Here is a 72,089-nt window from a genome sequence, read left to right as displayed (position 1 = left end):
GATGGTGGGTGCCTGGAACCCTTTGCCAGGGGAGGTAGTGAAAGTGGATATGATGGTGATTTTTAAGGGGTGTCTTGACAAATACATGAATAGGATGGGAATAGAGGGGTATGGTCCCCGGAAGGGAGGCGGGGGGGGGAGGTTTAGTTAAGTCGCATATCTGGTAGATGGTGTTCTCACGTGAGATTATGGCATCCATGTTGATGATCCGGCATGATTTGCAGAGGTTGCTGTGGCAGGGTTGTGTGGTGTTGTGGTCTCTGTTCTCCTGAAGGCTGGGTAGTTTGCTTCAACCTTCAGGAGAACAGTGACCACAACACCACACAACCCTACCACAGCAACCTCTGCAAGACGTGTCGGATCATCAACATGGATGCCATCATCCCATGAGAGAACACCATCCACCAGATACATAGCACATACTCTTGCAACTCAGCCAACATTGGCAGCCTGATATGCTGCAGGAAAGGATGTCCCGAGGTATGGTACATTGGGGAGACCATGGAGACGCTACGACAACGGATGAACGAACATCGCTCGACGATCACTAGGCAAGACCGTTCCCTTCCTGTTGGCGAACACTTCAGCGATCACGGACATTTGGCCTCTGATCTTCAGGTAAACATTCTCCTAGGCAGCCTTATGACACACAACAGCGCAGAGTCGCTGAGCAGAAACTGATAGTCAAGTTCCTCACATATGAGGACAGCCTCAGCCTGGATCTTGGGTTCAGGTCACACTATCTGTAACCCCACAACTTGACTGCGCTTGCAAAATCTCACTAACTGTCCTGGCTGGAGACAATACACATCTCTTTAACCTGCGCTTAGCCCTCTCTCCACTCACATTGTCTGTACCTTTGAGACTTGAATAGCAGATTAGCTGTAAAGACTCGCATTCTAATCGGTATTCTGTAAACTGTGTGTGCCTTTATATACTCTGTTTGTGTGCAGAACTCTCCACTCACCTGACGAAGGAACAGCGTTCCGAAAGCTAGTGGTGTTTACTACCAAATAAACCTGTTGGACTTTAACCTGGTGTTGTGAGACTTCTTACTGTGAGTTCCCCTAGAGCCAGTGAGGATACAAAGATTTCTCTCAAGGCCCCAGCAACTTCCTCCTTTGCTTCTCTCAGTATTCTGGAGTATATCCCATCGGGCCCTGGGGACTTGTCTACGTTAATGTTTCTCAAGAACCCCAAAACCTTCTCCATCTCAACATGATTCAAACTACCTAGACGTCCTTTTCCAGACTCATCACACACCAAGTCCTTCTATTTGATGAATACTGACGCAAAGTGTTCATTTAATACACCGCATATTTTGTCTGGCTCCACACATAGATTCCCTCCCCTGTTCTTGGTGGGCCAACCCTCTCCCTGGCTACTCTCTTGCTCTTTATATATGTATGAAAGGTCTTGGGATTTTCCTTAATCCTGCCAGTCAATGCTTTCTTGTGACTCCCTTTAGCCCTCCTTACTCCTTATTTAAGTTTCTTTCTACTTTCCTTGTATTCCACACTTGCTTCATGCGTTCCCAGCCTCTTAGCTTTGACAAATGCTTCCTTTCTTTCTTTGACCAGGCTTACAATATCTCTCATTATCCAAGGTTCCCAAAACTTGCCATACTTATCCTTTATCCTTACAGGAAGGTGCCAGTCCTGAATCCCGATCAACTTGCACTTGAAAGCCTCCCACATGCCAGATGTTGATTTGCCCACAAATGTCTGCCCCCGATCTACATTCTTCATTATTGTTCTCCTTAAAGACTACCTGACTGACCAAGCTTTGATCACCTGCTCCAGTATCACTTTATGTGGCTCACTGTCAAATATTGGTCAGGATTCTCCCAAAATAAAACTAAGTGCCCAACATGCAGACAAATGGGAGTGTTTCCTACCCATTTTTTGGGCTTATTTACCTGAATGAATCTCTGATATTCTGTGCAATGCAGAGTAACACACAGTGTTCCACGCTGACAAGTGAGGCGGGAGGGTGGAGGTAAGGCCTCATCCCGGTGGAGAGGCAGGTGGCATAGTGCTGAGTGGGTTACTAAGCATGTGTCAGCCTGTCAGTGTTCCCCCCCCATCATTGCTGACCTCCAATTACTGGCCTTCCCCGCAACACCCCTCATCGCTGTCCTTCCCAATTGCCCCATCCCCCGATTGCTGGCCGACCGGACCCCCTCAGGTCAACCTTGCTGTCCCCCAAGGCCCAGCCCTGAGCAACTTCCTCCACTCCAGTGGTCAATCCCAAACCTCTCCCCCCACCCCATGACCATGCCCAATCTCCCCCCCACCACACCCACTCTGATGACCAGCCCCGATCGCCCTCCTCGTCCCTCTCCCACCAACCCCACTTGCAGAGTGGCAATGGGTTCCTCCCCCATCAATCACCCCCATGATAGACCCTGTCCCTCCAGTCAGCCCTGTCCCTTCTGCCCCACCCGTTTGGCACTGCCCAGTGGCCAGTGCAAAGGTGCCTTTAGGACAGGGATAGGGTGCAACCGACCTTCTCGGGGGCCCTCAGTGGCCTGTGCACCACCAGAAGGGGGAGTCCACCTATTCCCCATTACTGGAGAGTAGTTTTAAACCCTGCTGGTGGGATCCACCACTCCTGGTGGGAGAGGGGAGACATTAGGAGGAGAATACCATCTCAGGCCCACTAATTGTATGGAAATGTCAATTTCAATGACATTTCCATATGATAATCAGTTCCACGCCAATTTCTGGCATGCAGATGATTGCGCTAAAAAAAGCGTTTGGAGGTTCGCAAATGTCACAAAATGCCTCCTACTTTTGTCTCCCGGCGCACTGCTCGAGCATCTCAGCGAGCTGGATGAATCCCAACCATTGGGGGTGATTTTACTATTTTGATTCTAAGTGCTGAATCTGGGTACAATTCAGATCCAACTTGGAAATCTGTTCTCAGGCGCCCCCATACACACTTAGCCTGAAAAAAGAATCGCAAGTCCGAATCACGCTGTGGGTGGGGCTTATCGCGCCTGAAACACTGCAGCTCCACTCAGAGCCTTCAACAGCATGTGCGCAGTCAAAGAAAATTTGAAAAAACGCTATCCTGTCACATTGGTCCTGGGCCGCAAAAAGCGGATAAAACGGCTTGGAAGATATGGCCCCCGCAGATATCGCCCCACCCCCACATCCCTAATCCACCTACTCCTCTGTACCCAGACCGATCACAACCCGCCCCTGCCTCCTCTCCTCTTCACCGATCGCCCGCAGAGCGACAGCGGACCCCCTACTCTTGCTCCCACCCACCCCGAGCCCTTCCACTAGAAAATGATTTAGCTTCCCCCCCCACTCCGCCACCAGAGGTGATGTGGCCCTCCTCCTCCCACCCCCCCACCTCCCCCACCAGAGAATGATCTGGCCCTCCCTACTCCTCCCTCTCGCACCAGAGATACAACTGACCTCCTCCCACCACCACCACCGATCTGAGTCAAGAGAGCCACCGGAATCTCTAAAATTACCTCTTCAGAATTTGGAGCGCCCAAAACAGACCTTTGCTGAACATGTCTGTTTCACGCTGATTCAGGATAAGTGATGGTAAAGGGGGAAATGCAAATGCATTTAAATTGACGTCACGACCGTTTCAGGTGCGGTTCCGATTGCAGCAATTTTTGGGCATTGGTAAAATGGGAATCTGCGTGGGCGCAGGTCACACTATTCGCCTCACACCTGACTTTACCACGTTTTCGCACCCGAAAACGGATGCAGTACAATGGTAAAATCGACCCCCCCCCCATTGCCTCATAATACTCTTGCAAAGCACTTTGTAATGTTTATTATGTGAAATGTGCAGTACAAAAAGAAGTGGCCTTTTTGCTATGATAGATGATATGCCATGCTGCTTGTTCCTGACACTGTGGTTACTTATTCTGAACTTAGTGCAAGTTAATAGTCTCCTTGTGTCTAATTAGTACAAACCCTATGATCTACCTGTAATACAAATTTAGCATGAATGTAAAGAGCTTCCCAGATTGCATGAACCCTTCAGTATAAACGTCTCTGACCTTACTCTAAAGCAATGTTGTTCACTATTAACTTCTGCATAGCTTTGGTGGTTAGTGACATTTTATTTGGAAGCATCTAAAATACAAACATGATTACAAGCAAATGCACTTGGTAAGTGCATATTTACTTACCAAATCATTCCAGAATTAAGAAATTGAAGCACTCACACATGCTTCTAATCTTATTAAAGTTTATTAAAGTTTATTAAAGATTATTAAAGTTCGTATGCATTCATCTTTTGAGTATGAATACTCATGCTCAAAACTGGTGTCTGTTAGTGAGTTTTGATTTACTAATTAGAAAATAATTCCAGCAAATTTGGATTCCTAATTTGCCAGATTTGACGAGTTGTTCAACACTGTTCTAAAGCAATTTTATTTGAATCTCTGTCTCATCTCACATTTATTCAGAGCTGTTTGGTATATAAACCCAAAACAACATCAAAACCTCAATCCTCCCAGACACTTCCTACACACAACATCAGCTAGTTTTAAATATTTAGACTGTGCAGGCAAGATATGGAGCCTCATATGGTGCAAGCATGTTCATGTTAACAGCAGGCAGAAGTCCTTAAATACATCATAACCACAAATATGCAGAACTCTGCTAGACAATCTCTGAATCCCAGATTGCAGCTACCAGCCTCAGAATGCCAGCTGTTGTGTAAATGCATCAACAGTGAAGAAAATGAAATCGCTTTGCCTTTCGACATTTCATCAGGGAACCAAATTATGAATACAAAATAATTTGAAAGAGATTAATGAAAGAAGGGAACATACTGTGGAGCCAGAGAAATGGAGGAGTTCTGAGAAGAAATTCCAGAGCACAAGGTCGAGGAACTGAAATACAACCATCAAGGATAAGGGAAAGGGAGAGGAAGATGCAGTAAAGTCCAGAATCAGATCACTGGAGAAAGGAAATGTAGCGTGGAGATAAGGAGATTTACAGCCATGGAGAGGATTAATAGAGGAATGAATGTTTTAAATTGTAGAGGGAATGAGTAATTCAGTAATGGCAGGGATAAGAACATAAGTATTGAAGCAGGATAGGCTATTCCATCCATCAAGCCTGCTCTGTCATTCAATAAGATCAAGGCTATTCTGATATAGTCTTAATTCTACTTTCCTGACAGTCCTCCATACCGATGAACATTGTCAGACAATACAGCAGGATATAGATAGGCCGGAAAATTGGGCGGAGAAATGGCAGATGGAATTTAATCCAGATAAATGCCAAGTGATGCATTTTGGAAGAACTAATGTAGGCGGGAGTTATACTATAAATGGCAGAACCATCAAGAGTACAGAAACACAGAGGGACCTAGGTGTGCAAAGTCCACAAATCCTTGAAGGTGGCAGCACAGATGGAGAAGGTGGTGAAGAAGGCATATGGTATGCTTGCCTTAATAGGATGGGGTGTAGAGTATAAAAGCTGGAGTCTGATGTTGCAGCTGGAGTTTGATGATGCTTAGAACGTTGGTTAGGCTTCATTTGGAGTACTGCGTCCAGAAGGACGTGGAGGCTTTAGGGAGAGTGCAGAGGAGGTTTATCAGGATGTTGCCTGGTGTGGAGGGTCTTAGCTATGAGGAGAGATTGGGTAAACTGTGGTTGTTCTCCCTGGAAAGACGGAGAATGAGGGGAGACCTAATAGAGGTGTACAAAATTATGAAGGATATAGATAGGGTGAACAGTGGGAAGCTTTGTCCCAGGTCAGAGGTGACGATCACGAGGGATCACGGGCTCAAGGTGAGAGGGGTGAGGTATAACTCAGATGTCAGAGGGACATTTTTTACACAGAGGGCGGTGGGGGCCTGGAATGCACTGCCAAGTAGGGTGGTGGAGGCAGACACACTGGCACCATTTAAGACTTACCTGCATCGTCACATGGGCAGACTGGGAATGGAGGGATACAAATAAATGGTCTAGTTGGACCAATGACCGGTACAGGCTTAGAGGGCTGAAGGGCCTGTTTCCTGTGCTGTATTGTTCTTTATTCTATAATCCTTGACTCACTAAGATAAAAGCAAAATACTGTGGATACTGGAATCTGAAACAAAAACAGAAAATGCTGGAAAATCTCTGCAGGTCTGACAGCATCTGTGGAGAGAGAATAGAGCCAATGTTTCGAGTCAGGGTGACCCTGACAAAGGCTCCGATGAAGGGTCATCCTGACTCAAAACATTTAGATGAGCTGAGGTTCACACAGGGAGTGGTGGTTGGTCCTTGGCTACAAGAGCATTGGGATAATTGGGACGGCAAGTAAAAAAGTCATGAATGTGAGTTTTATCAGCAGTTGCAATGAGATATGGGATGAAGCTGAAGTGGGCAGAGTTAGTGATGCTGAGCACATGAGGTCACAAATTCAGCCTAGGGTCAAACAGGGTGCTAACATTATGAACCAATCAGCGACCGGGGAGAGGAATGGAGTCAGTGGCAAATTTGTTGCAGAGTGGTGGTAACAGCAGTTTCGACAGGGCGAGAGTATGAAAAAGTGCCAAAAGAATTACATTTGCATATATATCACTTTTCTTTTACATTGTGATTAAAAGGTGATTTTTTTTTACTTATTCTGACTCATTACCTGTTTCAAAGACCATTTTCAATTTGGTTTCAGCTGGATTGAATCCATCCTTGAGGTTCACCTGAATGTTAAAACTCTGGCCCCTTCTGACAATTAGCCGCTTAATGCTGATCTTATCAGTCCTGTGTTGCTTGTTATTCTTCTCAAATTGAAAGTCAACCTGACAACCTGAAGTAAATGGGATAGCTGTAAAAAAATAAAGAATATTTATTAAGTTTGGGTGTCTGGGGTTGTTTTGGACAGGGTGGGTTGTTGCACATCAGGAGGTTGTGTCAATCATCAAGGAGTCAGGCATTGGGGCGGCAATCAGACATCAGGCTGAGGTCAGACATCTTTGGGATATTGGACATTGGGGCAGGTTAGACATCTGGGGATGGTGAGGGTCAGACATCAGGAAGGCATTGGACATTGGGAGAATCAGACATTAGGGGGTTGGACTTCAGAGGGGTTGGATATCGTGGGTGGTTGGACATCAGGAGGGTTGGACATCGGGTAGGGGTGGGAGGGTCAGACATCGAGTGGGCTGTTATGGTTCAGGTCAGAAAGTGTTGCATGGAGCCCGCCTAGATTATAAATTTTGCATCTTGAATTTGGCTAGGGTAAGTAAAGCGTGTGACAAAGTCCCTCATAGGCAGGGTGGTGAAAAAGGTTAAGGCTCATGGGATACAAGGACAGGTGGCTAGATGGATTGAGAACTGGCTTGGTAACAGGAGACAGAGGGTAGCAGTGGAAGGGTCTTTTTCTAGCTGGAGGTCTGTGACTAGTGGTGTGCTGCAGGGCTCAGTACTAGAACCTCTGCTATTTGTAATATATATAAATGATTTGGAAGAAGGAGTAACTGGTGTGATCAGTAAGTTTGCAGATGACATGAAGATGGCTGGATTTGCTGATAGTGATGAACAGTGTCAGACAATATAGCAGGATATAGATAGGCTGGTAAATTGGGTGGAGAAATGGCAGATGGAATTTAATCCAGTTAAATGCGAGGTGATGCATTTTGGAAGAAATAATGTAGGGGGGAGTTATACAATAATTGGTAGGACTATTAAGAGTATAGAAACACAGAGGGACCTGGGAGTGCAAGTTCACAAGTCCTTGAAGGTGGCAGTACAGGTGGAGAAGGTGGCGAAGAAGGCTTATGGTATGCTTGCCTTTATAGGAAGGGGTATAGAGTATTAAAGCTGGAGTCTAATGTTGCAGTTGTATAGAATGTTGGTTAGACCGCATTTGGAGTACTGCGTCCAGTTCTGATCACCGCGCTACCGGAAGGACGTGGGGACCCTGGAGAGAGTGCAGAGGAGGTTTACCAGGATGCTGCCTGGTATGGAAGGTCTTTGCTATGAGGAGAGATTGGGCAAATTGGGGCTGTTCTCCCTGGAAAGACGGAGAATGAGGGGAGATCTAATAGAGGTGTATAAGATAATGAAGTGTATAAATAGAGAGAACAGTGGGAAGCTTTTTCCCAGGTTGGATACAAATATCACAAGGGGCCACGGGCTTAGGGTTAGAGGGGCAAGGTATAATTGAGATGTTAAAGGGAGGTTTTTCACACAGAGGGTTGTGGGGGCCTGGAATGCACTGCCAAGTAGGGTGGTGGAAGCAGGCACGCTAGAGTTGTTTAAGGCTTACCTAGATAGGCACATGCGCAGACTAGAGATGGAGGGATACAAAAGATTGTTCTAGTTAAGGATCAAAAGCCTCAGGACATTCCGGGGAATCAATAGATTCCTATGTGCCTTCCAACATATTTTATGGCTCACTTGTCTCTTACGTTTGAGCTTCTGGGGATCTCCCGTGAATGTCTGTATAGGCTGTGTATGTTTATTGATGTCCCTTTTTTTACATCCACAGGTGATTCGGTCCGCCTTGTTGGCCAACAAGGGGTATACACACGGTGGGTCGTGCAAGGGCTGCTCTTGGATGTTGCTTCAAGAGTTGCCTAGCGCTTCACGTCGTTAGTGTAAGCTTAAACTGGACCAACTGAAGGGCAACATGACAGCTCAGTGACTATCACTGTTTGCTGTGCAGATACATGGACCTGGGTCGGATCTCCGATTTGGGTCGGTGTCTGTGGGAGTTTGCACATTCTCCCCATGCTTGTGTGGGTTTTCTCTGGGTGCTCCGGTTTCCTCCCACACCCCAAAAACGTGCTTTTAGGCTGATTGGTGTTAACAAATTGTCCCTAAATTAGATCCCCCTTAATCTGGCACACATATAATTCTCTAAATTTGCACCCCTTTATTGTGAAGTCCAAGAGGCGTAGACAAAAATTGTAGGTAGAAGACGGATTGGAGTGAGGCACTCACTGAATGTTAAAATGGGTGGCGCGGGCTTGTAGGGCCAAAGGGCCTGTTTCCTGTGCTGTGTTGTTCTTTGTTCTTTGTTCTTTGTTAAACAGATGGGTTTCACTTCAATGGTTCAAATGACCCAGCTTATATCAAACAAAGTTTATTTGAGGATATAATTAACATTTATACTAAGAAAATTAGTAATAACTTCTATTAATTCCAAACACACAAAACAACCACGATAATGTATAATCTTCAGCAAGTATATCTAAAATGTTCCAGTCAAACAAATTTTTTTAAATAGGTTCAACACAGTAAAATTCATGTGATACTGGAATTGAAAGTTTTGGATGAAGTCTGGAGTTCTCTGGATAATCTCAGAACAGCTTCCCAAAACACCAGGGACTCTAGGCAAGCCACCAACAGCTGATTCTCCCCTTCAGAAAGGCAAAACCTTACTTTCAGCTGATCAGCAGAATTTCCAAAACCAAGGGGAGAGAGAGGGAGACTTCTTTTCAGCTAGATACCCCTTCTAAAACTGAAACCCAAACATGCAGCTCCAAACTGAAAATTTAAATAAAACTCCTATCACCTGACCTGCCAACCAGTTTTTCTTCTAACAACACAGAGCCATAAATATCCCAGTAACTATAAACAAACTCCTGTTTAAGCAACAATAAAAAGACTCTTGTAGGAGACAGCCCAGCAACAATGAGAAAAACAAACCAAAAAGGTTTGCTTAGAATTGTAGCATATATGATTAAAAAAAAATTTCTTAAAGACACACTAATGTCACACCTCTCCCCCTTAAATAACAATGAACCATCAACATTCAAAGATGGTTTCAGTTTTCAAACCCTTTCAGTTTCACATTACTAGCGCTCGACAATAAATATACGTACACTTTACAGAAATCAAAACATGCAAACATAATAGTAATATAGTCCACTCCAGTCCTTGTCTTTTACCATTAAACACTCCTATTTTTATCATTCCTGACAAAATTCTCCTTCAGTCTTCAATCTTGCATTGATCCAAAATCCAAACCCAGTTTGTTGTTGCAATGATAAATTAGTTCTGGTGATGTCGTCACAGAACTAGGCAGGATCAGCAGGACAACATATTACATGTGTGTAGTAAAGGTTACTTTATCCACCATTGAGAAGTGATACTTTTGCCCACTTCCTGCTAATATTAAAGAAAATCAGATTGGCACATTCTGCTATGGTTTTCCAGTTGCACATTTGAAAATGCATATTAACTGTCTCAGAAGAATCTGAATATCCACTTACAAAAACTGGGCTTAAAATAGAGCCTTAAATATTCAATCTCTTAACTTCTGTCCATAATCTACATGATATCAAAGGGGAAGTTGGAAAAAGACCCATCAGGAGCCTCAAAGCCAAAATTTTACGATCAGAAGCTAACAGTGGCAATCTCTACCTTTAATTCCCCCAAAGCAGCATCCTTCAACTGTCTCACAAACCTCAAAACAGCACATTGAGGAGCAAAAAAGAAAATTTATTTGAAAGAGCAAACAGTTTGACAGAAAGGGGAAATCAAAGGAAAGGATTCTTTAAAATTAGAAGAACTTACACATCGCCATGTTGCTGTTGTTTCAACGAGATACGAAGAACAAAAACAAAGAACAACACAGCACAGGAAACAGGCCCTTCAGCCCAACAAGCCCGTGCCACCATTTTAACATTGTGAGTGCCCTCTTCTACCTGTGACCTTTGTCTACGCCTATTGGACTCCACAATAAAGGAATTATAACCAGACTGAGGGACGCCTAATTTAGGGACAATTTGTTAACACCAATCAGCCTAAGAGCACGTTTTTTGGGGTGTGGGAGGAAACTGGAGCAACCGGAGAAAACCCACGCAAGCACAGGGAGAATGTGCAAACTCTCACAGACACTGGCCCAAATCCATGTATCTGCACAGCAAACAGTGATAGTCACTGAGCTGTCATGTTGCCCATGTTGATGATTTTTCTCAATCTTTCTCATCCCCACCACTCCGATATCCTGAGACCCAGAGCATTTATTTGCAGGTACCGTCCATGCTTATTTGTAGTTTCAATCGCTGCCAGTCACCGCACCTCTGGGGTAATTGTCAACATCAAAGGGGCATGGTCTTGTTTAAAAATGCAAATTCTTTATTTGATTGACTGTCATTCAATGATGTAAATTCTTCAAAAGATTTCAATATTTCAGTCTGGTACAAAAGGTAAAGTCTCATAGGATCTGGCATGTGCTGGCTGGGTGGATACAGAACTGATTTAGTCACAGGGAACAGAAAGTAGCAGTGGAAGATGCTTTTTACGGTTCCACAGGGATCAGTCTTGGGACCTCTGTTGTTTGTAATAAAAATAAATGACCTGGAGGAAAATGTAATTGGTCTGATTAGTAAGTTAGCAGATGACACAAAAATTGATGGAGTTGCAGATAGTGAGACTGATTTTCAAAGGATACAGCAGGATATAGTTAGATTGCAGATGTGGGCAGAGAAATGGCAGATGAAGTTTAATCCAGACAAGTGTGAGGTGATGCATTTTGGAAGATCAAATTCAGGTGTGAGTTATATAGTAAATGGCAGAGCCCTTAGGAGCATTGACATACAGAGGGATCTGAGCATACAGATCCACCGAACCCTGAATGTTGAATAAGGTGGTCAAGAATGCATACAGTATGCTTGCCTTCATTGGCTGGAGCATTGAGTAATTTGGCAAGTTATATTACAACTGTATAAAACTTTAGTTAGGCTGCATTTGGAATGCTCTGTACAATCCTAGCTGTCACACTACCAGAAAGTGATGGATGCTTTGAAAAGGATGCAAATAAGATTTATTAGGATGTTACCTAGGTCTAGAGGGTTTTAGGTATGAGGGAAAGTTGGATAAACTCAGATTGTTTTTACTGGAAAGAAGGGGGTTGAGGGGTAACCTGATAGAAGTCTACAAAATTATCAGATGCATCGATAGGATGGATAGTTAGAGGTTTTTTCCAAGGGTGGAAGGATTTATGTGGTACAGGTTTTATGTAAGAGGTGGTACATTTAGGGGAGACATACGGAGAAAGTGTTTCACACAGAGAGTTGTGGGCACCTGACACACTGCCAGTGGAAGTCGTAGAAGCAGGCACACCAGCAATGTTCATGGCATATCTTGATCAAAACATAGAACCCTACGGTGCAGAAAGAGGCCCTTTGGTCCATCAAGTCTGCACCAAACACAATCCCACCAAGGCCCTACCCCCTATCCTACATATTATACCCACTAATCCCTCTAACCTACACATCCCTGGATACTAAGGGGCAATTTCTTAGCATGGCCAATCAACCTAACCCGCACATTTTTGGACTTCTTTGGACATAAATGGAGGTGAGCAGAATGATAGAAACCGTATATTGGTAATGGCTTGATGGGTCAAAGGGCTTGTTCTTGAGCTGTATTGTTCTTCGTTCTTTATTTAAAGAAGCACTGTTTCTCCACCATTGAAGAAGATATGTGCAGCACAGTGCCTGTTCCTTTAGGGAGTGCTCTTTATAAAGCTAGATGGTGTGCTTTGTGATATGTCTTATTTCCATTTGAATTTCTTGACAAACTAAACCATCACTCCCAACTACAACGGTGTTACTCCAAGCTGAATCAGAATCGTGGTGACCAAGAGGGTAATGGGTTGTTGGAGGTAGGTGGGATGCAGATTTGAGGTTACTTTCAGGTCAGCCATGACCTTATTACATGGCAGAGCAGTCTCAGGGGTCTGAATGGCTTCCTTCTGTTCTTTATTTGTTTGTATGTTTGAAATATCCAAGTGGTGTAAGAGTGGTCAATTCTACTGCTAAACTTGTTTTAACTGATGATTCCCACTCAAACATCAGCACTCTATATGATTAAACATTATGTTCTTCAGAGATGCCCTTGTTAATCTAGCATACCTTTACTGGACATGGTATGTACACTGTTAACTATGGGAAGAAAATCACTTTAAGCTCAATTTGCATAACATCTAGCCCTGAAATACTTTCTACTTTCAAACATTGATGTGTCTGCTGGGTTTTGTCTCAGTTTGTACTGAGTGCAGGTGAGTCTTGGGGGTACGTGAGTGAGCTTTAATGTCTGTCCAGAGATTATTTTCCTCTTTAACTTAGCAATTAACTAATTATTACTCATTTAGTCAGGAGACATTCTGAGTGGAATCCTATGACTTTTTTTCCAAATGTTGTCTTGGGCGGGAAAAGCAGAGGACATCCCGTCAGCTGCCTTGCTGGGTTTATCCGTCGTGTTTTTAAGTTTGAAGATAGAAATGGATGGAGTGGGCTCTATGATGTAATGCTGCCTCTGATTGAGCCCACCCTGCCAGCAGCTTAGCTTTTTGGAAGATTGGGGCACAATGAATTTAAAAGAATAAATTAAAGAATGAACACCCCACAATCTCTCCCTTCACCTCCCACAGATATGGAGCTCTCCCACACCCATGGAAAACTCCCCTTCCCCACACTCAGCATTGCCCCCTGCCACATCTGGATGGTGCCGGGGAAGATCCGGAGAAGTGAAGGCAGTGCTGGGGGCAGTGGTGAGGGCAGTGCTGAGAACAGTGCCAGGGTACTGCCTGGGTTATGATAAATGGATAGTTTAATATGGGGAAATGCATAGGCAATCAGACGCAAATGGGAATCCTGACTCTTCATAGAATGATTGAATCCTTACAGGGCAGAAGAAGTGTTTCGACCCATCAAGTCTGCATCCACTTTCTAACAGAGTATCTTCCTGTGGCCCTCTCCCTATCTTATCACCACAACCCCATACATTTCCCATGGCTAATTCATCTAACGTATACATTTTGGGACACTAAGGGGCAATTTGGCATGGCCACTCCACCTAACTAGCACATCTTTGTGACTTGGGGGAGGAAACCGGAGCATCCAAAGAAAACCCATGCAAACAAGGGGAAAAAGTGCAAACTCCAACAGACAATTACCCAAGGGCAGAGTCCTTGGCAATTGAGATAGCAGTGCTAGTCATCATGCTTTTAAAGTCAGATTCCGTTATGTCATTGGCAGCAGGGACAAATCGAGCAGGGAAATCCCATCAGTGTAAAAACCATTTTGGGTCATCTTCCCTCCCCCCTCCACCCATTAAGCGAATTCTAGCCTTAAAACAAGATACACAAGTTTTCTGAGAGCTGCTAGTTAATTAGGTAGCTGGTTTAAACTGCTTTTCCAAATCATCAAATCAATTGTTTTTCAGAAAGTATAAAAACAGGCCTTCCTGAGGGTTGCTCTTGACTGCACTGGGAGCTGGGGTTAAGCATGTCACGGATTAGCTGTGGGACATCCTTCCATGGGAGGGTGAACAGCCAGTGGCCATAGTCCACATTCCTACCAATGACACAGACAGGAAGGGGGATGAGGTCCTGAAAGCAGATTTTCAGGAGTTAGGAAGGAAATTCAAAAGCAGCACTTCAAGAGCAGTAATCTGAGGATTACCCGCAGCACCAAATGCTGTGAGCATAGGCAGAGGAGGATTGATCAGTTGAAGATGAGGCTGGAGAATTGGTTTAGGAGGGAGGCTATCAGATTTCTGAGGTATGGCAACCAGGCCTAGGCCAGGTGGGATCTGAACAAGGTAGACAGGTTATATCTTAACAGGGCTGGGACTAATGTCCTTGCAGAGAGATTTGTGAGTGCTCTTGGGGAAGGTTTAAATTAGCTTATCAGAGGCATGGAATCCTGAGGGGTAACATAAATTGGAAGGAAATAAAGCTAATAACAGGAAATAGAAAGTAGCAAGTGAAATTAGAAGGTAGTTGAAACAAAGATAAGCATCACCTCGGCTTATCACTGGAATAATGTTAAAAGACAAAGTTAAGAGCCCTCTATACAAATGCCTTTGTAACAAGTCAGATCGTTTAGATAGAGTAAATGGATATGATCTAATCACCATTACAGAAACATGGCTTCATGGTAAACAAAATTGGGAACTGAATAGTCAAGGATATTCAACATAAGAAGGAAAGGAACAAATGAACAGGATGTGGTGTGCTAATGATAAGGGATGGGAAAAGTACATTAATAAGGGAGGATCTCATTCAGAACAAAATGTGGGATCTGTTTGGATGGAGCACAGCAAAGGTCAGCAAACATTGGTAGGCATATTTATAGGACACCAAAGAGTTGTGACATATTTACATTGTTTATTAAGAGTGTGGGTCAGGTGATGTCTCGGCAATTAGCTCTGCTCAGTGTGGGACCCAGTTGAGCAGTCTGAGATCCAAGTGTGGAACAGTGCACACTCTTAATAAAGAGCTCCCAGTGTTCAAGTTGCCAGGCCTACCCCTTGATTCTTCGTTAACCCTTGGTCCATAGGGACATACATAACAGAAACATGTGAGGTATGGTATTAATCAGTAGATTAGAGAAGCATTTAGCATGGTTATTACAGTAATCATGGGTGACTTCAATCTGTATATAAACTGGGTCAACCTAATGAGCACCAATGCTGTTGAGAATTAATTTCTGCAGTATGCTAGGGGTAGTTTTCTAGAGCAGTATGTTGAGAAACCAACCAGAGAACAGACTACTCTGGATGTAGTATTATGTAGTATTATCCTTTAGAGGATGAGAAAGGGGACCTAGTGGTAGGGGATGGGGATATGGCTAAGGTATTGAATAACTTTTTTGTTTCGGTATTTCTTATGTTCTTATGTTCTTATGTTGTTGGAAAGGACTAATTAATAATCCAGTTGTTAAAGAACCTATAGGGATGAATGATAATAATATGATAGAGCTTTGTATTCAGTTTGAAAGTAAGGCTGTTCAATCTGAAGCTAGGGTGTTAAGTGAACAAAGGAAATTATGAAGGTGAATGAATTCATAACGGTGAATAGAGAAATAGTGGAGAAGCTACTTTGTGTCTGCCTTTGCTAAGACAAATAAAGAAAACTCCCAAATTAGAGTTCCAGGGAATGAGAGAGAATGAGGAATTGAAAGAAATTGGTTATAAGTAAGAAGGTTATATGGGACAAATTATTGGGACTGAAGGTTGATGAGCCCCAGATATTGAATCTGATATTTTACATTCCATAGTGTTGGATGATCTGGAGGAGGGAACCGAGTGTAGGGTGTCGAAATTTGCTGATGACACCAAGATTGGGGGAACGGCAAATTGTGCGGAGGGTGTGGAGAGTCTGCAGAAGGATCTAGATAGGCTGGGCGAATGGGCCAGGAAATGGCAAATGGAATTTAATGTTGGCAAGTGTGAGGTGGTCCACTTTGGTAGGAAGAATGGTAGGAAGGACTATTACTTACGGGGCGAAAAACTGCAGCAGGCAACGGTGCAGAGGGACCTCGGGGTCCTTGTGCATGAGTCGCAAAAACCCAGCTTGCAGGTGCAGCAGGTGGTCAGGAAGGCGAGTGGGATGCTGGCCTTCATAGCGAAGGGGATTGAATATAAAAGTAGGGAGGTCTTGCTGCAGCTGTATAGGGCATTGGTGAGGCCGCAGCTGGAGTACTGTGTGCAGTTTTGGGCGCCGCACCTGCGCAAAGATATTTTGGCCTTGGAGGGAGTGCAGAGGAGGTTTACTAGGCTGATACCGGAGTTGAGGGGGTTGAGCTATGAGGAGAGGCTGAATAAACTAGGCTTGTACTCGTTGGAGTTTAGAAGAATGAGGGGAGATCTCATTGAGACGTATAAGATGATAAATGGGATGGATAGGATAGAGGTGGAGAGACTCTTCCCGCTCAAAAAAGACAGTAGGACTAGGGGGCACAGCCTCAAGATAAAGGGGGGGCGTTTTAGAACGGAGTTGAGGAGGAACTTCTTCACTCAAAGGGTGGTGAATCTCTGGAATTCTCTACCCGTTGAAGTGGTGGAGGCTGCCTCGCTAAATATTTTCAAGAAGCGGGTTGATGGGTTTTTGATAAGAGAGGGGATTAAGGGTTATGGGGAGAGGGCCGGAAAGTGGAACTGAGCCACGACAGATCAGCCATGATCTTATTGAATGGCGGGGCAGGCTCGAGGGGCCAGATGGCCTACTCCTGCTCCTATTTCTTATGTTCTTATGTTCTTATGGGTGGGCTAACAGGGCATTGGATAGTCCTTGTAGAATGATTACATTGTTTACAGCAATTGTGCATACTTTCAAGGCACAAAAATGCAAAACAAAAAGTCTGCTCCGAAAAGAGTCATTCAGGGTCTCTGCCTGACTTTGTAAAGCATGCGTTCAGTGTCAATCCAACCTTGCCATGTAACATGTAAAAGATTGCCTCTTGTCAGAGATCAGAAAGCTGAGGTGAGATAGTCCGGCACTGTTAAAGACCTGGATTTACCCATTGTCTTACTTTCAGCAAAGCCTCAGTAAAATTCATCCAAGTGACGGAAAGTTTCACTATAAAAACACGTACTGTAAGCAAAGCCAAGACATTGTGACATGAGGACATGTTTATTGAGTGTGTATGTATGAAGTTATTCTGCCTGTTGTCAAAAGTTGCATATCTGTATAGCACGCAAGAAACAATACTTTTCACTGTATACTAATACATGTGACAATAATAAATCAAATCAATGTTATTTTTAAGTAAATAAAGTTTCATTTCCTACAAATGTGTCAGTTATTTAAGAAGGATTGTAGCGATAAGCCAGGGAACTATAGATCAGTGAGCCTCACATCAGTGGTAGGGAAACTATTGGAGGGAAAATATTGAAGGAGAGCATCTATTTCCACTTGAAGAGGCAAGCCTTGATCAGGAACAGTCTGCATGGCTTCATCAGAGTGAGGTCATGCCTAACAAAGTTGATTGAATTTTTTTGAGGATGTGGCCTGGTGCATAGATGAGGGTAATGCAGTTGATGGAGTTTATATGTTTTTGACAAGGTCTCACATGGGAGACTTGTAAAGAAGGCACATGGGATGCAGGGAAAATTGATAAAGTAGATCCAAAATTGGCTCAGTTGTAGGCGCCAGAGGGTGATAACAGAAGGCAGTTTTAGCGACTGGAAGCCAGTATCCGATAGTGTGCCATAAGGATCTATACTGCATCCTCCACTGTTCGTCATTTATATAAATTACATTAATGATTATGTGGGGGAGGGTAGGATTACTAAGTTTGGGGATGATTAACCAGAAGGTTAACAGTGAAACTGAGTGTCTTAGGCTACAAAAAGATATAGATGGGCAGGTAAATGACAGGTGAAAGTTAACCCTGAGAAGTGTGAGGTGATACACTTCGGAATGAGTAATTTGACAAGGAAATATTCAATGAACACCAGGAAGTTCTGTGGAACAAGGGCACCTTGACGTATTTGTCCATAGATATCTGAAGAGTCATTGCCATAGGGCCCAATTTTACCATTTTCATTCTAAGTGCTGAATCTGGGCATAATGCAGACCCGACTTGGAAATCCGCTTTCAGGTGCCCCCATACACACTCAGCCTGAAAATAAAATCGTGGGTCCCATTTACGCTGTGGGCAGGGCTTAGCGTACCTGAAATGATTGGAGCTCTGAATTGTGCATGTGCAGTTAGAAAAAAATTTGGAAAATCGCACCCGTGTCAAATCGCCCCCAGGCTGCAGAAAGTGGATAAAGTGGCCCAGGAGCGCAAAGCGGGAGTGTTGGTGCACACATGCATCGCTGTCCCCCTTATCCACCCCCCCACTACACACACACACATCGTTGCCCACCCTTATCCACTACCCACACATTGCTGTTCCCCTTATCCACTTCCCCACTACACACACACGTCACTGTCCCCCTTATCCATCCCCGCCACTACCCACACACATTGCTGTCCTCCTTATCTACCCCCCACCCTACTTTCAGACATCGCTGTCTTCCTTATCCACCCTCCCACTACCACGCACAGCACTGTCCCCCTCATCCACCCCCGCCACTACCCACACACATCACTATCCCCCTTATCCACCCCCCCATCCACAGACATTGCTGTCCCCCTTTTCAACACCACCCCACGCTACCCAGACCGATTACCACCCTTGCCACCCTTCCCCCCCAACATCGATCGCCCACAGAGTAGCAGCAGACCACCCTGCCCCCCTGCCCCGCCATCCATCTGCCTCCCCCCCACCAGAGATACATCTTACCCACCTCCTTTCTCCCCCGCCAGGCAACGATCAGCCCTATCCCCTCCATCACCAGACAATGATGAGCCCTTCCTCCCCATCACCAGACAATGACCGCCCCCCACCAGCAATACATCTGACCCACCTCTTCCTCCTCCCGTTCCCCTAATCAGAGAATGATCTGACCTGCTTCCCTCCTTCCCTTCATCACTGATCTGAGTCAGAGAGCTGTTGGAAGCTCTGAACGCGCTCTTCAGCAGCTGGAGTGCCCGATTCAGACTTTTATTTAGCAGGTCCATTACAGCGCGGTTCCGGATTGGCAAACGCGATGGTAAAGGGGGAAATGCTGATAAAGTTGGCAGTTCATTAATTCAATTGAAATGCATGCAAATGCATTTAAATCGTCGTTGTGCCCGTTTTGGACACGAATCAGATCGCGGCCATTCCTGCGTTTCAGTAAAGTGGCAATCTGCATGGACGTGGGCGCCATTTGCATTAATGGCTTCACACCTGACTTTACCATGTTTTCGCACCCGAAAACAGGCACAACACAAGGGCAAAATTGGGCCCATAGAGTCGTAGAGGTTTACAGTATGGAAACAAGCCCTTTGGCCCGACTTGTCCATGCTGTCCATTTTTTAAAACCCCTAAGCTAATCCCAATTACCCGCATTTGGCCCATATTCCTCGATACCCATCGTACCCATGTAACTATTTAAATGCTTTTTAAAAGACAAAATTGTACCTGCCTCTACTATACTTCTGGCAGCTTATTCCAGACACTCGCCACCCTCTGTGTGAAAAAATTGCTCCTCTGAACACTTGTATCTCTCCCTTCTCACCTTAAACCTATGCCCCCTCGTTTTGGACTCCCCTGCTTTTGAGAAAAGATATTGATAATCTAGCTGATCTGTGCCCCTCATTATTTTATAGACCTTTATAAGATCGCCCCTCAGCCTCCTATGGCTCCAGAGAAAAATGTCCCAGTCTATCCAGCCTGTCTTTATAATTTGATTCATCAAGTCCTGGTAGCATCCTAGTAAATCTTTTCTGCACTCTTTCTTGTTTAATAATATCTTTTCTATAATAGGGTGACCAGAATTGCACACAGTATTCCAAGTGTGGTCTTACCAATGTCTTGTACAACTTCAACAAGACATTCCAACAAGATTGAATGATATGTCTGTGGAATGATGAAAAAGGTACATGGGACACTTGCCTTTACCAATTAAGGCATGGATTATAAAGGGAGGATCTGGTCGCAACATAATTGAAAAGATACGATTGCACTGGAGAGGTGGGGGTGGTTGCAAAGGAGATTCACCAGGTTTCTACCTTCAATGGAACATTTAATTTATGATGAGAGGTTGGATAGGCTTGGGTTGTTTTTGTTGGAGTAGAGAAGACTGAGGGGTGACATGATTGAGGTGTACAAGATTATGAGAGGCATGGACAGAATGGATGAGGAGCAATTGTTCCTCTTAGTTGTAGGGTCAGTTACGAGAGGGCATAAGTTCAAGGTGAGGGACAGGAGGTTTGGGGCAGTGGGGGGAGATGAGAGATTTGCAATTTCTGGGTTATTCCAAATCTTAAGCCCTCACCGGCATTCTTACAGACTGTTAGTGGGCTCGAGATCATGATGGAAAGTGCTCCAACACATATTGCAAGTTAAGCCTAGATATTGTGATATGAAGATATAACTGGGGAGTTTGATCCCATTAAATTGCTTTGCCTGTCACTATCCGTTGTTTTTAATTGAATTCAAGTTTTTGTCACAACACCAATTGAAGTAGTTTCATACAAATGTATCAATAACATGCATGATTTTGCATGATGTGACACTTCGGTTATTATTTCTACACTTTATTAAGCAATGCATTTAATCATGATCATGTCGGTCTTGCAACTCAGGATGTGATAAAAATATTGTAAACTGTCTCAATAGATTATCAAAGTCTAGATTCATAATGTTTTCAGCACATTTTGACTGCAATTCTTTCTTATTTGTTGCTCTATACACAGTAAAACTGCAAGATTTCTCTCCTCAAAGGCACGAACCGAAATTCTCCAACTATTCACACCCCACCACCACTGCCAGCAAGAACAGAGAATTTGGCGCTCAGCTAAATCTTCAGTTACAGCAGCGGGGTCAGAGAATCCCAGCTGCAGGCGAGGTTGGATTATCTGATCCATGATGTGGAAAGGGCAAATATGTATTTGTTTCCCAACCATTCAAAAAAGAGAGCTTGCAGGAGTGATTTTATCCACTTCTGCCTGAGGCCAATCAAAATTAATTCAGTAATTCCAATGGAAATTAAAAATGCTGGGCTAAAAATAGAGAGGGTTTAACTGGTAGTTCCCTCTCCACACCCAGATTCTCATAGATGTTGCAAGAATAGAAATAGAGTCATCGAATCATGCAGCTCGCCAGGAAGCTATCCAATTAGCCCTATACTCCTTTCTTCCAGTCACTCAAATCTTTCATTTCAGGTTTGTATAGATGTATATATTTTAAAAATCACACCTCCCATCTTTTGACAATTATCCTAAGTCAACCGTCCTGCTGGAGGAAGTAACATTTCCCTACCAAATCCATTATCAACTGATAGAACAATACAGTGCAGGAGACCCTTTGTCTCCTCAAACATGTTCTGTCTCTTTGGAAAAGCTACCAATTAGTTTCACTGATTTGTTTTTTTTTCACCACAACCCTGTAAATGTTCATCTGTTCAACCAATCAATCAATTCCCTGTTAAGTGTAGCCATAAAACCTGTCTCTAACATCCTTTCAGGAAGCGTATTCAATATCCAAACAACTCTCTGTGTAAACAAATGTTGTCCCATACTACCACTGACTTTTTTTTTGCCAGTCAATGAAATGGAATTGGAATTCAGGTACACTAAGGGAAAATTTAGCATGACCAATTTACCTAACCTGCACATCTTTGGACTATGGGAGGAAACCCACACAAGCATAGGGGGAACATACAAACTCCACACAGACAGTGATATCCAAGCCAGGAATCAAACTCAGGTCCCTGGCACTATGAGGCAGTAGTGCTAACCACTGTGCCACTATACCGCCCGAGAGCTGATATAGGTCAGGACGTAACTGCAGGTGATAAGAGAATCAGCACCAGAGAAAAGCTCATCCTCACCAAGCTACCCGTCACAGATGCATCTGTCTACATCAGTAACAATTGGTAGGAATGATCAATGCATTGGTGCTGTGGGGATGAAGTACCATCCTCACATTAAAGAAACCCTTCTTTGGATTGTGTGGCACGACCACCACGCTAAATGGGACAGATCGAGAGCTGATCCAATTGTTCAAAACACGGCATAAATGAAGAGCTGTCTGGGCCATTAGCAGCAGCAAAATTGTATTTAACCATAATGCCAAACTTTGATTCAGCATACCACATACTGTAACATTTCTAACATTTCTATCAAGACAGAAGGAGCATCAGATATGCCTGAAAACATCGTAGAATCCTGGTGAAGCTACAACACAAAATGGCATGCATGTTAACTAGTGTAATCAGCATGCTGTAGAGAGAGTTGAATGATCCCACAACTACAGTGGTTAGCTACGCTGCCTCATAGTGCCAGAAGCTGGGTTCAATTCCAGCCTCAGTTGACTGTGTGAATAGAGTTTGCACATTCCTCCCATGTCTGTGTGGGTTTCTGCACATTCTTCCCATGTCTGTGTGGGTTTCTGCTTGGTGCTCCGGTTTCCTTCCATACTCCAAAGCTGCACAGGTTAGATTGATTAGCCATGCTAAATTGCCTCCAAGTATCCCAAGATATATAAGTTAGGCGGATTAGCAGAGTAAATACATGGCGTTACAGGGTGAGATAAGATTCGGCGCAGACTTGAAGGGCTAAATGGCATCCTTCTGCATTGTAGGGATTCTAAGTTCTATGGTTCTAATAAATCATATTAACAACTTCATTGTAACCAGTTCTTTCAATGTTATTTCCTTACATTTTCAATGAATCAAATTAGCTGAAAGCTAGCATTGGGATGGGTCATACACTCTGCACTTCTAGTGAAGATGCTTACAAATGATTGAGTTTTATTTTCTACATTCATGTGGTGGGTTCATCATTAATTAATTATAATGATGTTCCCAAAGTTCAATGTTGGGAAAGCACCCCATCACTGATAGGGGGACAATGATGTTAAGCATTTATGTTGACATAAAATGTGACATTGCATTTCTAGCAATATTTTCTGCTCCCTACACCATACACAAACAGGAGAGGAAATGCCAGGCCCGTGTGCCAATGCCAGGTTAAAAACTTACTTTACAAAATGTTGCTTTTATTTGGCAACACCGTTTGTACAATAGAAGTTCAAATAAAACAAGAACAGAGAAAACATTTGTAGAATGAGTAACAGCTGTTTTGATGGAAATTGAAGTTTCTAACAAATATTTAAAATTAACGCTAGTTTCTCTTTGTTTACCTTCTATTAACAAAACTGTGGACAAATGCATTTGATTAAAACCACAAATTGACCCCAACATTTCACCATTTAAGATTTTCATGCAGTTAGTACATCTAATATAGGGTCAAGTCCATTCACTACTAACAACATAACAACATAACGTTGCCTTGCTGGTTAATGAACATCATACTTTAGTAAAAGCAAGCAAAATGTCATCACCTATAAGCTAAGGTTACCTACCCTGTCATCTGAAAAGTCTTTGTTCATCACGTAAACACATTTGCGAATTTACAATAATAAGCTAAAATCAGATGCATCTAAAATTCCAGCTATTTGATGCAGTGAGAGGGAAATCAGACAGGCACAAGCAGCTTAGTAAGTTAATGAAAAAAAACAAGGAGAGGATTTCCCAGTTCCACCTGCAGTGCGAATCATTACGAGTGGGATGGAAAATTCAACCAACCAGCTAAAGGCCCATTGACATCAGGCAGGGATTTCCAATCCCATGATGGGCAGGACTGGAAATCCCTGATCCAAATAAATTGGCAGTTTTCTTATTTCTCATAACCTTCTCATTCTGCTCCATGACATAAAATGAAAACATGACTAACTTTCTCTCTTCTGGTTGCTGCCCCTGTTCTCTGTACAAGCAGCATCTCTTTACCCTACCCAGCCACCTTTCTGGTTGATTTATACTTCTTCATTTCTTTGATTTTCCCAAGTCCCTGTCCAGAAGGATGTTGAAAGTTCGATTCCATAGAACCATAGAACAGTACAGCACAGAAACAGGCCTTTTTGCCCTTCTTGGTTGTGCCGAACCATTTTTCTGCCTAGTCTCACTGACCTGCACATGGACCATATCCCTCCACATCCCTCTCATCCATGTAGCTGTCCAAGTTTTTCTTAAATATTAAAAGTGAGCCCGCATTTACCACTTCATCCGGCAGCTCATTCCACACTCCCACCACTCTCTATGTGAATACCCCCCCTAATATTCCCTTTAACTTTTCCCCCTTCACCCTTAACCCATGTCCTCTAGTTTTTTTTTTCTCCCCTAGCCTCAGTGGAAAGCCTGCTTGCACTCACACTATCTATACCCATCATAATTTTATACAACTCTATCAAATCTCCCCTCATTCTTCTACGCTCCGAGGAATAAAGTCCTAACCTATTCAACCTTTCTCTGTAACTCAGTTCCTCAAGTCCCGGCAACATCCTTGTAAACCTTCTCTGCACTCTTTCAACCTTATTAATATCCTTCCTGTAATTAGATGACCAAAAGTGCACACAATACTCTAAATTCGGCCTCACCAATGACTTATACAACCTCACCATAACATTCCAACTCTTATACTCAGTACTTTGATTTATAAAGGCCAATGTACCAAAAGCACTCTTTACGACCCTATCTACCTGTGATACCACTTTCAGGGAATTATGAATTTGTATTCCCAGATCCCTGTGTTCTACTGCACTCTTTAGTGTCCTACCATTTACCTTGTATGTTCTACCTTGGTTTGTCCTTCCAAACTGCAATACCTCACACTTGTCTGCATTAAATTCCATCTGCCATTTATCAGTCCATTTTTCTCACTGGTCCAAATCCTTTTGCAAGCTTTGAAAATGTTCCTCACTGTCCACTATACCTCCAATCTTTGTATCATCAGCAAATTTGCTGATCCAAATTACTACAATATCATCCAGGTCATTGATATAGATGACAAACAACAATGGACCCAGCACTGATCCCTGTGGCACACCACTAGTCACAGGCCTCCACCCAAAGAAGCATTCCTCCACTACCACTCTCTGCCTTCTTCCATTGAGCCAATGTCTAATCCAAACCAGGTTCAGACTGGTCGTCACAGCTCCTGAGAATATAGACTGAGTTGAATGGGTCATCATTCACGATAATTGCTCCAGTCCTTCCAAATACAGGTTCCCTATCTCCTACCATTGTCACTCTGATCATAGCTTTTCCCTGGAGGAGAAGACACAGTAGGAGGGTAGGAATCTGACACTGGAGGAAAGGCAGGAGCAGCATGTGAGGGACAGAGGCTAGAATTCTCTGACCTTGCCCCTGGCTGGGATTCTTCAGTCCTGCTGCAATGAATGAAGTTTTGGCTGAGCACCTAATTATCTGTTTTCACTGGCGGTGGTGCTGGGGTGTGAGACTGGAGAATCACAGCCAGGAACTCTAATGGGGTGAACAGCTTAGCCCTTATGCTTGTATGCCGCACCTTCAATTAAATTGCATGTTGTTACTTGCCTACTCCATGTGCCCATGTTTTCAATTCTTCATATGCAAACCAGAGGAGCCAGCAGGAGTGAGCTTTCTTGAATTTGCTGCTGCTGTCTTTAATTTCTTGCAGGCTACTGGAGGCATTTGCCAACCTCTCCTTTTTATTTTAAAATCTGGACAGGAACACTTCATGTCCAGACTTCATAACAGCCTTGTTCCAAACACGGGTGAAAGAGATGAATTGAAGATGACATCAAGCCATTCTTTGAGCTTTGTGTGGTACAATGGAACCTTAGGAAAATTGAAGTCAATGGGAATTGGGGGAATATTACCATTGGTTGGGATCGTACTTGGCACAAAGGAAGATGATTGCCATTGTTGGAGCCCAGTCATCTCAGCCTTAGGGCAAACATTGTGATTAGAAAAGTAGGTCAGAGACTGGGTGTTGTATAAAAGGTGCTCACCTCCTGACTCCTCATTCAAGCATCTCCTCCATTTACAAAGCACAGTCAGGATTGTTATGGGCTGAGTGCAGGTCCAACAACACACAAGAAGCTCAAAAACATCAAGGGCAAAGCAACCCACTTTATTGGCACCCTATCCCCAACATTAAGCATTCACTCCCTCCTCCAGAAGGGCACTATGGCTACTGTGTGTTCCAACTAAAAAACGTATTGTTCCAATTCGCAAATGTTTCTCCTGGAGTCTACTTCAATCACCTAGTGGCCACCATTGTCTCCAACCTCCCGCAAGTCATACATCTATTTCCATTAGAAAAATATTGTTCCTGCATTACCAATGAATCAATCGCAACTTAAACATGATATTGATACTTTGGCAGTTCTTCAACACTGCGGAATCAAAATCCTGGAACTCACTTCCTAACAGCACTCTGGGTGTATGCTCACAATATGGACTGCACCAGTTCAAGATGGCAGCTCACCACCAACTTCCCAAGGGCAGCAAGGGATCGGCAATAAATACTAGTCTTGCCAAAACCTCCCTCAACCGGTGAATAGATAAAAATAAAGATTTCCCTTTATATTTTTATTAAATATGAGATTAAAACTGAATGCAAAAGTCTACCTCTTGACGCGGGAGATGTGCCTAGTTCATCAGAGCTTCAAATGTTAAAGAAAAGAGGACTGAGTAGATAATTGGGAAGTTAAACATTGAACTCTTCCAAAGATATTTTAAGTCAGGGATATAGAAGCTCAATAGCTTTCAATTAGTTTATATCAGGGTAAGATTCCCTCCATGTACAATGTCTGAAGGAATTGGAAAACCTCAACAGTAATTTCCATGAGGTTTCTCTGAATTTTCCACTGAAACTTCAGTGGCAAACTAGGAAAACCTCTGATGGAAACAGCTGCTTAAGCCACTTCTCCAGAGTTTCCACCAAACCTCTGCTAAAATTGCGACAAGAAATCAAGGCCTACCCACACCCACCAGCCCCGCCCATCAGTTTCTGCCACTCTTCTTTGTAAACAGCAAGTAAGTCTGCAATCACAGTGGAAACCTTCCACAAAGTGCAAGCTGCATTTGATGAGATCTCCAATTGAAGAACACAGGAATAGAAATACATTCACTGTGTTTCTAATGAAACTATAGTTGACCATAAATTAGTGGATCTTAAGACGTGTAGTTAAACAGAACTCATTCAATGCCTGGTTTATTTTAAGCAATTACAAAGACAGAGTCAGCCAAAATAGCCAGAATTCATGAAAAACAGCAGTCAAAAGCTTTGGTTTATATCACTTACAGTCTGAAAATTGACTCAATTTTATCACTTCTTGAAAGACACCAAAAATGAAAGCAATGACCCAGTGAAAGAGATGTAAATATCACAAATGTTTGGTTTGTGTAATTACAACATTAGAATGTTCTGCAATGATGAAAGAAAAATTACGTTTGCAGCAAGAGCAGTTGTTTGGTGGGTCAGGCAGCAGAAGATGCTACCCAGCCCCCTGTACTAATATCAGGAAAAGAAGTCAGTCATATATGAGACAAATTAACTGGTGGCAAATTGGATCTAGGTCTGGGCTAAGAACAAAAGGTCTAGAAGGCAAGAGCAATTACATTGGTGTCAGCATCCAGGTTAATGAAGTTTGGAGAGCACTATAATCTCAAATTAAAACAGGCAATCAAGCAATTACCAAGGTTTAGAGAAAACCTTTCACTTGAAATACCAAGGGCTTAAAAAACATCCACAAGTTATCCAATTTCCCTCCATTAGAAATATCACCTTTTCTCCCATCTTTCACATAATTGTGTATCTACAGGCACATACTCAAAGAAGACAGGCAGCTGTTATCCTCTCATTTGTACCAATACAACTGAGAGATTAACCACCTGTCTTTGAGTTGAAATTCCCTCTTGTGGCAACATTTTTCAGTCCCTTTGTGGCATGTTTTCCAGCGGAGGTGGCATGCCAATGGCCACCAGTGGGATCTTCTGGTCCCGCCAATGTCTATGGCATTTTGTATGGCTCTCCCATCCAGTCATCAGGTTGTCTTTTTGGTAGGACTGGAAAGTCCTGCCGGTGGGAAGGGATAGAAAACCTCACCCTTCATCTGTACAAAGCAGGGGGTGTCAAAGTTCAGTCTGTGCAGTAAAACCAAAATACTGCAGAAGTTGGAGGTTTGAATTAAAACTAGAAAGTACTAGAAAAGTCCAGCAGGTCTAAATGTGATTATCAGGCCCAGGACCAAACTCTCCGGGCCGGATAGAGTCTCCCACCCCTCCAGCGCAAATTCACTCCAGTGAGGTTTAGAATAGCTCCCCACTTTCAAGGAACTAGCAGGAGACTCTGCTGGAGTGAATGGGAGAGGCAATCAGGGACCCCCCAAGGGACAGTGGGAAATGGTGCTCCCTGGGCATGGACACCCTGGCAGTGCCAGCCTATGCCACCTGGCACTGCGCAAGGGGCAAAGTGTCCATGCCCAGGGTGCACCTTAGCACTTCCCAACGAACATCGGGCAGTGCCAAAGGGGCGGGACCTAGGGGTAGGGCCAGCTTGGGGCAGGGCCTAGGGGGCGATTGGTGAGGGTGGTGGAGGGGTCCCACTGCCCCTCTGCACTAGGATCGATTGGGGCTGGAGGGAGGCCACCAATCAAAGTGACTGGGGGAGGAGGGTCTGCCAGGATGGGAGAGATCTGCCTTGCATGGGGGGGGAGGGGGGGTTCTGCCAGGATGGGAAGCTTCTGCATCCCGGGGAGGTGTCTGCCTTCTGTCAGGGAGTTGGTGGGGGGTGGTGGGATGTCTGCCGGGGGAGGGAGGAGATAGGGAGGGAATTGTCACCGCCTGGGGGTGGGGGGTTGGGGGCGAGGCACTGGAGGTCAGGCACTTCCAGACGAAAGGGGAGGGTGGGGTCAGAGCTGCCCAGGAATGGTCGTGGGGTCTGCGATCTGGCCGTGGGGGGTAGGGGATGCTTGGGGGTGCAGCACTGCCAGCAATTGAGCTGGCCAGCAATGTGCAGGCTGACAGATCAGGGACACTGCATATGCACAGAGTCCCCGAACTGTCAGACTCCGGCATGAATAGGCCCCATCCCCGAGCTTTTAATGATATTCCCGATTGTGACCTCTGCAGTGCACAGAGTGTGGGAGATTCAAGTCTGAAGTTGCACTGAAAAAACATTCATGAACTACACCAGTTTTCCCGTGAATTCACATTTGAACTTTTTTGGAAGAATTGCCCCACTATCTTCATTCAACCTCAGTATCCAAGTGTCCAACAAAACTGAATTTCCACTGATAGAATTTTAAAAAATGTTAAGCAATCCCAGATAACATTACGCACCATTTATATCATCATAGTATCTCTTTCTTATGATTCTTTCCTTGATTGAATCCAATTTCAACACAAGACCTGAGGGAGTCAGTATTTTTTCATGTTAACAAGAATGAAAAGGATATTTTACAAAACTTTGTAAACTTGTGAAGTTACGTTGTAAATGATTGCATGTGCTAGCTAACAACAGTACCTGGAATGGCTTTGTATAAAAAACTATATCACAAACATGTAAACTTATGTAAGTCTCATAATACAAATGGGATTTCCAAGATTTTTTTTGGATCATTTTTCCCCTGCTTGAATGTCAATGTTTATGTATCCCTTCACATCCTTGACACTATCACTATCAAAATCCACAGTCAGTTTCTTCAACCCTGTTTTCTTGGGAATGAATGAAGCTTCTTTTGTAATCACTTCTCCAGGATTTATTGTCCCAACCCTAGACGAAAAAAAGAGTTGTAATTATATCGCACCGATCATCGTGTCAGAATGCCACAAATATTTTGCAACAATGAAGTGGTTATAAAATTGAGTCATGACAGTACGGGAAATGTTAGACTATTGCCACAGATAGCAATGCAATATCAACCAGCCAATCGGGTTCTGAGATCTTGATTGATGTGAACATCAATATAAATATTGATCTTGATGCAGCATTTGGCCAATGAATGATGGGGGGGCGGGGGTTCTAAAACCATTGTTCTTCTTCAAAACTGTCGAGTGCCATGGGATCTTTTACTTCCATCTGAGAGGGCAGATGGGTCCATAGTTTAATGTCTCAGCTCAAACATGGCACCTCCAACAGAGCAGCACTAGTTCGGTACTGGAGAGTCATCTGTGATTTATGTTTTCAAATCCTAGAGTGGAACTTGAACCCACAACCTTGTGACACATAGAGTGCTAGCAATTGAATCTACACTGACAGGTAAGAGCAAATAAATTAAGAACAAAGAGGTTTTAAATGAGCTTAAGATTTCCATATTTCTCTGTAACACAGAGGCTAACATCGTTGCCTCACAATGCCATGGACCCAGGTTCGATTCTCGGCTTGGGTCACGGCTTGGTGTCTGTGTGGAGTCTGCACATTCTCCCCATGTCTGAATGGGTTTCCTCTGGGTGCTTTGGTTTCCTCCCACAGTCTGAAAGACATACTGGTTAGGTGCATTGGCCATGTTAAATTCTCCCTCAGTGTACTCAGAGTGTGGCGACTGGAGGATTTTCATTGTAACTTCATTGCAGTGTTAAAGTAAGCCTACTTGTGACACTAACAAATAAACTTTTTTTTAAGTTTAAAACTTAAACTTAATAAAATATACCATTTTCCAATGTTCATCCCTAATACCTTCTTTCCAGTTTGAGAACTAACTTGACTTAATTCTAAATATCTGTTTCATTAGTTTGAGTCTTTTATTCTTAATTATATTGTGCAATTGCACAATTATCATGACAACAATGGGTGCAATTTTCCAGGCATTCCTGCCTGTAGGAACCTTCCAGTCCTGCTGATAGTGACCCCACCCCATAGGTTCTCCTGAAACAAAGTTGCGAAATGGGAAACCCCGTTGACAACAGCGGATTGGAAAATCCCACTACTCATCAATGGTGGGTCACCTCCATCCCTGCAAAACACACCGCAGGGGTGCAGAAAATCCCACCTATATCTAGTAAATATCTAGCCCTATAGACTAGTAAATATTAAATCCAATGAAGTATTTGACCCAATTTGTTCTCTTTTATACTGTTTCTGCAATATATCTACATATTTTGATCAGAAAGGACATATCTACTATGTATTTTCAGTGTTCTGATTTTACCTTATTTCCATTTGACCATCAATCAAACCTGCTCCCTCAAGTGTGAAGACACAGCTGGTCAGCGCCATGGGCAAAATATTCTCAAAACTGATTTCCGTCACCACTTCTTGGGACAGCATCGCCACACCTCGGACCTGAGGAAACAGGTCAATTATTTAGCTGTTACTACTGTCAATGTTACTACTTAGGTTACTACTTTAAACTGTTCATTCCTCTGGCACAGAAATGTCCTTGGGCAGATCTATAGTAGGGAGGAAAGCAAATTGCTATAACGTCACCACAAGGATGTTAAGGCAAAGTTCAAAATCAGGTCTTTAGGCATGACCATCATCCATCTTAACTGTAGAGGGGTAAAGTACATTTCTGATTGTGGCCTACTTGTGTATGCTGCCCATTACCCAGAATATGTACCGTGCATTTGTTCTGCATTCTTCAATTAGATATATTTTCTTTTGCTATTTCCAATATATTTTTTATCTTCCATGGATTCTGATTTGTTTGACCATTTTTTCTAGTTGCTATAATATGATTTTTATTCATGTCTTTACTTCCTGCACGCATTTTTAATTGTCCTTCTTGCATTCTCTTCTTTTCCACTAGAATTCCATAAGGCTGCAATTGGCCAAAAGTCCAAAGTGCACTGTATTATATTTTACCCAGATCCTGCTATAAGACAAGCCCAATATTCAGATCTGGTGAAGTAAATTGAACTGAACGTTAAGCAGAGTGTCTATAAGGTGATTGATGCCATATATCCCCATACATTACTCCCCCTATCTCTCTTCTCTTCCACCCCCATTAGTTTTTCTTTCCCTTCAAATCAGTTTGGTCAACAAACGGTCAATGAGTCAATGGTCAATGAGTGTTGATATGTTGCCCAAATCATTCACTCTTGTACATACCTTTGTGATCAGTTAGTTAAGGTCAGTCATGAAAGTGTGACTTGTATGTGAATGACATTAATCTGTAATTATATTGAATGAAGAAACATATGCTGAACTGTTTAAAAAGGACTTTAAAAAAATAAGCAAAGGACTGGCTTAAAATGGCTGCCACACGTCACATGATGTCTGTTGTTGTAGATTGACCAGAATTCTGGAGGATTCCAATATGGAATATAATTAAGACATGTCATAACATTCTAATGGAGTTTCACACCAGCTGATGACAAGAACTACTGAAAATTACAGTGGACGTCACATTTGCATTTCAATATCACCATCTCTCAAGTAAAGATTGAAAGGCTACATTGTCAATTTTTATATAGGAAACTGTTTTTTCTATCTTAAGATGAATAATACACCATCAGAAGATAATGCTGGGACATTATAGGCCATGGGTCAATACCCACAGTCAGTTCATATATCAGCTAAGCAAACATCTTCTGAAATCATTATGAGGAGAGGATAACTGGAATAACTATTTTCTGAATGTCATTTATTATCACACACAAGCTGCTAATTAGTAGTCTGGAATAGCTGCTAATGAAATAGCAACAAGTTCCCTTCTCTTTGCTCACAAGTTAAGGTGTTGGCTGGAATTCTCTAAATTTGGATGCCTCACCACCATTGCCACAAGAATGGAAAATCTGGTGCTCAGCTAAAACTCCACTCACTGCAGCAGGACTGGAGAATCCCAGCTATGAGTGAGCTCAGAGAATTCTAGCCCTCAACTCAATATAGTTTTAAAAATTCAGCACCGAGAGAATTTCCAGTGAAAGGAATCTTAGGTACAAAGATTAATTTAAAAAGAAATTGTCTCCAGCAGTTGCAATTTACATCAGCTTCAACTTCACAGGTCGCAAGTGCTTAAATATGGATATTGGGTAAATACCTTCAGCCTTCTAAGCCCAGAAGAAACACTGTTAGGGTCAGACTTGAGATGGCAAATTAGAGGAGTTACTTTTATCCTTCCTCATCTGGTCCTAACAGGCCTGACAATTGGGATCACAGTTAATTCACTTATAGTGTTCTCAATCAGGTTCCATGGTAGCACATCTAGTAATTAGAGGACATACACTTCACTCAAACTAAAGCTGACCTAACTTCCCATTCCTGTTATTACCTGAATTGCAATCTTCGGATTGATCAAAGAGATGTCCCTTAGTGTGAATACACTTTCATTCGTCTCCCCATCAATTACAAGAGCTGTCAATCTGATAAGGTTATATTTGTCAAGGAACTCCCCATACTCTGCGTAAGACAGTTCCATCTCCACTGTTTTATCTAGAACATTATCAGGGATAAGGAACAGGTTATCAAATTAAGTTACGTTTTTAAATGGAACATCCTTTAGCCATTACACATAGCATCTGGAGAAGCAAAGGATTACTACATACCTTCTAAGTATTCAATGAAAGACTGTAATAATTGATGGAAAATGTTTCAATATTTTATTGTCAAAATGTCAACCAATAAAACATAACACAGAATTTTAAGATGTCAGATTACCCACATGTTGTCATCTCTTCGATAAGAAGGATGAAAGCATGGTTTCAATATTTTAGCAACTAAGCTGAAATGTTCAACACATAGTTATTGTAAAATTTTATTTCAGCGTTTTACTTCATAACATCACTTGGAACATTTATTAATAGAAGCAGCTTCCACTTATCGAGTTCAACTTTACTCAACATCGAGTTAAACAACTTTATGTTATGATCTTTTTCCTCTATCGTAAACCTTTTTTTAATATCCCCATATATGTATTGCCTCAATGCAAAAACACCTCCCACCACCTTTCCCCCACCTCCCGCACCAGGCCATCTGCCTATTGTTCTTAAGGTTGCTACAACTTGTTGCAATCTCTCACAGATATAATTTTATACCCAACACATTCCCCCCTGTCTTTAGTTCTGACGAAGAGCCACAGACTCAACTCCGTTATTTCTCACTACAGATGCTGCCAGACCTGCTGAGTTTTTCCAGCATCCTCAGTTTTTGCTTCAGATATCAGCATCTGTAGTATTTTGCTTATTCCACTTAAACCTAGGTGTTAACCAAACCCTAGGAATAATCTGTCACAAGAGTAAGTCATGCTGGTAGGTATAAAATTAACAGCTAGTTTTTTTACCTTCAGTGGGTGCAATAGTGATCTCCTGCTGATACTTCTTTATGCATTTCTGCCTGGAAGATTGATTATATTTCTTTTTCATAGCACTAATTTTGAGTGTACAGATTCTTTTCGCTGGTTTCTTGTTGGAAATGACCGCAGACACTTTAACGTTGGTTCCATTATAAATTGGATCATTAGTCTTCAAATGCAATTCAAGTTGTTTCTCTGGCTTCAGAGGAACTCTCCTTTTGTTGGCCAGCTCAAAGATTCTTCTTTCTTGAGCAGAGCCTTAAAAATCAATGGGTTAGTGTTGTTACAATAGAAACAAAATATTACTTCAACCGGTAGATGCATAAAAAGGGTTTACAAAAGTGATGGATGATGAATGTTTTCATAATGATCCGTCGGGAAAAAGGGTTGGGGCAACAATAGAGAGCATGAGAATCATCAAAGACTTGCAAGATCCAGCACCCAGCACTGCCCTCAGAAAGGATCAGTTAGCTGAAAGTTTATTGTGTATATGCAAGAACATCTAAGGTTCTACAGAATTTCTATAATAATATTCATTTTTTTGTCTGTCCAGACTGTTTTGGTTTATCAGTGAGCTGATTTGTTGGGTGGAGGCACGTGGGGCATGTGACACACATGACATACATGATGCATGTGTGGCTGCCAATGGTTGGTGGTGGCAGCTATGGGGCAACAGAAATAGCAAAAGGTGAAATGAGATATTTAATAGTAGTTGTGTCGACACCAATTTAGCGTACTGGACTCAATGTAATTTTGCCTACAGTTCAGAGAAACCAAAATGTTTCAATGTTGTGTTTGAGTTGTACATCACGTTACGTTAATAATCAGTGAGACAGACCTATAATCTCCCGTCCTTCATGATAATTTCTCCCCACTGAACTCAAATTTGGATGGACAAATTTTGTTACTACTAGTTTTCAATATTCAAGCCTTACCGCGCACTCCAGCTCTGGTTGAACTTCAGACCTTTACTGCTGTGTCCCATAGCACAGTGCTGTCCAGGAAGACACTGACGTTTGGCACCGGGGAAGGGAAGAGGACCCTGTACCCTCAAACCCAGGTGTAGTACTGATCTGACTTGTTTTCACAGGAGGATCCATGGGTCCAGCAGCATAGTGCTGTCCATGAAGAGCAGCTCAGCATGATGGTGAAAGCACCAATCAGTCCACCCCAGCAGAGTGACGAACAACACAGCAGGAACAGCACAGCACTGTGGCAGAAAAGCTTTGCTGCACTCTCCTCTTGCAAATTGAGAACTGCCTTGTTCATGTCACTCAGGTTTGAGAGCAACATAATGTGTGTGATACAAGTCTGGAAGGCTTGTCAGGTCACAAATGAACATTCCTGAGATAAAAATGTATGCCAATTGTATTCACACTACTGATCAATGGAAAGACCAACAGTGGGAGATTTGGGACATGGCTCTGGCCACACTCTCTGCTCCTACCGATCACCAAACCAGCCACGGGCAGAATGGGAGAATTCTATCCAAGACGTTTTGTAAGTGAGCTCTGTTTTTTAATTATTAAGTGTTTTTTTACCATTTACCAAGACACAGGCATTAATAACAATGTGTCAATTTAAAACAAATGTCCATTTATTTCACTCACTCTAACTATAGACTTGAATTTATTGTTACCTTCAGGATATTTATAATTGTTTGTGATATCCTCACGGTCATCACTGCCAACACTCTTGGTGCTGATCCTCTGGCCAACATGTCTGGTGTCAGCGTCAACTTTCAACTTTTTCCCTTTTGTAGAAAAGACCCAAGTCTCACAATCTGCATTGACTTCAGCAAATATAAAGGGAACATCATAACATATGTCTGTCTCCCCCTCCTTGATCGCTTTGACTGGAGCTGGTCCACAGCAGTAGATTCCTAAGAAACAAGAAATGATAAAAAACCTATCTGAATTAGTTTTACTGTGGTCTGAACTGCAGATCTTAGCCTGACCCACATGGAGATAAACAATATGAATGTAACTTGACACTCAGACATTACTTCATGGAAATGCAAACATAATCATATAGTTCCACTCCCAAAGTTAAAATTACATCCATTGTTTTAACTATTGCCGGTTATCCCACTATTATTTTCACATTTTACCACACAATGAAGACTGTAATGATCGATTATTTATTTGTATCTGAACCTTCGCTTTTCTCCTGTGGCGTTGGGTCAAGTGCCTGCCATCCATCATTTCCAGGCCTTAAATCATACCTTGCCATCCAAGATTCCACCCAAACATGGAAATTCCTATAGCACAAGGACACAGAAGTCAAAATCTTACTGAAATAGAACCCCACTGAGTATCTTAAGTTGCATGCTACATTGGTGTAATTAATTGGATTTTGGTTAATATATTTCATGACTTGCCGGTTGCAGTTGAAGTTTCAATTATGTTTTTCCACTTGCAAAAATACATGATTTGAAATGTTAATATTGCACAATACAGTTGATATTCCATCTTAACTCACCATATGCTATCATCTGATCTTTCCAGTTCTATCCCTTCTTCATCATACTCAGTCTCAATGATCAAATTCCCATTTGTGTCATGAGCAGATTCGAAGTTTGTAACCACGCGGGTAGGAATTCCTAAGCACCTCAAAACTAAAGGAAGGAAAAATTATAAATTTATCCTAACATTATTCTATTTTCACAACCAAGGCAGATCAAGAAGCTCGTGAAAGTCTGTTCAGTGCATATTTTGGAACTGCAATTTCTGATAAAGCTTGTAGAGACGTTTTCAAAACATTTATTTTTGTTCTTGAATCGTCCTATAGGCTTTTCACAGAGTGACAGGAATGTGGAATCTCCTGAGAAAAGGAATGGTTGAAACAAATAGAAATGACACATTTAAGGAGAGATTTGAGACATACATGAGGAGAAATATGCAGGAAGGTTCGAAACTGGTAATTAGAGTGGGAGGAGGTTTGTTTAGGGAATAAAAACTGACATAGACTTATTCAGTAAAATAGCCTATTGTGGTTTTGATTCTACATAATTATGTCAAATGAGTCATTTTCTTCAGGAAAGGACTATAAATGACAAAGGGTAGGGAGGACATGGCACAAGTGAAATGCTCATTGATTCTAATGATATTATATGTTTTGGTTCTATAAAAATTGGAAATATCTGAATAGTTTCAATCTATCTTATGTACAGTCATACATATTTGTTTGAAAATATATTTCAAATATGTAGAAAAATATTGAAAGCACTAGTTTTTTAGGTTTCAATTTAATTTCCATTGTCATCACCTGTGCAAGCCACTGCTGCAAATACCCAGCACTGTCCGTAGCAAACTGGCTGACAGCCACTGCTATTCCACTGCCGAAGGATGGCAACACTTCCATTCCATTTCCCTGGATATACTCCATCCGTATACGGAACATCCCATTTGCCAAAAAGTATTCCATTATCATCATTGCAATTCACCTGGATGGGTAAGATTGTGTTGGTATCGGTTTCAAGTTGTGACATCAATGAAGAAGACAAACACCTCAAAGGGATCAATGAGTTAATATTTGTAGCCACATTACAATTATTTTGCTGAATTGAAGTATTCTAAGCCTCTCTCATTTTCTGATACCAGCACTCTTACAGCCTTAGAATTTACTTGGTTATCATAGTTTTGACTATAGCTTCAGCTGGACATGAAGGCTTGAGGTGGCCATTAATGTGGTTCAAGTTATTAAATAGAATCTGAGACATTGTCATCAATTTTGCATAATAAATAACTCCAAAGTTCCAACTGAACACATAATTAGCTAATAGCATAAGAAAATATGGAAGAACATTAAACCATGCATCTCATTTTCGTGCATAATCTAACTTAGTGTTAACTCTACTCCATTTAATTAATAGCCAAATTAAAGATTCTGTTTAAATGCCCTCTGATTTCCAAAGAGAATCTACTAGAATGTTAAAAAGAAAACTCGTTCACAAGGGGGCTAAACATACTCTGCGTTAAATGAAAAGCGCACAGAACACAAGAAGTTAGCAATACCAGACGAGCCATATATATGAGCAGCCTATACTTGGAAATGTTATACTGTTATTCACTAACCCTATGAATTCTATTAGCTTAATTTTCTCATTCTTACCATAGCAGACACTATTCTGCAGATGTAAACAGGTGAACTTCTGCGTGTACAATCCTTTGATGGGTTTTTCAGATGTTTGGGACTGTTGTCTAATATCTTAAGGCAGATGTCCAAAATATCATCTTCAAACTAGAAAATGGATTTAAGATTCATTTTGTGTCATGAACATTGTTAAGATGATTAAATTTCAGTTATCTAATATCTGTGTACAGCTCCTAGAAAGAGTAGAGTGGACAAACAAGCTGGATACAAAAAAAAAGGAATAGTTGGAGCTTAGCTGGCAAAGATCACATAACAGTGAGTTTCCCCACTTCCATTCCATTTCCCTGGATATACTCCATCCATACATGGATCATCCCATTTGTCAAAAAGTATTCCATTATCATCGTTGCAATTCACCTGGATAGGTAAGGTTGTGTTGGCATTGGTTTCAAGTTGTGACATCAATGAAGAAGACAAGCTCCTCAATAGGATCAATGAGTTACCTTATCTCTATATATATATATCTATATATACATATATATATTTCCTTTGTACATCACCTGTCCAAAGTTCCATGGCAGAGGTTGAATGTACTCCGAGCAACCGGTGAAAATAATTCCTTGTTCATTCAGCACATACTCGTTTTGTTGTCCAGCATCACTCAGAAAGACCTCATCCTCTAAAAACGAAGGGAAAACACAGGCATTAGTAGCAATGGTTTGTGAGCTGTAGAAGAGACAAGCATAATCTTCTTATTGCCTAGGCAGAACGGTGGCACAGTGGTTAGCCCAACACTTCACTGCCCACTTTCCTTCATGCTTGCAAGTTGCCCCCTCAGTGTCTGCTCTCCTACCCCAACACATATAACTGGAACAGGCACCAATTATCACCACCACCCTCCCTCCCACCTCCCCACCACACCCATGAGCTCCCATAAGGGCCCACTCTGACTCTGCTCCCTGGCATTGCCAATCTGGCAGTGCCAACCTGTGCAAAGGGTAGCATCAAGGCACTCCTGGGGACTTCCATTTCCCTGGGGGCTCACCTCACTTCAGTGAGGTTTGAATGTTCAGTGAGGGAGAATCATGTCGTGGGAGGAAGGCTGGGTAATAATATGAAAACGTATTCTAATTCATTAAAATAAGGTTCTCACTCTTTATGGTCATGAATCTTGTGACATCACTGGCGAGGCCCAGGGAAATTGGGAAACACGGGGGTGGATTCCCTGACCTTGTTCACAGCTCAGATTCTCCAGTCCCACTGCTGTGAATGGGAATTTGACTGAGCACCAAATTCTCCATTCTCGCAGAGCAGCAGCAGGGTGTGAATGGCTGGAGTATTCTAGCAACGATCTTTCCTGAGAAGTCCGGAAAGATCTTTCCGAGTCAGTCACATTTCCTGTTTCTCTCCAGATTTTCCACCCACGTCACTGTTCCCTCTGAAGATGAACATGGGCTGAAAACCACCCCCATTAACACTGTTTCTCTCCACAGAAGCTGCCAGACCCGCTGAGTTTACCCAGCATTTTCTGCTTTTATTTATAATTGTTGGAATGATATTTTAAGCTGTAGAATGCCAACAAATCTACACTCTTACTGTATACGTTGTTTCATTAATAGTAGTCTTCTAATACACAAATTATCTGTGCTTTGCTAAAGCACTAGATGTTGCAGTTAAAATGTATTACTGGCACATGTGTTAGTAATATGCAAATCAGCTGCAAGCTCAGGGCACTGTTGGGCGATTAATGGCCTTCCATCACATGCTTCATATAAACAGGTATCTCATACCTCTCTGTCATTTTCAATAACATGCTGGATTTTCACATTAATTGTTCATAATACTCACTGCAGAAAGTTAAGTTCAATAATTAAACATCTTTTTAATTGTATGATAATTGTTAGTGCGATAGTAATGAAATTCGCTGATCCAGAAATTGGACAATGGAGTCAGTCCTTCTGGCTGTAAATTGCTCTTAGAAATTTTGAAAATGCCAATTTTTTCATAGATTTTCTTTCTCCGTTTTCTCTTAATTCAGACTTCCTTCTCTCCATATTTAGAGTCATAAAGTCATAGGAGTTTACAGCATGGAAACAGTCCCTTCGGCCCAACTTGCCCATGCCGCCCTTTTTTTTAAACCCCTAAGCTAATCCCAATTGCCCGCATTTGACCGATATCCCTCTATACCCATCGTACCCATGTAATTATCTAAATGTTTTTTAAAAGACAAAATTGTACCCACCTCTACTATTACATCTGGCAGCTTGTTCCAGACACTTACCACCATCTGTGTGAAAAAATTGCCCCTCTGAACACTTTTGTATCTCTCCCCACTCACCTTAAACCTATGCCCTCTAGTTTTAGACTCCCCTACCTTTGGGAAAAGATATTGACTATCTACCTGATCTGTGCCCCTCATTATTTTATAGACCTCTATATAAGATCAGTCCTCAGCCTCCTACGCTCCAGAGAAAAAAGTCCCAGTCTATCCAGCCTCTCCTTATAACTCAATCTGTCAAGTCCCAGTGGCATCCTAGTAAATCTTTTCTGCATTCTTTCTAGTTTAATAGTATCCTTTCTATAATAGGGTGACCAGAATGGCACACAATATTCCAACTGTGGCCTTGGCAATGTCTTGTACAACTTCAACAAGACATTCCAATTCCTATATTCAATGTTCTAACCGATGAAACCAAGCATGCCGAATGCCTTCTTCACCACTCTGTCCAACTGTGACTCCACTTTCAAGGAGCTACGAACATGTACCCCAAGACCTCTTTGTTCTGTAACTCTCCCCAATGCCCTACCATTAACTGAGTAAGTCCTGCCCTGGTTTAATCTACCAAAATACATCACCATCATTTGTTTACACTAAACTTCATCTGCCATTCATCAGCCCACTGGCCCAACTGATCAAGATATCATTGCAATTGGAGATAACAACACAGAATATATCTATCAATAAATAACTGTTCCAAGAATATACAACATTTATTTTTGTGCTTAATCTAGTATTAGTAGCAACAGTACCTGGACACCACGGGTTGAAAAGTACAACAAACTCTCCGAGTGGTTGGATCACGGTCTGGTCCACAGTTATTTTCTGCAGAGCTAAGGTGTAACGTCCAATCTTAGCATTTGGCGCTGAATGTATATTTAGGGACAATTTGACACTGGAGGAGCTAACAGCAACTGCACTCCATCTCCTTCCATTAATTGTGTCTGACAGTGAAAACAGAATTTTAGTTCCCAATGTCTCAGAAGGATTTGGCCCTAAAAGGAAATGAATAGAAATGAATTAATTCTACGGCGAGCAGAATGTATTTTTAATCAATAATCAGAAAAGGTGACCTTTCATGGAAGTGTCAGATCCAGTTAGAACAGACAATTCATTGCCAGAGGATCTTGCCCACATGCATGAGCAGCAGCCAAGCAATCAGGAATTGGAAGTAGTGAGCAGGTGTTCAGTCTGTTCCTATGGAGTGAATCAAAGAGCAGCAGGAGAGTACTGGCCTCTACATGAATGGACATCATGAGTGGTGCTAGAATCTCGAAGGCATGCTTTCCCTGCTGGACAGGTCCATCCACACATAGTTGCAGCCTGCTGTGCTCTTCACAACTTCAAGTGCTGTTTGCCACTGATCAGTTGTGGGACCTCATCTTCATACCATATATATTATATATATATGAATAGGTAAGTGAATAGAAAGCTGTGTGCCCAAATTTGCGATGACACTGAGTGGCGTAGTTCGGAGCAGAAACTGATAGCAGCAGGTTTATTCATTGGACAAAACCATGGCAAACGGAGGTCAATGTGAGGAAAATAAGGTCATCCACTTTGAATCTGAGGACAAATCTGAATAATTTCACAGAATACCTACAGTGTAGAAGGAGGCCATTTGGCCCATCAAGCCCGCACCGACAACAGTCCCATCCAGGCCCTATCCCCGTAACTCCACACATTTACCCTGCCAGTCCCCTGACACTAAGTGGCAATTTAGCATGGCCAATCAACCTAATCCACAAATCTTTGGCCTGTGCAAGGAAACCAGAGCACTCAAAGGAAACCCACACAGTTCCAAGGGGAACCTACAAACTCCACATATACAGTCACCCAAGGTTGGAATTGAACCCAGTTCCCTGGTGCTGTGAGGCAGCAGTGCTAACCATTGTGCAACTGTGCCATCTTAATTTAGTAGTGAAAAACTAGAAGCTGCAGAGGAGTGAAGGAATTTAGTTGTCTGTGTACACAAATCTGTAAAAGCTAATACACAGTACAAAAACTAATCTGAAAGGCCCTTGAAATGTTGGCTTTTACGTAAATGGCACTGAAATAAAAAAGTGATACTTTATTTGTACAGAGACTTCAAAAGACCCCACCTTATTTGCCACATTCAGTTTTGTTTTATTATTTGATGTAGGAATGCAGACACTGCTGCCAAAACTGTGATTTATTGACAACCCTTAGCCCTTTGAGAAACTGACAGTTATCTTGTTCAAGCATTAGTTTCATGAATGGATGAAATCTATTTCAGTTCTCAAACTGTGTACACTAAGATACTGCCAATTGCTCAATCATGAGGGTTACTAAAGAATTGATTTCACAATTGTTATTTTATAGTTTTGCCAGGAATCACTTACATATGCTGTAATAGGGATCGGTAATGTAAGCATTAATATAATTTGGACTGGTTGATGTAAAATGGTAGCCAAATTAAAACATTTGGTGCTAGGGTTGTCGGGATCATATTCAGCACAGTTCTATGTTCAGGAGTTAAGGTGAAGGGGTGAAGGTTTTATTTGGTTCCCCTTTGAAAACTTATTCCTTGAAAGTTTTATTGATTTTCTAATCCAAATATTCTTGCACACCACAATAACCAAATAACATTAATCTCTTAGCCATTCACATCAGCTACAAATAAAGCTTATTCTCTACTGGACAATCACTAAGTTTATCCTTCTGTCATTAGCCAAAATAAGGAGCAAGGCCTGCATCTTCTGCTTTTGCTTCACACACAGTGAAAATCAGGGTGTTCTAGATTAATTGTCTCATTAAAGTCTTAATGTAACTTGGACTGAGATATGGGTCAGAAACATGGCCCCCAGTTCAATGCCAGGTCCCAACCCCTCAGGGAATACTCCCAATGCACCCACTGGGGTTTATAAAATGATAGGACAAGAAGTGGTGGGAGGGGCAATTTAGCATGGCCAACCTACTAGGCAGCCCCATTGGCTATGGTGAGAGTGAGCAGGATGAGAGCTGGCAAGGTGAAAGTGGGGAGAAGGAAAAGTGAAGAAAAGTTTTTGGCCATGATCCTGGAGGAGCAACCTTTGCCTGGTATAGCCAGAAGCTGCAGCTTTAGGTGCATTTTTGAAAAAAACAAATCACCTAGGCAACTGAATAGTCATGAGCCTTTCTAATTAGCTCTGAATGGGAATGCCTCAATGTCCAATAAAAATCGAAGACTGAATTTGTAAGCTAAGACATGTAAGATTGGATTCATGTTTCCCACTCCAAGAGGACCTGTTGTGACAGAGGTGGAGCAACAAAATGTAGCAAAACATTCAAAGGACCATTGACTTTGATGGGACTGGAAAATCGTGCAGTCGGGTGGGCTGTAAAAATCTGCTCCAAGAAGTTTGCCACCTCAACCTTAGAAGACCCCAATCTAGTTTCTTGGAATAAGGCTTATTAGGCATTCATCCGAGACTCAGTAACCATTATAGGTCACTGTGGCAGGCATCCATTTCAAGCCTAAGCCACCCTCATTTGTTTTTATCTTCAAGGCTCCCATGTCCTTCTATTGTGGCTCTTGTTTCTCCCAGAGTGACAGCAGTGATCCCACTGCAGTATTGTTTAGCTCCTGCTCCGAGTCACAGGCAAGACTCCACTCACTGCTTAGAATTCCATCAGGTGCCTGTCATGAATGCTTAATAAACCTCATCCTGAGAAAGTGTACTGTGGTCACAGGAGCTTGGGGTGGTAATGATCTTGTGTGGGAATTGAGAGTTCCAGCTCTACATGTTTTAACTTGTAAATTCAGTCTTTTTTTTTGGAAATTGAAGCATTGGATCTAACTAAAAGAACTCACTACCATTCAACTACCTGGTGATTTTTTAAATTAATAGATATGACTTTGAGCGCAGAGTATAATTGCTGTTGTACAGGGCAGAGAGGGTAGTGGTAATGTCACTAGATTATTAATCCAGAGGCCATACTTAATATTGTAGATAGAATCCTAGATTCAAATCCTGTCACAGCAGCTGGTGGAATTTATCTGGAATTGAAAGCTAGTCTCAGTAATGCTGACCATGGAACTATTATTGACTGCCATAAAAAAAAACCATCTGGCTCACTGATGTCCTTTAGGGAAGGAAATTTGTTATCCTGATCCATATTGACATACACATGACTCCAGAACCACAGCAAAAGTGATTAGCTGCCTTGAAATGGCCCTGAAAGCTTTTCAGTTCAAGGGCAATTAGGACATTTCTAAGAAGAGTCATATTGGACTTAGAAATAGAGGGCACAATTTTACAAGCTCACTTGTCCCAAAACCGTAAAATTCCGCCCGAGGTCAACACAACCTTTCCCTTGTCTGCCACTCGTCCTTTTAATTCCTGTGGCAGGCGGGCGGTAAAATTCTGGCCAGAGAATTTCTACAGTGCAGAAAGAGGCCAATCAGCCCATTGAGTCTGCACCAATTCTCCAAAAGTGCATTGCACCCAGGCCCTCCCCTCTGTCCTATCCCCGTAACCCTATGGCATTTACCATGGCTAATCCACATAACCTACACATCTTTGGACAATAAGGTTCAATTTTGCATGGTCAGTCCACCTAATTAGGCCATCTTTGGCCTGTGGAAGGAAACTGGAGCACCCGGAGGAAACCCATGCAGACACGAGGAGTCACCCAAGGCCAGAATTGAACCCAGACCCCAGGTGCTGTGAGGCAGCAATGCTAACTACTGTGCCACTCTGTGGACTTGAAATATTTAACCCTGTTTCTCTCTCTACAGACGCTGCTAGACCTGCTGAATATTTTCAGCATTTTCTGTTGCTATTCAAGGGCGATTAGGGAAGGGAAACAAATACTGTCCTTTCCAGTGACAGCTACATCCCATGAAAGAATGTCTTAAAAAGGATGAGCTACTAGCTGATTGCAATTGAGATGTTTGCATCATGAATCAAAGGGAAATTTCCCAATACAGTGCTTCAGCAGTCAACAGGCTTGTTTCCCCACTGTGGTGTCTGGTGGGACTAGTGACTACACTGGGGTTCTGCAAGTTGCGTCTGACTGGGACAATCTTGTTGGGCCCAAAGGTCTTTTTCCAACCTTCATTTCCTTTATTCAGAATGTCTTCAATTAAAATATCCACCTCCCAAGAAGAGGATAAAACAGCCAACTAAACCACAGCTCTTATAAATCAATAGATTTAGACACTTCCTTTCTGTAACATGTAACTTGTCCCAAAGCCGTAAAATCCCGCCCAAGGTCAACAGAACCTTTCCATTTTCCGCAGCTGGCCACAAAAACGGCTGGCCACAAAATTAAAAACCTAAAACAAAATGCGTGCTGTCTAAAAATTGACATTTCAGCATCCTGTCTGATACTTCCTGTCTGGGACATGAGTGAACATTGAAACTTCTAAACAAAATTATGCAAATTAGCCAGTCATCTTTTCAAAATGAACTCTAAAATTCAGTCCAACCATTGATACATCTGGCTCCTCAACCCACTCAAATACACACACCAGTCGAAAGGGGCAACAGCATAAAAACAGACACCAAACACATTAACATCAGCAGCGTGTTATTAACTAAGGAACAAAAAAAACAAAAATAAAACCCCAAAAAATTTCTCTTGATGGAATACTCATTCTGAAGTTTCCCTAACTCATTCCTGACCAATTACCTGTCTGAGCAACCAGCTTAAGTCTGTCTACATCTGGATCATATTGATTTCTGTTGAATTGCACTGTGATGTGGAAAGGCTGTCCCCGTCTGACTATCAGTCGCTTGGTGCTGATCTCAGAGGTCCTGTGCTCTTGGTTGTTCTTCTCACAATGAAGGTCAGTAGAATGCACATCTTGCACAGCATAGTCTGAGTCTTAAAGAAAGCAAAAACGCGCATTAGCTTTTGAGGTCTTGCAGCTATATGGAGACCTTTAATGAGACTGTAACCAATTTCTACCTCTGTTAAAATAGCAGAAAAAAGGAACTTCATTAAAACAATGTATCAATATCAGTTTGTCATTTCAGCCCACAAGGCTTTATCTTATTCTAATAATAGATGAAACAAGTGCATTTATGTTAGTACTTCTCAAACTATCCTTTAAAATCATTGGAAAACTTTAAGTTTATTTATTAGTCTCACAAGTAGGCTTATATTAACAGGCAATGAAGTTACTGTGAAAATCCCCTAGTTGCCACACTCTGGCACCTGTTCGGGTACTGAGGGAGAATTTAACATGGCCAATGCACCTAACCAGCACGCCTCCCGGATGGTGGGGAGAAATCGGAACACCCAGAGGAAACCCACACAGGCATGGGGGGAACATGCAGACTCTGCATACACAGTGAGCCAAGCTGGGAATCAAACCCAGGTCCCTGGCACTGTGAGGCAGCAGCGTTAACCACTGTGCCACCATGTCGCTGTTTCTGAAAAATCTTGCTTTGCTTCAAACGCATCAACTTATTAAATTTACACAATCAGGTCTAATTAGAAAACCTAATACTGGCATCTCATTAAACTCTATATAAAAGCAGTAAACAATTTTTTTAAATAAACTGTTCCATGAGAAGGCAAAGTATGGACAATAAATGCTGGCCCAGCAGTGAAGCCTACATCCCACGCATAAATAAAAAATAGTTACTCTCCTCCAGCTAGATGCTATGACGCAGCAGTGTTAACCATTGTGCCACCAGAATGATACATTACCAGTTGAACAATGATAAGTACATGAAGATGCAAGACCATGGGTGTATTTTACAAAGTGAGAAGAAATGCAGTCAATAAAGATCTTAGGAAGGAAAGGACAATGAAGAGACCAGAGTATGCATGGAAAAACATCAGAAAAAGGAGGGACATGGTAAGGAAGAGTAAATGGAATAATTGAAGGCAGAAGTACAATAGCTGAATAAGTAGTTACTAATGATAAAGGGCAGGTATGAGATGTGAGCTATATTCTGATATACTGGAGGAGCTGACAGTAAAAAGCTAAAGGAGATCATTTGTTGGGGATGGGATGGAATGTATAATTTTTAATAAAAATGTGGAAACTTTGAAGTTGTCATTTCTAGGGCACAGGCGGCATTTTTCATAGAATCCCAAAAGTATAGAAGTGCTATTCAACCAACTCTCTCTCTGCCAGAGTATCTTACCCAGAGTCGCTCCCCACCCTATCCCCATAACTATTTCCCATGGCTAATCCATCTAACCTACACATTGTGGGAAACTAAGAGGCAATTTAGTACGGCCAATCCACCTAACCTGCACATTTTTGGACTATGGAAGGTAACCTACGCAGATATGGTTAGAACATGCAAACTCCACACAGACAGTCACCCAAAGCCAGAATTGAACCCCGGTCCCTGGAACTGTGAGACAGCAGTGCCACTGTGCCACCATGCCAGTAAAGTTTCTTTCAGTGTTCACTATTGGTATTTAAACATCACTGATAAGGCTAACATGTATTGTCCACCTTAATGCCCTGAATTGAATGGCTTGCTAAGCCATTTCAGATGAGAGTTAAAAGTCAACCAGTTGTTCTGGGTTGAGAAGCACAAGTAGGCCAGCAGATTTCCTTTGCCATAACAATCTGGTCGTCACATGGTCACCATTACTGATATTAGCTTTTCATTCCATAAATGTTTATGAAAATAATTTACATTTCCCAGCTGCTGTGGTGAGATTTCTAGTCATGTCTCTGGATCATTACCAGTCCAGCAACACAGCTGGAGTTTCTCTCTGCAAGCTGAAGGAATCCGAGTAAGCGGCCATTTGAACTGCAGCCTGCTATGCTCCTGCCCCACCAACCTCGCAGACGCTTTCAGAATATAGTTCATGTTGGCCGACATTCAAGTGGCCACCAGCATAATATTGTGTCTTTCATTGATCTTGGGTTGAACCGGGAAACGTAGCCGCTTCTGGTCCCACCCACCAGGCGCACACATGGTGTGTAAAAATTCTCAGTTTTTTTGTTTCTATGGGTGGGATTTTATGACCTGCCTCAGACCAGTGGAGATTTCTGTTCTGGGAACCTCACCCTCACTGATTCCAGGGCAGGCAAGGTGATAGGGTGTGGCCTGTGTTTCTATAAAAATTTCTAGGATTATAACTGGCCCTGACATTACAAGGGAATGCTATAGTGGGGAAAGATCAGCAACCAGGAACAAAAAGGAAAGGTCTTGTTGAATTTAATGGGAGGAACTCATCGTAATATATTTTTTGGTATCAAGGATTTCAGCCAACCAAGCTGACAGTGAAGGGCCCTTGCAGTGGGTGCCCAGAAATGGAAAGGGAAAGCTTAAGAGATTGGAGTTTGGCATAATGGCATTGGTGATGGGGTAGAGAATGAGAATAGTGAGGGAGGGAACAAGAGATCAGGTAGGAGGAGAGGATAATGATTATGATAGGAATGAGAGAGAGGCTATGACTGGTAGGGAAGGCTGAAGAATTCCTGTGATGGAGGAGGGCATTCCTGCTCTTGACCCTCAAGGTGTGCTATAAAAGACCTTGCCTTCTTGAGCCAATAGATCTTGCCCTCCTTTTATCCAAGCTCTGGAAAACAACATTGGTATCTGTCAAACTGCACTGTCAAAACCTGGTTTAAATATATTGTCCCAACTTCTCCACAGATTTTTAGGAATGTGTTTTTTTAAATATATTTTAACACTGCTGCAATGTCTTTCTAGAAGTGGGAGAGGGTGTTGTCTAATATCAGGGGTAAGATTTTACAGCCTCGCAGGACCCGAGACCGGAAAATTCCAGCTGAGATTAACGGACCTTTCTACTGTCTGCCCCTTGCCCGTTCGATCTAACTAAAGGGTCAAGAGATATGGGGGGAAGGGAGGATCAGGATATTGAATCCGATGATCAGCCATGATCAAAATGAATGGTAGAGCAGGCTGGAAGCCTACTCGTGCTTCTAGTTTCTATGATTCCTGTGACGGGCGGGGTAGAAGAATTCCCGCGCATATGACACAAATATGACTTTTGGGTAGCTCTGCTTCTGCACACTTTAATCTCGTGATAGACTTAGCTTTATATTCATAATTAGTGAATGTGCGCTTGGAAATCTCTCACTGTTGGATCCATACTACCTTTTCTGTGAATACAGCTAGTGTTGCAAATGAGAGAAATCGAACCAGGAGCAATCCACACAAATTCCAGAAATGTTCCCAATGCAAAAGTTCCACCAAAGGCAGCAGAACAGCAGAAAAATAGCTACACCTCCGGCACTTTACAGCCTTAATGTAGAATCACTTCTGTAGCATACATCGACAATTTAAAACCAACTCCCGGTGTGACTGTGACAGGTTGGGAAACAAAGTAACCACAATAAACAACTGGATCTTCATCGGTGGCACAGTGGTTAGCAGTGCTGCCTCACAGCGCCAGGGACCTGGGTTCAATTCCAGCCACGGGTGATTGACTGGAGTTTGTACGTTCTCCCCGTGTCTGTGTGGGTTTCCTCTGGGTGCTCCAGTTTCCTCGCACAGTCCGAAAAATGTGTGGGTTATGTGGATTGGCATGCTAAATTTCCCCTTAGTGTCAGGGGGATTACCAGGGTCAATTTGTGGGGTTATAAGAATAAAGTCTGGGTGGAGTTATGGTTCGTGCAGACTTGATGGGCTGAGTGGCTTTCTTTTACACTGTAGGGTTTTTCTGATTCTGTGATTTTTTTTATGTTTTATATCACTCCTTTGCAAATTAGAATAATAAGAATAGAAAACAAAAACTAGGAACAATGGATAGAAATAGGCCACTTACTCTCTCATGCTTGTTCTGCCATTCATGGAAACCATGATTGATCCGTCTACCCGCCTTTGCCCTAAATCTTTCAATAACTTTGGTTAACAAAAATCTATCAATCTCATTTTAAAATTTACAATTTATCTAGCATCTATTTCTATTTTCAGGAGAGAGTTCTAAACATCTCTCAACCTTTGTGAATGGATGTGTGTTTCCTAATTTCACTCTCGAAAGGTCTACTTTTCAGACAGTCCTCCTAGTCCTTAAACTCTCAGCATTATGAATTTCGTCTTTTCAGTTTTGATCTAAAGCTGTCCTTATACTGTCCCAAACCTGCGTTCTTTTCATTTCTTTTGCCTCCTTTTTGGTCTGTCGGAGTTGCAAAGTTTGGTGCATCAAAACAGCAGCTGTACAGAGAAATCCGACTTGCTAGGTCTGACTCCTCCAAATGCCATTCCTAAACTCTGTTTTGAATGTTCAAATCTGAGTAAATCAGGAAGCGTTTAAGATAAGATTCAAGTTATTAAAAGCAAATGGAAACAAGAGAAAGAAAATCAAAGCAAACAATCTTATACTTTCACTCACTGCTTGCCATGTTGTATGAAGGCGAATGCTTCCTCTTTCTCTCTGCCTCTTTGTCTTTCTTTCTCTCCCGCTCCTCAGTGCAAATGGTTTTTGCTCTCGGTACATAATAACTGACGTACAATAGCAGCCTGCCTAGCTTTAAAGCTTTGCAGCGCAATGCAGATAAATACTTTCTATTGTTAAAGAAATGGTGCTTTTTTAAATAACTGACAAACCTTCGTTCACAATAGTACACGGACGTAATAATGAAAATGACAAATATCTGTTTTGTTACTACCAAAAGCAACAAATCTGTCAAGACTTTTTTTCAACAAAAGCAGTGCCCTTTTAAGTGCTAACAACATTTCCTGATATGTGAGCTACTTTCATTTTAAGCAATTCACCCCCAGCATAATACACAAAACACATCTGTAAATATGATACTCGAAGATAACAGCCAGTCCACTTTCGGCAATTGCAAATAGGTTTGGAAGTCTTTTCTTCTCTAAACTAGTTTCTGTATGATAATTTTTTTTCGAAAACACCTTGTTTCAAAGTGAAGGCTTAAAATGATTCTGTGAGAGCGAGTTAGAGTGGTGAGGATTCTGGAAATAACATGAACAGTTTGTTAGCGCAAAGTTTCAAATTTGCATGTCAGTTTGATTCAGACACAATCTCCAAACTGATCTCTTAACTAGCAGGTAGAAAGCAAAATCAAGAGAATCCTAAATTCCTGTAACCACTTGGCCCTAAAATTGAGGAATGGATGATGATATTTATCAGTTAATAATCTAAACAGACAATAAACTCTGCAATTGGTCACTGGAAGTTAATAGCACCTCTATTAAAACTACTCTTTGAATATTAGTGTATAGCTTTGAGCAACTCCTTAAAAAGCTTAATGCACCATTGAACTGGCAGACAAAGAAATGTCAAACAAAGATCTGAAGCATTCATGTACTAATAATTAATGTGCTTCATTGTAAGACAAGTATGTGAATGAGTTGAGTGATATTACACAATAGCTGTTGTTCGGGAGCAAGTCTAGCATTTAAAGTCAGTCATGTGGAAACATACAAAACAAAGCCTCTCGAAAATCCTTTCAGCTGCTGCTCACAAGGATTTGGACCTCAGGGAATTGCCTTATGTCAAGCTACATGAACAGCTTTGGGGACTCGCTCAGTCTGCATCTGTGCCAATGTACCTGAGTGCGTGATCAAGATGCCAAGCATCGTAAAGAGCATGGCAACATCTGCCCCTGTTCACCAGAGGCTCCTTTGGCTGAAATTCAAAACACAGGAACACCTTCCCTTGTGAATGCTTTGACTGGTGCTCCGGAGGATTTGTACTCCGATCTCCAGTTTGAATACACGTGGGGGGCGGGGCGGGGGGGGGGGGGGGGCGCAGGGGGAGCTAACCCATCCATTATGGGCAGGGAAGGCTTGAAGTGGGTGAGGAAACCCACTGCCAATCTGCTGTGAATGTGTTTGCTTCTGTCACAATTCCAACACCCTCTGAGCAGTCCAAGAGACATGTGCAGAGACATGTCTAGTGTTATGCTATTTAAAATAAGCTTCTTCCGTGAGATTTTGGTGGCTTTTTGAAATTAACACAAAGGGTTTCCCTTGGATTCAGAATAAAACGGAGGGAAAGTTGAGTGGCATATTGTGGGGTCTGAATAAAGAGCAGGGCAGAATTTTCCCTGGCCACTGGGGGTGGGTTCAATAGCAGCTAGGTGCGAAAGCCCAGGAAATTGATGTTAGATTGCGATCTCAACATAATCCAACCTTCCCCGGGTTTTCCCTGGGATGATGTTGAAGGCAAGCCAGGAATTTCCTTGGATGAATAATTCACTAGTTGTTAAAGTTGCTCAGAAGAAGAATCTAAGGAATTTTTTGATCTGACAAACTGAGGAATTTTGATCAGTTATTCTGAAGAGCTCCAGCCTTGGTCATTGAGAGGTTGCCGTTCAAAGCACTTCATCTATGCAGCACTCCACTCACCTTCAACTGCACTTCCCTGCTCCCAGCTTTCACCACTGCACAGGAACAACTTAAATTGCTCCACTTTTCCCCTCAACTGAAGGGCAAAAACAGAAGTCACACAGTCACCAAGGGAGAGCACCAGTGGCAGCAGGAGCAAAACCTGCCTCCTTCTAAACTGCATGCCCACTTCACATGGCAGAGGGTATGAACACAGAAACCCAGCTCTAAAGAGGCAAGCTTCCCTGCAGAGGCTCTATGGGCTGAAGATCAGCTCTTTCAGCATTTCTGAGCACCACCGCCTCACGAGGCTCAGGCTGTCACAGCAATCCATTGCTGATATCTGTAGCCCCCTGGAACAAGACCTCCTTTCCAGCGGGGCTCCACCAAGGGTTATCAATATGCCTATTGCTGGAGATCACCCCCAGGCTGTCCGCCCTTTCCTACCAAGTTATATTTGTTCTCTTTCCTTGCAAGGACAAAAATATGTATACAGGTGAGTGTGTTCATAATGTCAAGTGTAGAGAGGAGAGAAGGACAGCATTTCTGCTCAGTCTGTGCCTGAGTGTTGACTCAATGTGGAATGCCATAAACAATAGATGAGGGTCATGGGTGGAGGGGGGGACAGATAATGTTAAAATGGTGGCGCGGGCTCGTTGGGCCAAAGGGCCTGTTTCCCGGGCTGTTTTTGTTCTTTGTTTGACTGCTCAGATGGGATTGAAGTGCTTGCTGGGTAAAAATTAATGGAGATGAAAGATATGTTAGACTGAACAGTGTGGTATAGAGTAATGGTGAGCAAAAGAACAGGATGTTGTTTAGGTGAAGTCTGGACTAGAGAAGAGGAGCAGGATTTTCTGGTCATTTCCGCCAGTGGCATCTTCCAGTTCCACCGATGCCACCCGCCGCCCCCCCCCCCCCCCCCCCCCCCCCCCCCCACAACCCCACCAGCCCCCATCCACAGGATCTCCAGTAAACTATGGGAAAGCCCAATGACAGTGATCACAGAATCCCTACAGTGAAAAAGGCCATTCAGCCCATCAAGTCTGCACCGACCACAGTCCAGCTCAGGCCTTATTCCCGTATCCTCACATATTTACTCTGCTAATCCCCTGACACTAGGCTCAATTTAGTATGGCAAATCAACCTAACCCACACATCTTTGGATTGTGGGAGGAAACTGGAGCACCCAGAGGAAACACACGCAGGCACAGGAAGAATGTACAAATTCCACTAAGACAATGATTCAAGGCTGCTTGGTGCTGTGAGGCAGGAGTGCTAACCACTGTGCCACTGTGCCGATGGGACCAGAAGATCCCACTGCCAGCCAATGGAACACTGCCTCCTCCACCACAAAACACGCCACGGAGAAGTGGAAAAATCTGTCTGAGATATGTAAGATTTTGTTAAGGGATTGTAGAAAATTTTAAGACTCTGTGTAATTAAGGTAATTATATTTCATTCAGTGCAGGAATCAAGTCAACAGTTTGAGTTTTGCGTGAGATGCGAGTTTGATCTATCTTCATCAAATTACCGACAGACATTGAGATACAGAATATACAGGAAACAGTTCAACCCGCGCTGCTTTCATTCCAAAACCACTTCCAACTTCAGTCCTTGAGCTTCAGTGTGCAGATAATATTTGTGCATGTGTGCTCACTCAGAAACTGAGCTCCAGGTCATTGTCAACTCCTTCTCTGAAGCATATGAGAAAATGGGCTTTTCACTAAATGCCCAGAAGCAAAACTTCTCTTTCAACCAGTTACCATAGCAATATACCTTCTCCTATCATTAAGATTAATGAGAGGATCTTGGAAAATTCTTCATGACAAAAACAAACAAAGATCAAAAAATTCATCATTGCCTTCAATTCAGTCTTTAGCCAACAGAGGAAAATAGTATTTGAAGGCCAGGATTTCCAACCCAAGGCTACGGTCATGGTTTGGCAGAGGGGGTCATGGTTTACTGGGGAAAGTGATTCCCTTGGTCCCAAGTGCTTTGGAAACTTGGGCATCCCATACCAGGAACCTCAAACATTGGAGAAGTGGTGTCTTCACAAGATCTTCCAAAATGCAGTGGCAAGAAGGGTGGGTGTATTTTCCAAAGCTGAAATGCCCACATCAAGGAGCTGATCCCTCAAACTAGCTCCATCAAACAGGACATGTCACTCATTTATTTGACATGACTCCTGAAGTACCTGTTCAATCCGGAACTCAGCCACCACAGGAGACTCCTAGGAAGATAGAGGAAATGCCTTAGGGATGTTGTCAATGCATCCTGCAACCCCTGACCTGTAACCAACCAAAACAGGGGAGATTTAATAGGAAGGCACCAAACACATTGAGAGATTTCATGTGGAGTATGTAAAGGCAAAGTTGGGGTGTCAAAGACAGCACGCAAACCTCCAAACAACCCATCTTCTTAGCCCATCAAGCACCACCGGCCCACATATGGCAGGATGAAGATCACACATTGGATTTATCAGTTCTTGCAGGATCCATCAAACCAGAATGGATGCTAGTCATCTTTGATCCCAAGGGAATGCTTCAGAAGTAAAAAGGGAGAGATACTTAATGCTGTCATCGTGCAGGTTTGAGGTCCTAGTCTCTCAATCTCCAATGTTCACGGATACTGAAATATCATTTAAACCCATGGTGTTATGCACTGTAAATGTCAACTGTGTAATCTATAGTGAAGCACCTTCGGTCCTTTCCATCTCCCTTGTATTTTGGACTCTTGGCTCTATGCAAGAGAGAGTGAGAGATCATGTGCATTCAATGCCTGCAATGCATTTGATGAAGATGGTTATCAGCCACATATATGACAGGTTCCATTAGTGTTCATTTGATGATGTGTTGAGAATTAGGTGTGTTGACTGAGATTGTCAACTTGGTAAATACAATTAGAAATAACTAAAACTGTAACATACTGTGTTCCAGCCAGAAGACGGGACGGAGAATATATATCTCCCTGAACCTATCTATAAAATTATTTACTTTTGTTTTAGAAATGTATAAGGCTTTACCCTGACTTGTCATAACTCATGTCAGCAGAATTTCTAACCTCCCACACCCTTTGAATTTCTAAGGCAGAGCTGTGGCCAACAGCGATAAAGAGAATTTCCAGCCTCCCAGCCATGTCTTTCTCGGTGGTGGAAGGTGGCACATTAGTCGCTAGTGGTAGGATTCTCTAGTTCTACTGTTAATGGGATTTCCCACTGCTGTCACCCCACGCTGCCATGAAACCCACGGGTGGAGGGGTCATTACTGGTGGGACAGGAGAATCCTGCTGGTGTGAAGGGCCAGAGAATTCCAGCCAGTGTGTCTGCAAAGGACAACAGGGGACCCTGAATCCTTGATTAAACAGCTCAATGTTACAGACATCGGAGACTGCACCTTTTGTTCAATATCAGGAGAAGGAATGGGAGTTTGGTCACGTGACCTCCCAGGAGCTACAAGAACCTATATTATGGAACTGAACCAATTTTATCATCGAGTAGAATGAGATCTGTCCAGCTAAATTGCCAGGCTCTCTCCTACACTGTGAACTACTGGAACATCAGAACTCCTGTATTTGTGCCTGCAAAATTAATTCATCTCTGCATGGTGGAAGAAGTCCCATTATAGAATGTCTTGCTTCTGGGAAGATGGGTCACCCTGCCTCCTCTGAAGGAATGTGCCATTGGGCTTTTGACTCTGGACTCTGGGCTCACATGAAACCATAACTCTTATTTTTATTGTGATATTGCCCTGTGTGTCTTTCTTTTCCTTAAGCCTCTTTTATTGAGTACAAAAAGTGGCAGCATTGTGAAGCCTTTTGTGTGTGTGTAAAATAAACCATAGAATCAAAATAAACCATTGAATCCGTCATCAAAGAAGAAATAGTGAGGCACCTAGAAAAGAATGGTTTGATAGAGCAGACACAACACGGATTCGTTAAGGGGAAGTCGTGTTTAACGAATTTATTGGATTTCTATGAGGATGTGACTAGTGCGGTAGACAGAGGGGAACCGATGGATGTGGTGTTTCTCAATTTTCAAAAGGCGTTTGATAAGGTGCCGCACAAAAGGTTGCTTCAGAAGGTTAGGGTGCATGGAGTTGGGGGTAAGGTGTTAGCGTGAATAGAGGATTGGTTGTCTAATAGGAGGCAGAGAGTTGGTATCAATGGGTTCTATTCTGGTTGGCGGTTGGTGACTAGTGGAGTGCCGCAGGGATCAGTGCTGGGGCCTCAGCTATTTATCATTTATATAGATGATTTGGAGGAGGGGGCTGAGTGTAGGGTAACGAAATTTACTGATGACACAAAGATGAGTGGAAAAGCAAATTGCGCGGAGGGTGTGGAAAGTCTGCAGAGGGATCTGGATAGGCTGAGCGAGTGGGCGAGGACCTGGCAGATGGAATGCAATGTTAGCAAGTGTGAGGTTATGCACTTTGGCAGAAATAATAGTAGGAGGGGTTACTATTTAAAGGGCAAAATGCTGCAGCATGCTACAGTGCAGAGGGACCTGGGGGTCCTTGTGCATGAGTCGCAAAAACCCAGTCTGCAGGTGCAGCAGGTGATCAAGAAGGCAAATGGGATGCTGGCCTTTATAGCGAGGGGGATTGAATATAAAAGCAGGGAGGTCTTGCTGCGACTGTACAGGGCACTGGTGAGGCCGCAGCTGGAGTACTGTGTGCAGTTTTGGTCGCTGCACTTACGCAAGGATATTTTGGCCTTGGAGGGAGTGCAGAGGAGGTTCACTAGGCTGATACCAGAGATGAGGGGGTTGGACTATGAAGAGAGACTAAATAGACTGGGTCTGTACTCGTTGGAGTTTAGAAGGATGAGGGGGGATCTTATAGAGACGTATAAGATAATGAATGGGATGGATAGGATAGAGGTGGAGAGATTCTTCCCGCTCAGAAAGGACAGCAGGACTAGAGGGCACAGCCTCAAGATAAAGGAGGGGGCAGTTTAGAACGGAGTTGAGGATGAACTTCTTCACTCAAAGGGTGGTGAATCTCTGGAATTCTCTGTCTGTTGAAGTGGTGGAGGCTGCCTCGCTAAATATATTAAAGACGCGGGTAGATCGGTTTTTGACAGACAAGGGAATTAAGGGTTATGGGGAGAGAGCGGGAAAGTGGAACTGATCCACCTCAGATCAGCCATGATCTTATTGAATGGCGGGGCAGGCTCAAAGGGCTAGATAGCCTACTCCTGCTCCTATTTCTTATGTTCTTATGTTCTTATTAACCCCTACAGTGCAGAAGGAGGCCATTCAGCCCACTGAGTCTGCATGGACCACAATCCCACCCAGCCCCTATCACCCCAACGCATTCATCCCGCTAGTCCCCTTGACACCCAGGGACAATTTACCATGGCCAATCAACTTAACCCGCACATTTTCGGACTGTGAGAGGAAACCGGAGCACCTGGAGGAAACCCATGCAGACACAAGGAGAATGTGCAGACTCCAAACAGACAATGACCCAAGCCAGGAATCAAACCCAGGTCCCTGGTGCTGAGAGGCAGCAGTGTTAACCACTGCGCCACCATGCCACCCTAATCCTCTATTTTACTTTACCTCTAGTTTGTTTTGGGATTATTAAGAGGATTGGAGTACGCTAATCTGAAGAGTAGGGGAAAATATGCCTCTACTTATTATGGGGGAAAATCAGAAATCAAAAACACCTTTTTGTTGGTGGACAAGTAGTGAGGGGAGAAATCATTGCTGTTTTAAATTAATTGCCCTCCTGTAAGAATTGTCAGAATTAATTTCAGGTCAGTTGTCAAGAAAAGAATAGTTAAGGAGAAATGCCATTATATACTGACATTGCAATGAAGTTTTAAAAAGAAGAATTGTGAACCTTGACCATTTTATCCAACCAGACAGGTTCAGGCTGGAACTTAAGAGTTAGGACACTAAGGGGTTCACCAACCTGCAAGTATGACAATTTTTCCTTTCCAAGTTTATGCGCAACTTTCTTTGTTTTAAGGCCCTGACAATCCTCTCAATGATGTGGAGATGCTGGCGTTGGACTGGGGTAAACGCGGTAAGAAGTCTCACAACACTAGGTTAAAGTCTAACAAGTTTATTTGGTAGCAAACGCCACTAGCTTTCGGAACGCTTACACAGGCGTATAACCTGTTGAAGCATTCTTTTGCTGCTGTCCATTTAAGTGAGGTTACCCTGCCTAAAAGCATGGGATTGGCTTTGTCAGTCATTAGCCATCTGTTAACATGACTTTCTTCCTGCAAGAGATCAAATGCTGACTGAATTTCAAAGTATGATTGTTATCTGGCAGCTTCCAGTATTCCTGTGTGCTGACACCACAATATTGTCTGTACAGTGAGGGAGTGGAAGCCGCTCCTGTTCAGTAAGATGAGTGAGTTAAATGAGTTCCAGGAATTCAATAGCAGTAATTTAAAAAAACTTCAGGTGTGTGTGTTTTTTTAATGGATTATTGCAGGTGTGTTAGCATTAGTCAAAATTGTGAAATCATGTTCCAATAATTCCACAAACAGAAAACAAAGGATAAACTTGGACACAATCTGTGAGAGTTGGCATTAATCAGCTATGAGTGCATTACAGGTAAGTAAAATTCCGCCTACTTATCTTTTAGCCGGGGTGTGACTGGATGGTGAACAGGAAGAAAAATTTTTCTTTCGCTAAGCTCAGTTTCCTAGTATTTGGTCTTGAGGATTTAGATCTGTGCAACTCAGCTGCCCATTCCTTTTCCCAACTGAGAACTGAAGGCAGAGCTGATGGGAATGGAAATGTTAAATGCAGGATATGTTTTTATCTCATTCAGCTAGATAGATTCTCGATTAACAAGGGACTGAGGGGGTTGTAAAATGGAATGTGGGGTTTGGGTTACAATGAGATCAGCCATGACCTTATTGAATAGCGAAGCAGGCTCGAGGGGCCTAGTGGCTTATGTCTGCTCCTAATTCATATGTTTATGTGGCTAATTTAATGATTCAGGAAAAAGCTTCAAGAACATCCCAACAGTTAATTCTCTGGGGAAAAAACAGGGATTGCAAAATATTTTTTATAGCTTTAAAAATATTTTAATATTTAAAATGTAATAAGTTCCAAATGACTACATTGATTTCAAACAGTAATGCATGCATGCCCAATGTTGACACTTGTCCTTGAATCCTTTGAAGTTACATTGGTGTTTTCTTCAGCTTTGGAACTTTTTCTGTTCTTCCTTGCAAGTTACAGACATGGGGTTGGAACTTGGAAAGTGCGCTTTGCCACTCACTTTGCTCTGGACCTCAGAACTGACTGTGTGCTATTAGCAGAATTGTTTGTTTTCTGCTTCTTTATTAAAGTAAGATCAAAATAGTTGGTCATCCACATTACGCACCATAAGAGCATCCTCAGTTGACAATACTTCAAACCAAACAAATGATTTTGAAACTACAATCACTTTTGTGCACAGCAAAGAGCCTCAGAACAGGAATCAAATGAATGACCCATGTTAGACAGTGGGATGCTTTGGTTGAGTTTTCAGGCAGTAAATACGAGATTAATCTGATTTTAGTCAGAAGCCCAGCTGCAGGGTGGTGGTATGGGGGTGAGCGGAGGGAACTGATTAAGACTCAAGCTTTCGCACGGAGAGGGCATTAATTGCCATGGAGCCAGGTTTCTGCTTCGAGTTAGTGGAGATATGAATGGACGTGAGTTGGGGTGTGGGACTCCCCTTCACTGAGGTTGCTTGTTGTCCTGAGGTAGAGATAACTGAATGGCTTGCTAGGCCAGGTATGTTTTTACCACAATGGTTTCCTGCCACTATTAATGAGGCTAGCTTTTTTAATTCCAGATTTATTGGCTGAATTTAAATTTCACCAGCTGCCATGGTGGGATTCGAACCTCTGCCCCTAGGACTTTGGATTACCAGTTCAGCAACACTATCATTACGTCAGCATGTCTCATCCAGTGATGGAGATGAAAACCAACACCCTCTGTTCCTGTAACTGTCTCCTGCAGCGGTGAATCTCAGTCACCTCCATGCACCTCTGCCTTCAGGTATAGATCCTGTGTGAGTTTCTATTGTCTTTCTGCCTCCCTTACCTCTCCTATGCCCTACTGGTGCCTAGGATGCTGCCCTTCCTACAAAATGTTGCCCAACATTGTCAACCATTCCAAAATTTGACAGTAGTGTCCCCATTGCCACCAGAAGGGTGCCCAATTTCTCTCTTCCCTGTTCTTCTACCACCACAATAAAAATCCCCTTCAAAGCATGGGCACCGAGAGCCTACTCTCTCTGCCACCCTTGCAATGCCAAGGGCACCACCTAACCAAGTGCCCAAGGCACTTTTGCCTCATTCGCCCCTTTAGGGATGATGATTTGAGCAATTATCACTAGTTCTCAACTCTTCACCTGCTTGACTGGAACCAGTCATTTTCTAAAGATGCAGTAAACTGTCTACCTCCTTAAAATTGTCAAATTCCAACCCCTTCATGGGCTCTCCAACAGATTTAACTGACTTCAATGTGTAGGAGAGCACAATCCAAGTATTCTCCTCCACCCAGATCAATGTCTTGGAATTGAGAGACAGAACCTAGAATCAGAACTATTTTGGATCACGACCTTGTATCGGAAAGGGTAAGTATTTACGGCCCCTGATTTTCCCCAGTGTTGACTGTTAATTGGCTGGAGAGCTGGTTTAACAGTGAATTAGTGACAACAAGCATTGGATGGAGTTGAGACTTGCAAAGTGCAGGCCCAAGTGAAAGGCGTAGTATAAAGAGTTAACAGGTGGGATATGCTGATGTATGATATAAATGATGATGTACCACTGATATCAATTAGTCATGTGTTAGATTCGAGGTTGAGAGAGAAAGAGATAGAGAGAGAGAGGCTGGAATTATGTCTAGAAGCAACATGCCTATTGTCTAACCTGTTTAGAAGCTATCTTAATAAACAAATAACAGATACCAGAGTATGTCCATAGACTGTCTAATTTACATGCCTAGAGTCCAAGACAGAAGGATTCAATCTCAGAACATGGTGGCAGACATTGATGTAAAAAACATGTGTGTTATCAAAGGGACCAAAGAATGAAGAATTTGCTCATAACATGAGATTGGAAGAAGGAGACATATTGGGCAGAGGTAATGATAGCCATCCCTGGTGAGCAGTCCATGCCCCTATCCCACCCATTTCACTGCCTTGAGGAGTGGCAGAGAAGCCAGTCGTGGGAGTTATGGAAACATAATTTTCTCAGTACCAAGCAATGTCAGACCTTCACAATAGGACCAGAAGCTTCGAATTGGTTCCTTTCTTTATGCTGTAGGTTCAGTAGCAGACAACATTCTCACAAGGCAGAGTGTGGAGGAGCCCACCATGGCTGAAAATTTCCAGCCGTTCCCACCAGCAGAATCTTCCGGTCTCAACAACATCAAACCCATGCCACGGATTTCTATGACAGAGGGATCATCTTAAAACAATGGTATTACTGTGGCTAAAGGGGGCAGAAGGAAGGTCAGAAGCCTGGGCAGATGTGCCCATAGTTTTCTGATTCAATCCTAGAATTTTGTTGGGACAAGAAGAGAGAGACGAGAGGTTTGTGGCAGGTGCTGGACTAAGCAGGCCTGACAGAAGGTGGCAGAAACTAACACTAGCTGAGTTATTGTCTGGAAGTCCTGTGTGTAATCTGTATGAAAATCAATTACCTGTCCTCAGGCAAGGTGAATGCAAGGCAACACCCAGCTAACAGGTGAGGCCTTCAGGTCTGCTGACACATTGGCTGGATAGCCTGAGTGTGTTTGGTGCTGCTGAGCATGGGAGAGTGGTAATTCCTGACTCAACAGCAACGTTCAAAGCCTTTGGTAGTGAAAGGATGGGCTAAACTGTTTTCATCATTTTATTCTCTACAAAATTTCAGCCACAATTCTGTATGAAAATCCCAGAAACTTCTCACCTCCATTGTCTTCAAAGAACCAAGAGAAAGAAAGCCCTTCAGGCTTGCAATGATTTTCACATTAAGGAACTGGTTAAGAATACATGACTTGTTTCATGTTAGTGTTCACAGTGCATGTTTCATCTCTAGAACTCGTCTTTTTGTGTGTATTAATTAATTTGTGTTAATTTAGTTAAACCATGGCTGACCTAGCATTTAATTAAATCATGTCTGATCTAACACTAAGTCCACTTTGCAGCCTTTTCTCCCTAATCCTTGATTCCCCTACTGATTAAAAACCTATCAATCTCAGCTTTGAAAATGTTCAAAGCCTCAGCCTCCACAGTTTCCTGGGTTAAAGAATTCCACTGGATCCTGAACTTCCTAACTCACAGACCACAATCAATAAGGATGGGCAACCACACCTCCTCCACAATCAATCTCAACACTGCTGCCCCACAAGGCTGTGTTCTCAGCCCCTACTATATTCCTTATGACTGTGCAGCCAAATTCCCTCTAATTCAATTTTCGAGTTTGCTGCCGACACCACCGTAGTGGGTCGGATCTCAAACAATGATGAAACAGAGCACAGGAATAAGCTAGAGAATCTGATGAGCCGGTGCAGCAACAATAATCTTTCTCTCAATGTCAACAAAATGAAGGAGATTGTCATTGACTTCAGGAAGTGTAAAGGAGAACATGCTCCTCTCTACATCAATGGGGACGAAGTAGAAAGGGTCAAAAGGTTCAAGTTTTTAGATGTCCAGATCACCAACAACCTGTCCTGGTCCCTCCATGCCGACACTATAGTCAAGGAAGCCCACCAATGCCTCTACTTTCTAAGAAGATGAAGGGAATTTGGTATGTCAGCTATGACTCTCACCAACTTTTATAGATGTACCAGAGAAAGCATTCTTTCTGGTTGTACCACAGCTTGGTGTGGCTCCTGCTCTGCCCAAGACCACACAGAACAACAAAAGGTTGTGAATGTAGCCCAATCCATCATGCAAACCAGCCTCTCATCCATTGACTCTGTCTACATTTCCCATTACCTTGGCAAAGCAGCCAGCATAGTTAAGACCCCACACACCCCAGACATTCTCTCTTCCACCAAGATACAGAAGTCTGAGGTCATGTACAAACTCAAGAACAGCTGCTTCCCTGCTAATATCAGTCTTTTGAATGGACTTATCTTGCATTAAGTTGATCTTTTTCTACATTTTAGCAATGACTGTAACACTATATTCTGCACTCTGCCATTTCCTTCTCTATGAACAGTACGTTTTGTCTATATAGTGTGCAAAGAAACAATACTTTTCACTGAATGTTAATACATGTGACAATAATAAGTCAAATCAAATCAAAGTTTCGCCACTCTGAGATAAGAAATTCTTCCTCAAATCCATCTTAAGTGAGCACAGCGCCCCCTTATTCTGCAACAATGTCCTACACGTTTTCATGAATGGAAATAACTTCCGAACATTTACTCTGTCTAACCCCCTTAAGAATTTTACAAGTTTCAAACATATCACTTCTTATTCTTCTGAAATTCAAGGAATATAGACACAACCTGTTTGATCTTTCCTCATATGGCAGTCCCTACATATTCACATCACTCTAGTAAACCACCGCTGTACTTCCTCCAATGATAATATAACTTTCCTTAACTAAGTGGACCAAAACTGTACACAGTATTCTAAATGTGGCCTCAAGAGTACTTTGTACAGTTGCAGCCACATCTCTTTACTTGTATACTCCAGCCTTCTCGAAATAAAAGCCAGCATCAATTTGCCTTCCCTATTACCTCCTGCATCTGTTCGCTAGTTTTCTGAGGAGATTACTAATGTGAAGGGGAAAGACCATGAGAGGTTTTAAACATGACAATATTTTTATTTAAAGTTTTGAGTGATCAAGAGCTTAGGTGGGTTTGGGATAAATAAATCCAGCATTCCCAATGGAGAAACGCACTTCTAAGGAATATATGTTGGAGAATTAGCCCTGTAGTGTTATTGTCCTGCACTCAAACATCATTCTTATCAGTTGCAACTTCCTGCTGGGAGGATTGAATCACAGGCATTATTCTCTAATTAACGTTTTTAAACCCATAACAATTAAGTATAATTTAGGATTTTGTTCTAACCTTACCAAACAGCCTTCCTGCATTTACTGTTGCTTCAGGGGGAAAAGTCTGTGAGGAACCGGAAGAAATGGCAGAGGTGCTTAATGAGTACTTTGCCTCAGTATTCACGGTGGAAAATGATCTGTGAGGTTGTACTGCAGGTTTGCGGCGGACTGAAAAGATTGAGTTTGTGGACGTTAAGAAAGATGATGTGTTGGAACTTTTAAATTCTTTCAAGATAGATAAGTCGCCGGGACCAGATGGGATGTACCCAGGTTACTGTGGGAGGTGAGGGAAGTGATTGCAGAGCCCCTGGCGATGATCTTTGCGTCGTCGATGGAGACGGGAGAGGTTCCGGAGGATTGGAGGATTGTGGATGTGGTTCCTACTTTCAAGAAAGGGAACAGGGATTGCCCAGGAAATTACTGACCAGTGAGTCTGAACTCAGTGGTTGGTAAGTTGATGGAGAGGATCTGAGGGACAGTATTTATGAACATTTAGAGAAGTTTAGTATGATCAGAAATAGTCAGCATGGCTTTGTCAAGGGCAGGTCATGCCTTACGAGCCTAGTTGAGTTTTGGCGAAGGAAGAGCGGTGGATGTGGTTTACATGGACTTCAACAAGGCATTTGATAAGGTCCCCCATGCAAGACTTCTTGAAAAGGTGAGAGGGCATGGGATCCAAGGGGCTGTTGCCTTGCGGATCCAGAACTGGCTTGCCTGCAGAAGGCAGAGAGTGGTTGCAGATGGGTCTTTTTCTGCATGGAGGTCGGTCACCAGTGGAGTGCCTCAGGGAACTGTTCTAGGACCCTTGCTGTTTGTCATTTTCATAAATGACCTGGTTGATGAAGTGGAGGGATGGGTTAGTAAGTTTGTCAATGACACAAATGTTGGTGGTGTTGTGGATAGTCTGGAGGGATGTCAGAAGTTGCAGCGAGACATAGATAGGATGCAAGACTGGGCGGAGAAGTGGACTTCAACGCAGATAAATGTGTAGTGGTCCATTTTGGCAGGTCCAATGGGATGAAGGAGTACAATATCAAGGGTAGGAATCTTAGCAGTGTTGAGGAGCAGAAGGACGTGTTTGTGCTGTAGTGTTCTATGTTCTGTGTTACTCATTGCCTGTATAGGTGAATATGGTATTTGAAGATCAACAGTAAATTCTGTGGTTTCCTGGTAACAACTATCCTTCAATTTACACCATTAAAACAATCTTACCATTATCTCCTTTGCTGTTCATATTTTAGTTTTAGTTTATTTACTAATGCCAGAGGTGTATTAATTCACTTAAACATCAGTTTCCCATCACCAACACCAACTTATTGTGTACCAAAGGAAAGGGCTGTGGCTGCCGCTTACAGTCAGGTGGTCTCCACCTTGGGACTTACAACAACAGTCTGGATAGAGAGACAGATTTAAATATACCTGTTAACCTCTTCCCATTGGGTAAGCCTCCACTCAATCAATAAGGGAGCTTGTACTCCACAAAGCCCATGGGCAGATTTATTGATGACACCCCATGGCCAACATAACAATAGGACCTTCCTATATGTAAATTGATTGCTGCATTGCCTACAATAGTTACTACATATCCAAAATTTGGTTGTATATACCATCAGGAAACTAAGGGCATTAAAGACACTATCGAAATATAACTTAATATTTTTTGAATGGGCAATTACTATGGCCTGAAGTTTTGAACAATAATGCTGGCAATCTGTTCTGCATACACCACAGAGTGTTCCTGAGAGGGACAGAAGTAAGTAGACTTCTGCAGTAGTTTTCAAAGTGGGTTCTACTTAAAAGGAGAAACTTAATTACTCTGTGATGTGTTTGTTTGCACAACTGCCGCAGCTAAATCCTACACGGCAATTTGGCTTTGGTGTGGTGTAACTGAAACCCTGTTTGCGTGATTCATTCTTGTGAGGTTCAGATTTTACAACTGTTCATGGTAAAAGCAGCACAAACATAAAGAAATATTAAGATGCGTATGTGCACTTCTATCATTTTTAAAAACTCATAGAATCCATAGCATGGTTATAGTACAGAAGGAGGTTATTCAGCCTACTATTCCTGCACTGGCTTTCTACAGGAGTAATCAATCTAGCTCCTTTTCCCCGTAGTCCTGCAAATTTTGTTTAATAATCCAATTTTCACTTGACAGCCAAATGTATAAGCATGCTGCAACCTGATACAGTAGCAGACTGAAATTTGATCAGTTCAGGTAAGAAAGTGGTTTTAACGTGCATGTTTCTTTCTTTGTGTTAAACAAATCCTCAATTGAACTCAACCACGCCCAACTGTGCCCTTTCAGCTTGGCACATAAATCCTTCAGTATTAAAACTGACAGCCACAAATTGAACTGGTTAGTGCAACTGAAGGAGTCATTTTAGAAACATTTAACAACATTATCACTAATGGTGATTTGAGGATAATGGGTGGCATTGAAGTAGAAAGCTACTGTACAACAAAAATTCAAATAGCTTCTAGTTTTGCTCAAAGATTGGGTGTGCCATAATTCTTAATTGGGAAAGGAGTAATGTGTCATTTTGAATAGTTATTTAAAACATGCAAGTAAAATAATGAACATATATATAATTGTGTAATACGGTTGGGATTGAGGAATTATGCCATATTTTGTCAGCAGGAAAGATGGAAAATCAAGGAGCCATGATGCACCTGTAATAATATTCCCCTCAACATGTTTCAAGGAGCTAATGGGAAGTGCACAATATTTTTACAAAGTAATTTACTGTGATTTTTCATACAGTCACTCTCTGCTTGTTCCACATTGTCCCCAAATAAATAGGGGCAATGGTCAGTGCGATGGTCAGAAGTGCCCCCCCCCCCCCCACCCCACCACTCCCCCCGGCCCCCAACATAAGTTCAAGTAGAAATGGATGACAGCTTCAAGTTTTTAGATGTCCAGATCACCAACAATCTGTCCTGATCCTGCATGCGGACTCTATAGTTAACAGAGCCCACCAATGCCCCTACTTTCTCAGGAGACTAAGGAAATTTGGAATGTCTACTACAACGCTCACCAACTTCTACAGACGCACCATAGAAAGCATTCTTTCTGCTGTATCACAGATTGAATGGCTCCTGCTCTGCCCAAGACCGCAAGGAACTACGAAGAGTTGCGAATAAAATCCAGGACATCACTCAGTACAGCTTCCCATTGATTGACTCTGTCTACACTTCCTGCTGCCTTGGAAAAGCAGCCAGCATAATCAAGGACCCCACACACCCTGGACATACACTCTTCCACCTTCTCCCATCAGGAAAAAGTTACAAAAATCTGCAATCATGTACCAACAAACTCAAAAACAGCTTCTTCTCAGTTGCCATCAGACTTTTGAATTGGCTTACCTCGCAATAGCTGATCTTTCTCTTCATCCTACCTATGACTGTAACACTACATTCTGCACTCTCTCTTTTCCTTCCCTATGAACAGTATGCTTTGTCTGTATAGTGCTCAAGAAACAATACTAATATATATGCCAATAATCAATCAAATCGGTCAGGTGCTGACTTGCTCTTTAAGAGAGGATTGACCAAATTCATAGCCATATCTGGAGTATATTGCATGCAGTTTTGGTTCCCTTACCTAAGAAAGGATAAATTTGCCATGGAGGGAGTATAGCGAAGGTTCACCAAATTGCTTTCTGGGATGGCAGGATTGTCATATGAGGAGAGATTTGGCCGATTAGACCTTGTATTCACTGGGGTTTAGAAGAATGAGAGGAAACCTATTGAAACATATAACATTCTGAATGTGTGGATGATGCTTCCCCTGGCTGGGGGAGCATGAGTCCAGAACAAAGGATCACGGACTCATGATACAGGGCAGGCCATTTAGTTCTGAGAATACCACAGAAGGCTATGGATGCCAAGTCACCTAATATATTTCAGATTTAAATAAAATAAATAAATTTCTAGAGTCTAAATGTATCAAGAGGTATGGGGAAAGCACAAGTATGGTAGTGAGATAGAGGATTAGCCGTGATCATACTGAATGGCAGTAGGGCCAAATGGCCTTCTCCTGCTCCTATTCTCCAGCCTTTTGTAGCTCCAGGTATATTGGCAGAAATGAAAAGAGGTCACCGGGCCTCTCAACTCCATCTGGTTTCAAAGCAGCCTGTCTGTGCTTCAATTTTGTTTTAAAACTAGTGTTCATTTCCCATAAATACATAAGCATTTTAATCAGTGGATATTCGCCATCTTGATCTGTATAAAGTAATATGAATACTATTGTTATTTTCATTTATGTTTCTTTATGTACCACATCCTGATCAGCTTTTCTATGTGCACTACGACATTTTTTAGTAACTGGATTAATATCATGAAGTGCATCACGTTATTTTGTTTTGAAATGTATTGTTCTATGTTCTATTGGAAAATCCTTTGACAAAAGTATTAGCATTTCCTTGCAGTAGCCCTTATTTCTGTCAATAATGCTATTTGGAAATTTCCAATGAATTTAAAGCTCCTTAACTTGTCATAATTAGTGAGAGTGGATATGTTGAAATGCAAATATAATTTGACATTATTTAAGTCTTCCTGTTTTTGCAACCTCTGCTCACTGGCATGGACTGCAAACCCTGTTCTGTTTGTTTTTACAGGGACATCATGCTACCTTCTGCTGTCAGGTAAAATTATGATGTAGTTGAAATATCTGGAAAAGTTTTATAAAGTTATCCCTGTAGTCTTTGCAACCCCCTACAATAACATTGCCTGCTTAATCTAGCCTTCCAAACTGCCAACAGTTTGTAAGACAGCCAACAGCAACCTATCTATAAAATCTTAATCTCTTTCACAGTTTGCTCCAATATACTTCATTCACTGTTCCAAACCTTAAGATATTATTTATTATATGCCTAACCCTAACTCTATACAAACTCTTATGACAGCCACATCTCCTAATGCACTTTGATCGGCAGTTAACCTAAAATTGGGGCATATGGGGATCTGATAGGGACTTTTTTTAACACTGGCAGTAACCCACTGGTATTAAAGTATGCCCAATGTGGTGCAGCTTTGAAAGAAACAAATATAGATCATAGAATAGAATAGAACCCTACAGTGCAGAAACAGGCCCTTTGGCCCATCGAGTCTGCACCGACCACAATCCCATCCAGGCCCAGCTCCACATCCCTACACATTTACCTGCTAATCCCTCTCACCTACACATCCCAGGACACTAAGGGGCAATTTTTAGCATGGCCAATCAACCTAACCCGCACATCTTTGGACTGTGGGAGGAAACTGGAGCACCCGGAGGAAACCCACACAGACACAAGGAGAATGTGCAAACTCCACACAGACAGTGACCCAAGCCAGGAATCAAACCCATGACCCTGGAGCTGTGAAGCAGCAGTGCTAACCACTATGCTACCGTGCCGCCCAAATATAACTAAGTCAGAGCTGCAGTCTTTTATCCAGAATAAAAGAAAGAATGAAGAAACCAAGAATGGTAGTGGTGAACTGCAGCGCGTGTTTGCACATAACCCAATTTGTATTACTCTTGGTTTTCAAAGTATATTGTGTGTACTTTTCAATTGTATTAATGTACCCACTGCAATATGGAAAATGAAACATCAATCTGCCCATGCCGAGTAAAACTGCAACTGTCAAATGGTGTATTTTCTGCAGAGGACTGATCACAGAGTTCACATTCACATGCCCCACATCAGAGATGAGTCTGCAAAATGTAATAGAATAAAATGCCAAGACATCCTAATCTTGCATATTCTTGTGGCTAATTCTTACGTAAAACAGAAACTAAGTGAAAATCTCCCTCTTAAGGACAGAGATGTACCAGGTCTACAAAATTGATTGTTATGATCCCCAAGGAGACTAATTACATGAAAGAACCAAACTTCCCAAACAACACCAATGATAAAACCCAGCAGACATTTCACATTTATTAAAAGTACTATATGCAATCAAACATGAATTGAAAGGCAAGTTATATTCCATTGAAATTGTTGGATGTCTCCAGGACACCTTGTGATTTGTTTTGTTCTGAAAAGATGTTAGTTACACAAAGCAAAGCTCAAGTAATTCCCATTCATCTTATTTATCTTTTCCAGGCCATGATGTCTGAGGCCTGAGGATCAGGCCTCATGATCCACTCTCACTCTAGTAGGTAAAATTGACTGGATCTAAGAATTCTCTGACAGGAATGTCAAGCTCCTTATAGAACTGGTTTCTCCCCTTTGTGGTGATGCACTGCATCAGAACATTAATACTCATGATGTTGATGCGTCCTAGTTGAGTTGAGAGGTGGATGGAGGGAATATATTTTAACTATTCTATCACTAACAATAGCTCCTTCCAGTGAAACCTACACCTTGCTCACCCATTTCCCATGAAAGCTTTCCCTGCCAGTTGAGTGTGTAATGCTTTTCCTTCAGTGATCTGCTTTCGATGGGTCTGGTCTTTTGTAGAGATGGGATGTCTTGCACACATTAGTGACTAGCTGTCAATCTAGTCACTTGGTCCTGACATTCCACTTGCCTATTGAAGAGTTGGCATCTTCTTTCTTTTCATTTGTTTGCCTGGTGCAATGGATTTTAGCCACTTGTTGAGCCAAGGTTCTGAGTTCCAGTTAAAGCAGATGGACTGTAGCATCTTGTTCATCAGAGGCTGCCCAACTTGAGGTGTGTGGTGGCTGACCAGTAGAACATGATGCACCTTCTCACTGCCAGAGACAGCACATAGCACCAATTCCCTAAACCAATTGAGTTGAGTTATCAATTGTAACTGTTATCTGCCATATTGTGTTAATGTTCTGCAGCGAAACTGGAGTGTCCTCTCCAGGGCAAAGTTTGCGGAGACCCTTGGCTGCTCAAATGTCAGGGACCCCTCTCCACCTCTCCGGTTAAGTCCAAAGGAATGCAAAGCGTTATGTTTGGCCTCAGCTTGGTTGCTGAAATTTCTGAAAAGGTGACATGTTTAAATATCAGTTGCTTTTGGGCTCGACTTTTGTCAAGGTTTACTCCCTTAGCCTCGAATAGCAGTGCAGCTGTTCACTCATAGGTCTGGCTCATGAATGATAGGTCATGTCAAACATGCTCATGTGCCTGTAC

At 42.5% G+C, this 72,089-nt stretch overlaps 1 protein-coding gene across 1 annotated transcript; it reads right to left on the bottom strand.

Moving 5' to 3' along the window:
- Positions 1-27,323: 27,323 nt before the first annotated feature.
- On the bottom strand, positions 27,324-51,142 carry LOC145353975 (protein-glutamine gamma-glutamyltransferase 2-like). Its single transcript, XM_080205027.1, has 13 exons — positions 51,029-51,142; positions 46,382-46,576; positions 41,497-41,739; positions 39,027-39,145; positions 38,485-38,613; positions 37,639-37,816; positions 36,853-36,988; positions 36,528-36,631; positions 36,011-36,253; positions 34,360-34,629; positions 33,352-33,512; positions 31,288-31,421; positions 27,324-29,912 (listed from the first exon to the last, which is right to left on the bottom strand). The coding sequence occupies exons 1-13, from the start codon at positions 51,036-51,038 to the stop codon at positions 29,756-29,758; spliced, it is 2,079 nt and encodes a 692-aa protein (XP_080061153.1). The 5' UTR covers positions 51,039-51,142; the 3' UTR covers positions 27,324-29,755.
- Between the last annotated feature and the right edge of the window lie 20,947 nt (positions 51,143-72,089).

Source organism: Carcharhinus amblyrhynchos, chromosome 16 (genome assembly GCF_965287045.1).
Source record: "Carcharhinus amblyrhynchos chromosome 16, sCarAmb.v2.hapA, whole genome shotgun sequence".
Taxonomy (NCBI): domain Eukaryota; kingdom Metazoa; phylum Chordata; class Chondrichthyes; order Carcharhiniformes; family Carcharhinidae; genus Carcharhinus; species Carcharhinus amblyrhynchos.
This window is presented reverse-complemented; position numbering and strand designations above follow the sequence as displayed.

What these genes read in the sequence shown, in the direction of transcription:
- LOC145353975 (XM_080205027.1), bottom strand. An exon ending in TAAGCTGGTTGCTCAGACAG is followed by an intron (nt 41,740 to 46,381) that starts GTAATTGGTCAG and finishes ATTTCCTTTTAG; the next exon opens with GGCCAAATCCTTCTGAGACA. An exon ending in GCAGAATAGTGTCTGCTATG is followed by an intron (nt 37,817 to 38,484) that starts GTAAGAATGAGA and finishes TTACCCATCCAG; the next exon opens with GTGAATTGCAATGATGATAA.